At 37.1% G+C, this 61,334-nt stretch overlaps 3 protein-coding genes across 5 annotated transcripts in view; 1 reads left to right on the forward strand and 2 right to left on the reverse strand.

The window, feature by feature from the left end:
• The window catches only part of LOC134528369 (serine/threonine-protein kinase par-1), a 100,188-nt gene extending 97,804 nt beyond the window's left edge, over positions 1-2,384 (reverse strand). The window contains exon 1 of one of the 2 annotated variants that reach the window (XM_063361938.1): positions 2,154-2,384. The gene's annotated coding sequence lies outside the window, so the exon portion shown is untranslated. The remainder of the gene's footprint in view (positions 1-2,153) is intronic. The other variant, XM_063361939.1, reaches the window with a different exon arrangement.
• A 6,441-nt stretch (positions 2,385-8,825) lies between these two features.
• LOC134528370 (zinc finger protein 668-like) lies at positions 8,826-33,174 on the reverse strand. 2 transcript variants are annotated; one of them, XM_063361942.1, is made up of 11 exons: positions 32,449-33,174; positions 27,266-27,541; positions 26,199-26,318; positions 26,005-26,128; positions 24,961-25,089; positions 21,298-21,501; positions 18,361-18,519; positions 17,637-17,786; positions 16,297-16,385; positions 13,332-13,544; positions 8,826-12,309 (listed from the first exon to the last, which is right to left on the reverse strand). In XM_063361942.1, exons 1-11 carry the CDS (start codon positions 33,007-33,009, stop codon positions 11,926-11,928), a joined length of 2,409 nt encoding a protein of 802 aa, XP_063218012.1. In that variant the 5' UTR covers positions 33,010-33,174; the 3' UTR covers positions 8,826-11,925. The 2 variants fall into 2 exon arrangements, with proteins under 2 accessions (XP_063218012.1, XP_063218011.1); XM_063361941.1 differs by having other exon boundaries at positions 16,240-16,385.
• A 149-nt stretch (positions 33,175-33,323) lies between these two features.
• LOC134528371 (twinfilin) lies at positions 33,324-59,959 on the forward strand. The gene is made up of 8 exons (XM_063361943.1): positions 33,324-33,475; positions 35,871-35,948; positions 36,896-37,007; positions 40,643-40,805; positions 41,518-41,755; positions 47,348-47,491; positions 50,676-50,797; positions 50,907-59,959. The coding sequence occupies exons 1-8, from the start codon at positions 33,451-33,453 to the stop codon at positions 51,060-51,062; spliced, it is 1,038 nt and encodes a 345-aa protein (XP_063218013.1). The 5' UTR covers positions 33,324-33,450; the 3' UTR covers positions 51,063-59,959.
• The last annotated feature ends 1,375 nt before the right edge of the window (positions 59,960-61,334 follow it).

Raw genomic sequence — 61,334 nt, forward strand, 5'->3', positions numbered from 1 at the left:
CACCAGTTTCTTTAACCCCATTTAATTACATAGAAGTTCGCTGCCTGGGAATTGAACCAGTTGACAACGGCAGTCTCTTGTTCCTCGTCGTCAGCTTGACGACGGGCCACAAAGCGGCCGCGACAACGACTCCGAAGGCAGTCCGGCAAACAGAAGGAACAGCTCGCCGAAGCGAGCAGGCGGGTCACGGGGCCAGGAAGTACTCGCCGCGCAGACGAGTGAGGCGGGAAGCCGGCACACAGGGGCAGGTGAAGCTCTTTTATCCCTAGAGACTGGGAAAAATTCGCGCTTTGGATGACCTATAGGATAGACTCCACAATCCCCTACACACTCGGGCAAATGCCACCTACTCATTGGCTACTGACTCGTGACACCTGTCAACTGGGACGCTTGCGATTCGATACTTTTTTTGGTTGAAGGTTTTTCATTGACTCAAAGTCCTTCAGATAAACTGTGAGCCAATCAGAGAAGCAATATAAAGGTACAGTTGTTAGGATTATAGCATACCGTGAAATGAATCCGCGAATTTTTCCGGTCTCTATTTATCACACACAAATCGAATAATCCGCGTCCTCGCTCGTCCGACCCGGGACTGGCGGCGAGTAGCCATGCCTGCCGGGCTTTGTGACTAGCGGAGATGCCATCGGCTTGGTCGTCGCAGGACCTGGGGGGGCTACGATAACTGCCCCTGTGAGCAGGCTTCCCGCTTCACTCGTCTGCACTGCGGGTAGCCTCGCTTCCTGGCGCGTGACTCGCCTGCTTGCTTCGGCGAGCCGAGAGACTGGCCGCTGGTGCTGCCGATTGCTTTAAAGCTGTTCCCGCGGCCTCTTTGCGGGTAACTTCGAACGATACGTCGTCAAGCTGACGACGAGGAACTCCAGACTGGTTTAATTCCCAGGCGGCGAACTTCTATGCAATGCAGAGGGGTTAAATAAACTAGGGCAGCGTTACGAAAAGTGCTTAGAACTGAATGGCGATTATGTGGAAAAAAATAAATGAAGTAGATATGTTTTAAATTAAAACTGTCGATTAAAACCTTTTCTCACTGCTTTTTTTTTCCCCCTTATGACCAAACGGCTCATTCTTTATGAATATGCCCTGTATTAATAGAACAATTCTTGGCTGAATTCCGTAACGAGCTCAAAGCGCACTATGCAGCATGAAGGCCGTATCCCTCAGTTCCTTCGGCTAGGCCCCGCGGTCTAGTTCGTCAATCAAACCAGGCAAGAACAGCTGATATAGTTGAAAACAAATGACCGTTATATTGCTATGTAACAGGACTGACAAAAACTTGAACTATTCTCTTTCACATCATTACACTAGTGGGTAATGTTCAAATCACGATACCGTTCATTACAGATGTTTTTAACTAGATGATAAAAAGTAGAGGAAAGTATGACGTCATAGTAGTTATGCCAATAAAAGCAAGGCGGTTGAATTAATCCAAAGTTTGTCATATTGGTATGAATGGAAGAGGGTGATTTTTTTTATTCATACGAAATTAATGTAAATGACCTGACCTAACCTAACCTAACAAACAGTTCAGAGGTATTTTTACTGTATTTTTAACGTAGCAAACCCAAAAACTATTAAAAACCGTAAATTACCAGTAAATTGTTTGAAATATTGCAATTGAGGTTTACAGAATAATTAGAATAAATTCAGAAAAATGGTATGCACTTTCGTTTTTTTCCTGCTGTTTTTCAATGCATCCTTATTCTCGATAACTGCCCGGAATCGTAATACAACTTACGTTTACCAAAAGGATGGAGCTTGTTATATAAAACACTTTAGATCAAAAACCTGCCGGTAAGCAAACCTAAGGTGTGGTGATTTTAAGTGGCTGACCTCATTTTAAACGCCCACTATCCCCACCTAAAAATAAACGCAACAGCAGTTTTGATACACAGGTCAGTGCATAAGCGCTGAAAAGTTACCAAAATAAAAATACTTCAGATTTATTTAAAATACAACCAACCAAAGTCAAAAGATAATTCTTAGTGTAAAATAATACAGCAGTAGGCTACCTAACTACCTTCTGGTAAAAAAAAAAAAATTATAAAGGTTATTTTATAACAAATAATATTCAAACAAGACCAATTGTGCTCCATGCTTGGACTAATTAAAACAACTTTGCAATAATTCGTACTCACGAAATATTAAAGGGTACTCCTTGAATAATGGAATCAGGCACAAAAAGCGCTTCTTGTAAACAGCACCACTTGATTGCTGATATTAGGTAAAAATTATCGTAAAGTCACGTTATAGATTACATTATCACAGAGGAAATTACAGTCTTCAAATTATTTCGAGCACATTTCTGACGTTCTTGCTATATCACCCTCTTGTTTTGCCACCATCTTTATTTTTGAACTAAAGAAAGTCATAGATAAGAACATTTGTACAAAAAAAAAGCATACTATAATTCCAAAGGTATATATAGAGTATTAATTTTACAGAATATCTCGCAATAAGCGCTAGCATTTATTGTATTGGTTAGAGAATGATTTCACATTAGGTATAACCATAATATACATGCTCATATCATGGAGTTACCTCCATGGCTCATATAGACATTTCAATAGGTTATAACGTCAAAACTCCATTATTACAATATGTACAACATAAGACGCCATATTTGTTTCAACTGTTTTATGTAATAAGGTAATAACATAATAAGTATTTTCAAAAAAATAGTACATATTGTAAAATAGTTTTACAAAATGAATACTAAAACAAACAACTCATGAGTCTCTAGCAGCAATCCATTCAACACCAAAAATATTATTAAAACACAAATACAATATTTTACATTTAAACATTACCAGGGATATTACATTTTTATAACTTATACGGAAGATAGTAAGAACCGATAATGAAATATAAAGCTTGACGCCGACCGCCAGTGCTCCTCTATGTCGCATAGACCACTATGCCTCATCACCGTCTCAGTAAAGCGTGTGCACCGAACGCGCTCGTGCGCGCACCGGGGTGTAAGAAGTGCAACGAGGCGAACGCCACGCAATTAGTGCCACGTCGGCGGAGGAGACCGGCCGGGTGTGGCATATCCCTCCGCCGAACTACAAGTGTGTTTATGTATATTTTTCCACAGGAACATATTAGACTTTATTTTCATTGTTTAACATTTTATATTTTCCAAAATTATGTTTCACCGTGCGCCTTGTCCCGAACCTGGCCAGTTCAGTTTCCCGCGAAAATCACGCGTTTTGCGCGGGAGGGCTGGCTGGGTGGGGGGTCGCGCGCGGTGAGGGCGGTAGTATCCTTCCGGAGCTCACAGAGGCCAGCAGCCTACGCGCGTCACAGGACCAGCATTTTCTTTATTTTCACCGACATGTAGTTTACCTTAATTAAGCAATTCTTATACCTTTTCCTTCAGTCCCATGGTTGGTCTCGATTTACCGTGTGGTATGTAACTTAATTAGTGCTCCAAGACGAGTGTGCTACGTCATACGTAAGTACTGTGAGAGTACTGCGAGATGGTCCGTCGGCGCCTCACGCAATATCTTAGCCAGTCGGCTACTTAGTTTTAGCCTGCACGAGACAGCCAGTAGGCACCACGTAACCAACTTTCTAACACATCAGTATCTGGGACAGTTCCAGGACTCGTGTAGCATCACCGGAGTAGCGGGCCTAAATGATCCTAGCCTATTGTAATACGTAATATTATTGTGAAGTGTGATCTTGCTTATGGTTCCAGTTGTGTTTTGTTTAGAGCGTGCATATGTAATCGTCGGGTAGTGTCAGAACTGAATGACCTTACCAGGTATTAAATTCACGAGCCGCCACTGAGGGAGTGACCGCGCGTGTGACGATTCGTTTTGGGACAACCGTTACGGCCAGGAGGGGTAGCACCTTGTAAAGGGCTATGCCGGATTAAATGAATAAGTTTTAACACTATGTTTTCTTGGACTTATCAGGCGTCCCGAGTGGCCTCAACAGCTCGGGGAGCCCTGCTGCGGTGAACCTCTGCCTCCTGCCACAAGGCCGAACCTACCCCGAGATTCCAGACATTACCTATTATGCCAAAATTCACACGGAGGTAGCGAGGTTTGTGTCAAGCTATAATTATAAATCCAGCTCAATGTCAAAGTTATGTTATCAACACACAATTTTAATGCTGAGAGTTATTGTGAACAATTTATTTCCTCTCTGGCAACTACCCCGCCAACCACGCGGTTCTGAAAATTCCGTAACTTGCCTCTGGGTTATGCTGGGATCCTTGAAGCAGCCGAAGACTCAAGCTGGCAGCATGAGTTGTCTCTGCTCCACTCACGATTACCTCCTGGGTTCGATCAGCTTGCTGATGTCCACACTGTAGCTAGGCAGCTCCTACTCTTCCTGGGCTGCTATTCAGCTGGCTGCACAAGTTGACCTGTCCTGGGACCGTCGTGATGTTGTTAAGGCTGATGGTCGTCCGTGATGAACGAGCCTGCCACTTGCTCTCATATCCCCTGCGCGGAGTGAGCTGGCCCCTCGGTAACTGCGTCGTTGCCCTTGGCTTGGCTGCGCCTCCCTCGACACAGCGACCATAGTGTTTGCCTGGAACTCGTGGTACCTCTCTACGAGTTTCACAACTAGTCGTTACTCGTTTCCTTGTTCACGTCTAAGTCAAGAATGTCGGTCGCCAAAAGACAACACATTCTTCACTGCCAACTGCGCCAACTGCTTCTTGACCATTAGCCTAATCACCTCGTTTCTCACTCGGCAGCAACTATTACGCACTCGTAGTGACATGAGAAAATGTATCACCCTTATGTATTCTTGCGTCCTTATGTAAACCGTACCTTTACACTCCATAACATACTGTTCTGCAGCTATCTTGAATATTGACTTAAAAAAGGCTCGTACATACCTATGCTTAGTCCTGGATAGGCATGGACAGCTTGGTTGGGCAGCAAGACAGCAACAGTGTCTGTTCTCATTTCTTGAGGCGGCATGGTGCGGTCTCCGACCGGGTGAACCGGACTCTACTCTAAACCTGGGATTTATACTGGTCAGCGATGGCGGATGGCAGTTGATGATGACTTGATCCATTTGGAAGCCGCTGGCCAAATGGAAGCACACCTTTAAATCTGGGATATACCAACACTGCAGCATGCTGTAAGGGCTTCTGAATGTAGTTCGGAAACCTGGACTTCAGGTTTTTATGCAATGCTCTTTCAAGTGTCCCTCCGTATTTTTTGGCAGTAATGTGCGATACGAGGTTGCAAAGAAGACAGTGAAGTACTGAAGAACTGTGGTAGTACCCGGCCAATCATTCTTGCCGTTTTCAATTGCAATTTGAAGGGTATCAGCAAAACATGATCTTGAACCATTTTTAAATAATGAGACAGAAGCCTGTCTGAAATTATGGGCATTTTAAGTGATACAGAATAATGGTATAGGTGTACCTGCTGTGTCAAATCCCCAGTCAATGAGAACATATTTTTAGGGTATCCGCCACATGGTAACACTTGTGTGGGATTCACTTACAATAATTATTTAATAGTGTTGCTCATTGCAAATGGCACAGAAGTGGAGTCAGGTCTGAGAATGGCAGGTAAAGCTGATGTGCTATGGATGATATTGTTGGTATATCTTGTACAAGCATTTCCTTGAGGGCTTGTTTTTTTTTTCCTCATAAAGAGCTGGAATGTAATGTTCAGAGAATGTAGTTCTACATGGTACTCAGTGGCGAGGCGTGAGGTTTACATGAGGGGAAGAAATAACTCCGTTCACACCAAAACATGATGAGGTTGGGGGGGGGGGGGGGGGGGGGGGGGTCTGGCCGGGAAAATATGGATTTCAAGGTACAAAATGGTGCTATTTAAGTAGTTTTCTTAACTGAACATTGACTATTCCACAGGTAGAAAAATTGACATTTTTTTTAAATATATTATTTTTGAAAAATAATGATTGACTTACATTATTCTGATAGAAAAATACCTACTCTACATTACTTATATACTAAGTGGGAGTGTAGTATCATCGTACGCCCACAAATCCCCCACGCACTGCCAGCCAACAGCCCGCGGGAGAGATGCGCGCGCCCCGAGAGACGACCGCCGACTGAAACGCGACATCGCCACCTGCCGTGCCGAACTGTACCGGACATAGCCGAAGCAGTCGGCGGAAAAATTCCACCGTCTGCTTCGGCCATGTTTGCTCCAGTTCGGCAAGAAAGCGTTACCTTCGTAGCTTCTACCGCGTATTTTTCCAGCCAATCCCCTCCCTGAAACTTTGTACCATGCCACCCCCCTTCCGAAAGGAAACTACTGCGGCAGCCTTCCTGCTGAAAGCGATCCTACCAGCGCTTCTAAATGTAGCAACGCTTCTAAAACAGCATGTTTTTTGTGACGAGTTCTTTTTTTATAGCGCACAGCGCACAGTATTGGGTCCCAAGAAGATAGTGTAAAAAATACATACACCTAACTGCACGAGCCAAAGTAAAATACTATTCTGAATAAAATATTTATTTAAAAAATACAATGTCTGGAAACTGCCTGGGCAAGCACTGCTTGCCTTGCTTGCCCTGACGAGACGCCACTGATGGTACTGTGTCCTATTAACTCTTGAAACCCTAACCCTTCTACAAACTCATACGGCAAAAGTTCTGTCGCCAACATTTTGGCAGTTTCTTTTGTTTTATGCTCTGTGCTTTACGATCAGTTGGTGACATCATCTGCGTACTTCTGAACATAGTTGATAAAGTAGACTGCAGCAATTGTGTTTTTTTTTTAACAGAAGTTTCTTTCAAGTTCATGAATTTTCTCTTTATTTTTCAATAGTTGCTTGAACACAGTGTGTTTTGCCTCCAAATGGTTCTGGACTGTTATTGTACAGGCTGCAACCAATATTATTATTTTGTTGATATGTCACACCCTTTTTTTTTTTTAATGATTTCATTAGTACAATCAAAATAAAATATAATATGTACTAAATGTCTTTTTAAATATAAAAAGTAATATATTCAATATTTAAAAACAGGGTCACACTGTAAAGGAACTGAACCATTCTTGTGTTTTAAATGGAAATCATCTGTAACAATTAAATTGCCCTCAGATGGCAATTAAAAATAGGGCAATATTCTAAAATAGGTACTCTTCTGAAAAAAAATTATGACAATTGTATTTTTGAGTTTCTCTCATTTTATTTGAGGATTCTAGTAAACTGCATTGCAGTATCTCAAGTAGTTAACTGGGTTTTTTGCAGTTTGAACATTTGGTTAGCTCATGTCAGCTTAGCTAGATTTAAATTATTCTAAATCATTTGAACATATGTTTATATAATGTTAGCTAAATATAAAATAGGCCCTACTGTTTAAATGATTCAACCATTGGTTAGGTTAGCAACGTTAAAATACTTAATGTAATTTTCCAGATAAATAGTAGGCTACTAAAAACATTCTTTCTGGATTTATAATTTTTTTTTGGATGAACACTATCTCTATTAGAAAAATACCAAAACTAGAGCAAAATTATTTATTAACAGACGACTTAAGTCAAACAATAGTTGCTATTTTCTCATCCTCATCAAAATAATGCCAAAACAATTAAAAACTAGCTATAATTGCAAAGCGTGTTTTGAGGAAATTCGGAATTGTAGAATGATAGTAAATTGTTTGAATTCGCTAACTATACAATATCAATCTATAACACATAAACACACACACATTAACATTCTTCTGTGGCAAATTTAATCCAGGCTTAAGAAATTCCCGCGAAATCGTTGTTACAAACGTCGCAACGAAAATCTTGTCTGAACAAGCCACATGAAACTTTATTAGGTTGAAGGCACAAGAAAATGAACAAAAAGAATACATTCCTTGAGTGGTCGCAACGGAACATTAATGTATTTTACTTTTTCTTTTTTACTGCTGGAGTTTGCATTACAATCTGAGAACAGTTACTAATTACCAAGCAAATAATAAATTATAATATTGATGTGTACTACCAACAAATTATTAAAACAATACAATAAAATTGTTGTGATATAACCTACCACACGGGCATTTAAACGATTGTTTGCATCTATTGCACTGTGTGGTACAATCGCCTATGTCTGTGAAAAAAATTCCTTTTTGCACTACATTTTATTCTTTTTGACGGTATTTCTTTAGCTTGTGATGATCCCTCTACACCTTTATCCATTTATAATTTCATTAGATAACATTAAGAAAACCCAAAATGACGCACACTCGTGTGAGAGGTCAAGCTTCCAAAGTTAACAGAAAATAAATTGCATGTGCAACGTGAAGACTTGATTGATACAAAGCTTTATTTAAGGCGAACAGTTGAAATCGTTTTGAAGTGTTATTGAATATTAAAAATAACTTTGAATTTCATTGTAATATCGAAGCTTCGCAGATGCCTCATTATATAGCTATGAATGACTTTTCCCTTTATTTGTGTAAAATTTTAAAGATCTTAATCTAGTTCATGATAAGTAGTTTCGCATGGTACATATGTGGTAACAAAAACTCTGGCATTGCTTTGAAAAGTGCCAGGAACACAGTAAAATACAAAAAAATAAAAACAGTTTGGCTACAGCTATGTTGGTGAAACTAGTTGTGTATCATAGTAGTGAAAATCTCTCGCTAAGTCTGTATTTTTTATACAAAAGAATATTAAAGAAAATCTACGAAAGTTAGCTTGAGTGTATGCAATGTCTGACCTCATTATATTCTTTTTTTTTTAAATATCATACACTTTTTACAACATCAAGTAGCCCTCCTTACTGACTATGCAACTATTTCTATCATGATAGGATTTACCGGAAAGCATGGAACTTACAAAATATAAATTACTAATACCCATCACCAGAGATATCAATGCTAATACATTTTTAATGTTCTAACACATTACAAGCTACAATTCCATTAATATCTGACAAACATTTAATGTTAAACATTTAACTCACTCAAAATGACTAGCAACAAAGCATGTGTGTATCTGATACACAAGCCTGTGAAAGACACTACATTACATGTACAAACACACAAGCTTACACTAGACAATAAATATTTTTTAGTAAAACTGGATTCCACAATACAAAGTATCACAGTCGATAAATTAATAATAAAAACAATTTCAAGAAGCTATTTTGCATTGATCAGCAATGACTAGCGAAAAGATTATACGGTGAGTTGCAATAAAACCTAAAAGTATTGTCAATAGAACATATAGAACCGAACTAACTACAGGTTAATACACCATAAAACACCAAAATGTAGCTAAAATCATTAAAATAATCAGGGTTTTTAATCATGTTTAATTAATGAAAATTAATACAATTAATGAAATTACTAAATGATAATCTTTTCATGTATTATAATCAATATGAATGTAGTTTATTTAGCATTATGTTTGTACTAAATAATATGTAATAAAAAGATGGGCAAATTTTTTTTTTTTTTTAATCATGCAACTTTTATTAGTAACTCATATTTACATAACGACATTGGTGCATTTTTCAAACACATAAATACTTTCGATTTATTTTTATTGTTCCGAGTCGTTAGAGATGCTTATTATATTGTAAAAGTGAATAACGTATCAGTCAAATTGACACTTATGGTGCCATAAGTACATATTGTGAAACATTTAAGTGTAATATTTGTTGAATAATGGGATATCATTATTTATGAACTAAACAAAATTTATGAAAAATAAAAACAATAACACTAAAATCTCCTGTTTTATAAATTAACATAGCCTTAAAATAAAACCATAAAATTTTGTCTCTAGCATTGACACATCAATAAATACTTGTTTTATTTTTTTTGGTGCAAACAATAGCCTTGTTGAGGTTTTGTTAATTACTAAACAAAACATTTAAATACCATGAAAAGTTCAACCGACTTTAATCAGGTATGTTTGGGACCACACCCATGCTGAAATAATTAAATCAATATAGGTTCAACCGAAATATCAAGAAAAATAAATATACAATACAATGTTATTTAACACAGTTTGTAGTAAGCTACTCTATAGAAAGAAAAAAAAAACAGATGAGCATTGGGTCTTTTTGTAAAAAATATGGATATGTACAACTAGAAAAAGTCAACACTATAATGAAATGAAAACAGACAAATTTGATAAACTATGAGTGTACTAAAAACAAAGGCAACCAAGTTCTGAATGTGTGTGGCTTGATTACACTACAGAACGTTCCAAACCCTAGAATACTGGATTAAGAACCTTTCTCCATTAAATCACTTGGAAAAGCAAAGGAAATATTTGGCTATGAAATCTAAAGGAGCACATTACACTATCTACAAGATGTGTTAGTAGAAGAACTGACAAGTATACTCCATCCAGGAAACCTCTCAGTCACCACGATACAAACTAAGCATCTTAACCGCAGGGCAGGGTTTACGACATGTATCACAGTACGTTTACAAGTAAAATTCCAACTTTAAAGTGGAATCCACAGGAAACACTTCTAAGAAAGTTCTAGCTAACAAAATACGTTAATATCAGTTGTATTTTAAGTCAAACTTCTTAATGCCTGTTAATTATGACTACTAGGGATAGCTAGACAACAGTGGCATAGCTTGGGAGGCAATAAGGGTGATATGTCCCCTTCCACAAACCTAAGAAAAAGGGCACTAATACACACGCAGTGAAATAAGACCACATTTGAGGTTAAAAAACAAAGCTACACTGAAAATGTGTTTCCTCCAAACTGTCACTATGACAGCAAACAGTGCTCAATTAAATCATTTTTTAATAAAAGAGTGCTGCCTATTTTGAAATGTATTAAATATTTTTAATTTCTGAATCATTCCTGGTAGACTTTAGAATCCCTCATTTAGAGATTTCCACATTTTCAAGACATGGCAGCTAGTAAAATGCATATATAACGAAAACTTAAAAAAAAAAATACAATAATAGGATAAGGAAAAGAGATACTCATTTTTGAATTGTCTTTTGCTACACATCACAAGTGCAGTGTTGAAAACAGAAGAAAAAAAAATAATAGTTTTGAAAAAAATTGTAAAAAAAAAACAGTCTTGCAATAGGGTCACCTTATGTTTCTGGAAACTACAGTTTTAAAATAGTCACAGAGTGGAAGTTTTGTTTCTCCACATTAATCAGATTCTTGGATGGCTAAAAATATCCACAAATTGCTATCATTGCAACTTCCTTATGTATCAAAAAAATATTAAAATGCATAAGCTAGTTTAAAAAAAAAAATCCAAATTTTGAAGTTATGCACATTTAAAAGAAAGTGAGAAACGCACTTGCGACATGTTGGATAAAGACTATTAAGAGGATCCAGAGCGAGATTTCAAACATGACGGATTCCTCTGGTTTTAAACACATCATCAAAATTAATTTTACGACAATTAGAAGATGTTTAAAGATACCTTTATCATATTTACTCGAATGTAAGATGCCATCAATTCTAAGACCCTTAATTATTTATAATAAAAAAAAAAGTTTATCAACAAGGGTAAGATGCACTTCAATGTAATAAATATAATTATCATTAAAAAGGTGAATGGTATTTCTAGTATACTCTGGTGCTTTATCCTGTCACGTTTATTACCTACACAAAGTGCTCGGAATCTAACACCGGTACCAAGTACATGATGCGATTTTTATGCGAGAATTATTTTTTTCCAAATACTGATGTCCTGAAATAACGCAGCAACAACAATCATGCGATAAAATTAAGTAGCCCCCCCCCCCCCCCCCCCCACCCAAAGTTATGAAAGAATGTGCGGATTGTCAGTGAAGACAGTATGTTACGGTGTGAGAAGCCACGTCGCCTACGTCTACTGCTGCAGGCCCACCTGTGAGTGTATTTTTTCAACCCACCGAAAAAATTTCTGTATCTGCTATTATTGGAAACAACGTTGATGAGTATTCCTGCGTTGATATCGTGTACTGCGCTGCATTAAGTCATTACTAGTGGGTGTTAGAAGAGCGGCGGCATGCAGGGGTAGTCCGGCTGGTGGTGCTGGGCCCCCATGCCCTGCGCCTGCCCGCCCATGGAGGGGTGGTAGGCCACGGAGGAGGGGTTGGGGTGGTGGAAGCGCGGGTCCAGCATCATGGCCGCCACCGCCTGCTGGGAGGAGCGCACCAGGGGGTGGGGGCCGGCCTGCTGGGCCGCCTGGCGGGAGTAGGGAGGGGGGTAGTCGAGCGAGGGGTGCGGGGCCTCGCTGAAGGCCGGGTAGGATGCCTGCGGGGCGTGGTGCTGCATCATGAGGTTCATGTCGGCGGCGGGGGGGGCTCCCTGCTGGTGCTGGGGCCCGGCGCTGCTCCGGTCGCCGGGGGGCAGCGAGCTGGACGAGAAGCCGTCCTGACACACACGCCGGCATTGTCATCAACTCTTAAACCATTAGGTGAATTCTTTTCATAGTTTACCGCTATCTCAACATTTTTTAAAATTATTATTTGCATCCATGGGTAGCTTTTTATTCATTTTTTTTAAACTATAATTATGTTCAATCATAATTGCAATACACAATATTTAACGCAAAACATGTTCCAGGGAATGGCAGGTGGAAGGAAAAGAGCACAAGTCTTTCATAACAGTTGAAGCTCAGTAGGTAAATTATGTTGGTTACATGTGCTTCGTTTGACAGTCAAACACTTCAATCAATTATCCAACTAATTACCATCTAATTTAAGTTGCTTTGAAATATTTTTGCTGGTGGGTTTAGTTTCTCTTGCCATATCTCTAGCTGTTAAAATGTAAAGCCTTTTACCATGTCACATTCCATGGAATGGGTGGTACAAACAGTCCTTTAGTTGATTATGTCGCCTTCAGAACATGCCATTATTTATTTATTTGTAATATACTTACCAACAGTTAGAAACTTTACGGGTAGGCACAACATATGCCAAAGTGCAACTCACATAAAACACAAACACAAATTAATCAATAGAAAAAACAATTACACAAGAAAACAAAACAACTACACTACAAAACATATATATATATACATACATATATACATACATATATATATATACACACACACACATACATATATATATATATATCCAAACAAAATAAATTTATAACATTTATGTACATTTATTAACAATGTACAACTATAAGCAGGGCCATGTAGTTGGAAAACAATAACAAAACAATAGTAGTAGATTTGAATAACCATGTAATTTTGGAAAGAATAAAAGAAAATTTCAAAATTCGTAAGTTACTTAACTGAATTGAATGTTCATTTTATTAAAGTTTGTAATTGGTCTATAAATAAGATCATTAGTCTTTTGGGAAAATAACAGTAGACTACTGAATTATTATTATCATAAATATAATAACTTATTACACCAAAGAAGAATGGACTGAGAAGCTACCTGACAGGCCTTGGGCCCCCCGCGACCAGACGACGACGAAGAGGACGAGCCGGACGCTCTCATTGGGCGGGCCTTGTAGGGCACCTTGGCCGAGGCGTTCTCCCCGTGGTGACGGCCAAAGTGCTCCTTCAGCTTGTCCCGTCGCGAGCTGGCGTACTCGCACTGACTGCACTTGAAAGGCTTCTCTTCCAGGTGGATTCGCTCGTGACGAATCTGCGCCAGCAACACCACTCACAAACTGCACTCGGCACAACAACAGTGTTAGACCAGGGCATGCAAACCAGTCTCACAAAGATTTGTTCGTACATTTTTTCCTTACGTAACTCAAATTGATGGAACGTAAGCTGTATCTACAATATTGGCGTCATAGTTTACAACTGATTTTTACATCGGTTGCTAAAAGAAAATGGCCAGCGAATTTTTCTTCAGTCTGTTACTCTTACAAGGAAGGGGTCTGAGTCAGGGCTCACTGATTTAGCTTAAACCGTGTGAGCAGAAGCAGGTAGGTGCCCCTTTCAACGTCTTAAAATATATAGCCTAAATGGGCCCTCAGATACAAAAGCTCTTTAAAGATTTTAAGGTAGTGTTTGAAGGATTTTTCATTAATTGTCAAGTCAGTGACATGGTGCAGTGGTCAAGTGCATTGTCTGGCAATTAGGTGGCTTGGGTTCAATACCCACTGGTATCAATTTTTTTCTTATTTTTTTCTCATTCAATTAAACTATTAAATACAGATTATTAATATATTTAAACTGTTAAAACACAGATGGAGCCACCTCACACGATCCATGAACTGACAGTCACATTAATTACAAGTACTTAACTTATTTGATTCTAAGATGCATCTTTTTTTCAGAACATTTTTGAGCTCTCATTAAATAAGTGGTTTGTTACTTTCGCCAAAGTTAAAGTTATTAAATTTTCTATTCCAAGATGCCCATATATTATACTGAGTTTTTTGAGACTTGGCAATGGGTAGAATAGATTACAATTCTCATGACTTTCCACACTTGCAGGCAAACTCATCTACATTTGTAGTTAAGTATAAATAGAGAACGTTATTTGGTAAAATTATCTGTCCCAAGAAGATAAAATACTGACAATCAGAAGTGCACTTCTGTGCAAGAGAGGCTCACACTTAGTTCAGAACAGCACAGAGCACTTTACAGTTAAAGAACAAACTGTCTTTACGTAAGGTTGAAGCAGCTAAATAAATGAAATGTCTACCAGTACAGCTAGTGCTAACACTCTGCTGAGCAGCATTGTGAGATTAGGTACTTAAGAAAAATAAAGCACCATCATAGTTAGCATTAAACTTATACAAATCAATGTTTTATTTAAATTGAAATGAATCTTAATTCTGTTGGTAAATTTTCTTTTAGAGAAATGTTAGGATCAAGAGAGGGCTGCATCTTAGAATATATAGCATCCTATATTCATGTAAAAATGCTATCAAGAGCATGCAACAAAATACATTTTTAAGGACACATTAAGCACCTCGCCTAACTGGGCACACACACAGTGCCGAGTTTAAGAAAAAACCATGCAATTGAAAAACTGCTCAAGATATTTGAGTGATGACTTTTAAAAAAAACGTTTAACACACTAAGAAGAATGAGTAGTTCTGTTTCCACATTTCGTTTTTTAACTTTAGTTTTATAGAGTGAAAATGAATAAAATATATGTTTTTACTTATCAAAATAATTTTTAAGCATGAAACGCACAGTAGAGAATCATGAAAGCGCTCAAGGTACTTGCATTACACTTTTATCTCCATTTTTTCGCTATATAATGTTATGGTTATCATTCTAATGTCATAATTGCGCTATGCATGATGAGAAGCGTTGCGCTCAGAAGAGGCAGCGAGCGTCGCACTTATAATTCCACCTCACTAACACAAATACACCCCTGACTAGATGGGCCCCTTGAACTAATGTAATGCCAAACTGAATAACATAGCTACACATATATGTAATAACGAATGACTAAATTGTTACAAATATTATCCATCAAATGACTTCCGGTGTGTTTAACATACCGAAGTCATTGTTTTTGATAACTGGTTGCTAGTACTTTTAAGAGTAATCTCTTCTTCTGGATAATGCTGCTCACTATCTGGTCCTACTATCAGTACTAGATCGTTTCTAGGTCAAGATGGTCTCGACAAGTCACTCTCAAAGTTAGGAGCAACTAGTTCTCCCCAAACCAAATTCAAACCCCTAAACTGCTAATAAAAATACTAAAATGGTAGGCACGTCCAATCAGTTCAATGCATTTAATTTAATAATCATATACCTGAACTTAATGTTTTCAAAAATACTTTTGAAGTAGCAAAGCTAAAGAAAATTACACTTTACAAACAGCAAGTAGCTACGATTTATTCTCTGACGAAAACAACTACGGGATAGCTAAATATAAATAAAACATAAACATAAAATATGAATATCTTCCTCAGTGGTCAGTCAATAACTTCCTTATAGTTATGTTCTCAGTTTATGCACAGATATTTTACAAAGTTTTTGGGGAGAAATTATACATGAGGGTCTTATTGGGATGTTCCAAACAACTGTTGAATCATCCATCTGCCGCTGCTTCCTTCTTGCCCTCGTGCACGTCAAGAATTATTCAGACTGACAAAGAGTCAGGTGCAATACCATCTCATATATTGGCGTTGGCTAGGCCGCATCCCATATCCATGTTGACACTGCTTTAAATAAACTAATATGAGGATCTTCAGTCGTACATGTATGGTAAATAACTAAAGTGTGAGACACAGAACAGGGGATGTGACAGATGGAATAAAAGTGAGGTAGATGAAGGAAGAAAACAGAGAGGACAAGACGAAGAGTAAGAGGGGGAGACAAAGACGAGGATAGTGGCTGAAGTTCGGCCTGTCCACGCTACTCACGAGATGACTCTTTTCGAGAAACCCTCGACCACAAATATTGCAGGAGTGCGGACGTACCACACCGTGGGTCCTGGCGTGGGACCCCAGCTGGGACTTCTTGGGTGTGGAGTACTTACACTGGGGATACGAGCAGCGGTACAGGTCACCTGCGGCACACACAAGCCTAGTGTAGTTCCTCCCGCCTGCTGCCGAGCCCAGTGATGTTTATACTGTACATGGAAGTAGCAACATTCACCCCAGGAGAATTTTCTCTTCTGTATAAACCGTGTTTTATCGCATAGTCGTCACACTGTTATTTTAGGGCGTCAAAATTCTGAAAGAAAAAAAATCGCATAAAAGTCTCACAATGTTTTTGGTCCTGCTGTTAGATTTCCAGCGCTTTGTGTCGGTAGCAAATATAACCTTGACAAAGATCACAGGACAAAGCACTGTACAATAGCAATCAGTTTTTATGTTGCTGTCAGGCAGTGTGGTAATTATAAAGGGAAAATACAGTAATTACGATAAAACTCGTTTTAAGAGGTACCCTCACAATATAATTTTCTGTCCAATAAGGTCAAATGTTTCGGTCCCGCCATTTTCTCCATGAGATGTACGTTATTTTATCCCATGTAAGACGTTGCCCACAACTTCTTTTCCCATGTAAAAGATGTATTTTAAAGATGAAATCCGGATATTACCGCTTCCTCATTTAATTAACATATGTAAATACGAAGTTGTATGAGTGTAAATTTTCTTGTAAAGTGGTTTTCAAACGTTATAACCTTTATTGGTTCATCATCGCTGGTAGCGTATATAAAAATGTAGCCAGCGCTAGTTGGCATTATTCATGTTTTGGTACTTTGATGCCCACATGGAGTACAAATACAGTCGAATAATTGACATTGATAGCTCGCTGATTGCATGTAATGTGCCCGCTCTGTCTCGTTCCAAGTATATCTTAAATGAATTTAAATGTAATTACTGTATTTTCCCATTATAACTACCAAAATGGTTGACGGAAACTTGAAAACAGATTGCTGTTGCACAATGCTTTGTCCTGCTATCTTTGGTAAGGTCATGTTTACTACCTACACAAAGCGCTAGGAATCTAACAGCGGGACCAAAAACATCCTGCAATATTTATGCAAGAATTTGTTTCCCTCAAATTTTAACACCCTAAAATAACAATTCAATGATTATGCAAGTGCAAGAATTATGCAATAAAACATGGTACATGTTACAGTGAAAGTATGTATTATTTATCAAAACTTTTCCTGTTTCTGAAAAACAAAATTTTTCGGTAAATTTTTATGAAAATATTTGTTAAAACTATTTTTTCTGGAAAAATTTACATCTAGCATGTTCCTCAAGTTTAATCATTTTTATCGCCCATCTCCAAACAAAAATGAGCGTACCAGCATGCATTCTCTTGTGAGCAATCAAATGGCTGAGGTACTTGGTGGAAAAACCACAAATGTCGCATGTGTACGGTCGGTCGTTGCTGTGGCTCGCGAGGTGCTGCTCCAAAGTGGTCCTGGCAGAGAACGCTCGCCCACAAATTTCACCTGCAACAAGAAAAAAATTATCTTCCAACAGATTTAGTGTAAGCATGCATCAAAAATCCTAATTACGCTGCATTCTGATCACAAACTGCTTGTGCAATACGTAAATTATATTTTCAGTAACCTCACTCAGCTTCAATTCATGTTATCACATGTATTACATTTTTTCAAAAATAATTTTTCAATGTGTATTCAGTTTAAAAACAAGTCACAAAATTACTATGACTGTATAGAAGATGGTTTAATGTTAATTTCTGCCCATTAAATGAAGCGCAAACAAAAAAAAAGCATGGATTTGGATTCCACGACTATGCAAAGGGCTTAAACTTAAAGTAATGACCATTGTAACTCCTATATTTACAGTGGGCTCTGAACCATTGCGTGTAGTTTTCCAGTTTGTAAATTAAGTCATTCTAGGGTTTGGGTTGTAACCCTAGTACTATAAGGAAACGTAAAAAAACTGTTTTAAATTGAATTAATGTACATAATACAAAAAAAAATTCAACTAGCTACAAAATAAGGCAATGGCTGCGCGCTAGTCAGGCCGCGGTGACTGCTCCGGAGGAAGAGAACTAACACTTGAAGGGGCGGTCGGCGGAGTGGCAGCGCAGGTGGGCCAGCAGGTTGCCCCGGGTGCGGCAGGAGTAGCCACACTGGTCGCAGCGGTGCGGGCGCTCGTCCGAGTGCTTCATGCGGTGCGTCAGCACCTGCTGGATGCCGTCGCAGCTGAAGTCACCTGCCGACACCACGCCCCTTGCCGCCCTCATCACCTGTGTCCACCCGCCGCAACACCCATTTCGGGTTATATAGGGGATAGTGGTGTCTCGGGAGGGAAAAAATACATTTTAAATATTACAGCCAGGGACGAGAGAAATCTCTCGGCGATCGAGGCCTCCACACCCCGGGAAAGTTTCGGCACTCGGACTCTGTGTATTCCTCTCGAGACAGGCCTGCGGGACTCTGAAAAATTTTTGCAGGGGAGCCAGAAAATTCTCACACCATCTGTGGTTACTCTCAGTTTATATGCGTTTACCAGCATATGGCTTGCAAAGTTTATGCCGATTTTAGTTTAAAAAAAAAAGTAGTGCTACCATTACACGAGTTCTTCACTTTGGGTTGATATATATTATAAATTATATATTGCACTGAGTGGTTGAATATGTGCGTAAATAACCAATATGTTTGTTTTTAATAAATTCAACTCCACAAATTTAATCAAAATAACTCGGCAGTAGTGTGTAGCTCTGTGATCAGCGCAGTTATTGCACGTCTACCGCCCGCCCGGTCGGCACCAGATTTAAGTGTCTGCTGGCTGTGATGGCTTGGTGAGAAGAAAAGATCAAGAGTGTGTGTGCGCGTATGCGCGAGGCCATGTGGCAGTGTTGACAGGCTCGCCCTACCTCGAATCGTCGTAAATGTCCCGTGAACTGGCAACCTACACAATTAGCGTGTCTATCTTGTCAGGTGTCTATGATGTAACTGTGCCCAAACATGATTAGTTTTTGGATGAGATTTCCCATGCTTTCAACTTAACATTATGAGAGACAAAACTGAAGCCATAGCTGGTGTTTAAGTGCACCTTTTATATTCCTCCAGTCCCGCACAAGTTGCTGGTAACATGCTAGTTTTTATAGAAGGAACTGACAAAGAGTAGCCTGACGCCTCTCTCTCTCTATGGCAAAGGAAGTGGTAAAAAAAAATACAATTGGCAAAAGGAAAACAAGGGAATAAAAAATAGCAGTCTTCTCCTTTGTATTTTTGTTGGGTAGTACGGGAATTGATGGGGCCATATGTGATGATGGATGGAGGGGGGAGGGGAAGAGAGAAGTAGGTTGCATCACACCCTCCCATAGTGAACAGACAAGAACAAAGGCTCAACACCAGAGCTGTATTTCATAAGCACCAATAATCTGAGACACCGAACACAAAGACTTTACTTGTATTCATGGAACTCTAGTGAATATAGACATTTATTCTAAGGCGACCTTTATGGTGAAAATTTTAGATTTCGACATGAATTTCCGACAAGAATATGAATGCCTTTTATCATGGGTTGGGTATCACTTCAGCTGAGGAATTTGACACAGCTTAAAACTCATAGTCATAAACTATGAAAGCTGCAGAGCTTAAGTAAATATATCTTAGCAGAGCAGACTTTGCACATGGTTGTTACTACTTTGCGAGAAGCAACATGGAATGCAAAAATATTGTTTGGTAATGGACGTGGATATGCTCTCTGATGATTCTGATGTTGATATGGAGTCAGTTGAGCCCGTGGTTGTGAACGATGGGCCAAGTGTCGCAGCTTGGCATTGCAATTTCTGGTGTCGCAATTTTTCTGGCATGGCCACCAAACCGTCAAGTAAGATGTTCATCGAAATCACGTCAAAAAATAAAGCAACATCAATTTTGTTAAACTGAGCGTTGAGCGTGATGGAAATTCACGAAACAAACCCCTGGTGGTTGTAGTTTAAAATACAACCTACCCAGAATATTTTTATGCCTAACATTAAAGGTGCTACCTATACACAGGGGCAACCCTTCTACAGGTAAATACTGTAATCTCGACAGGATAGTAATTAAAGTACAGTAGAGCCTTGATTAATGGAGTTAATGTGTCCCACAGCAACCTATAATGAACAAATTTTAAATAACACAGATACAATAAGAAAATTTTCTTGGTTTTCAGTTTGACCAGAAGCAAAATATTTTTCAGGATGATGATTTTTCAGCATTTCTTCTGTATAGATTCCTTCATGTCACTTCATTATTTGCATAACTAGTAAATGTCATCAGCTTTCAACAAGTTAGATCATTTTCCAAACTCTCAAGTAAATGGTTCAATAGTTTTCGCTGGTATTGGTGCTTTAGGTCAGCTCGGATAATGCAGAACCTTGGTTAATTGAGACACTACTGCATTACTAATCCAAATTGCAAATTCATTATCATGTTGATTATATTTATCCATCCAAAAAAGTAAATCTCATTAATAAAAAGACACCTGTTCATACTAATTATTTTCACAGATCTAGAAAGAAAAAAACAGTAATTACAACACACACCAAAGTATTGGTGTTACTTACCTAGCCATATTTTCCAGTTGTGTACATGTGTGTGCTTACAGGCAGAAATTATTGTTTTTTTTTTTTTTAGTGTGTTGCAACGGATTATACAAATCCTTCACAAAAATTAATTTGTTAAAACACAGTAAGCAATTTTTTTAATTAAGGTAAGCTCTGTTATAAGTGCCCAGATTATGATCCTTTCAGGTTTAAGGGGATTAAATAGTAATAATGGTAATGTGGAAATTTTCTAACCATCTTCCTAGGCTCACCAGCAGGTAAAGCTTGCAAACACACATTATTAGGTTCTTTTACTTATTTTCATAACTTTTCGCCTTAATTCACGGTCATCGAAATAGTATCATCAAACTGGTTGACAGCAGAAACTTAATGAGCCATTAACGATGCGTGACTTCCAGGCAACTCGGGGCACAGGGCAAGCCGGTACTCACAGGTGTCGCACTTGAAGGGGGGCCCCGGGAAGTGGCCCCGCATGTGCGCCAGGTAGTCCTTGTTCCACTGGCAGACGAAGCCGCACACGCCGCACTTGTAGGTGACGTCGATGGTGTGAGCCTGCGCCAGGTGCTGCTCCAGCCGCGTGGTGTCGGGAGCCACGTGCGGGCACAGGTGGCAGCTGTAGCCGCTCAGGGGCTCCGCTGGCGACACACACTCCCCACCATCACAAGGGACGCCCACTTTTCAATACTCTGGCATTTGGTGCAAACATTTGTTTTCAAAACGGCATTTTCATGAATCTCTACCAATATCCAGCGGCGTAGCCAGGATTTGTGTATGAGGGGTGTTAAGAAGCATGGCCCCCCCGTATTAAAGCGGGGGGTCGGGGCGGTCCTCCCCGAGAAAATTTGGATTTTAAGGTGTAAAAATTGGGCTATTTTAGCAGTTTTCGGTACTTAAATTTAAATATTGTAATGGTAAAATTTTTATCAATTTTAATATGAAATTTGTTTGAGTGATGAATAAGAAATTAATTAGATATTTGGTGCTAGGGGGGGGGGGGGGGGGGGGGGTTGAACCCCTGAACACCCCCCCCCCCCCCCCCCGGCTAAGCCTCTGCCAATATCCAGGAAACCACCCAAGATGTGCAATGAACTACTATAATAGACCTATAGTTCTCCAAGGTAGAGGTGCATGCCCGCTCACTCCGTCGTGTACACAGCCAACGGAGCATTTGACACATGTCCCAGTGTCTCTTTCTAGTTTCAAAATAAATAATTATAATAACTCCACGTTAGCAGGCTTCTTGTACAGGCAAATACTCGGCCATGATGGATTTTTAAAAAAGCTTGCATTAGAGGTGCATTATGTAATTTCATGGCTTGAAAAACCACAGATACAGACAAATATTTTGCTAGTATGTTACAGTGAGAGTGGTTTTCTCAGGGTGCTCCTGCCCTGCCCATTTTCTGTATTTCTCAGCTGCTCATTCTTAAGGCCTCATTTCATGCTCCACCCAGGGATGGAAGCACCTACAGCTAAAGCCCCTACCTCCATGGTTGTTGCCCCCAGCTTTAAGGGAGTACTGCCGATACATTAGTATTGATTTCATTTTTGTTAATGATATTTTTTTTACTGATGGTGTTGTTAGACAACATTATCATTACTATTAGATAAATTAGTAGTATTATTATTATTTATAGCATTGCAATCATCAACATTACCATTAGTATTAATGTTATATAATTATCAGAAGTAAACAGCAAATTAATTTAGCAATGACTTTTGTGCAATACCATATTTACCCGCATATGAGTTGCACATTTTATGCAGATTTTTTGTTTTATAACATGTAATGCAACACTTATGGCAGTTTTTCATTTTGGGCAAAAAAAAGTAACATTGCAGTGTGTGGTTTAATATGAATATGTTCTTAAATATAACTAGCCTGTGTTAGTTTTTAATAAAAATATCACAGGTTAAAATAAGTTGTTTAAATTGTTTAGTTAAATGATCTCAGCAGTGTGAGTAAAGCACCATGAACTGCGCTGTTAATAAACGTTTGCAGCCAATCGGGCGGCTTCCCGGCCACCGCCGGTAAGTGACGTGGCTGTCTGCCCCGGGGCTGGCGCTCACGAAACAGGAAAATCTAAAACTAAACCAGCCGGAGAGTGAGAGAGCAGAGGGGTTGCATGTGTGTTTGAGAGCGTGTGGCCATGCAGCAGTGTTTACGGTTCTCCCTCCCTCTCTGTCGTTGTACACAATCATCACGTGCCTATCTCAGCAGGTTTTCATGACGCAACATTCTAAACTGCCAACATTCCATGACAAAACTGCTCTACAGGATGTGCTTTTTTTTATTGAAGGAACTGACAAAAAAACTGACACGAAATAGTAGCCGCCGTCATTTCTCACTCAAGAAAGGGGATGAGTAAAATTAAAAAATACTTTAGACGTGAAGGGGAAACATGGGTATAAAAAAAAGGTATTCTTTTTCTTTGTTTTTTTTGGAAGGTGTGAAAAAAAAGGGGGGGGGGGAAAGAGAAAGAAGGGCCATAAAGTATGGAGAGAGGAAAGGCACAGGACAGAGGGACAACAGCAGTGCCGTGTGTGTTTCGTATGAGACAATAAGCTGAGACACAGACCATAAAAACTTCACTTGTATTGTACTGCAGATAGATATGTGGTGCGACTCATATTCGAGGGTGACCCATACAATAAAAATGTTCAAGATTTTTATGGCCAAAATTATACCTAGATGCAACCTATATGCTGGGGCGACCCTGTGCCGGCAGCAAGTAGACATTTGAGTGACGTCATCGACAAACAAGAATCTCCCCTCCTTATTGTCCCCTCCCTGGTGGTCTGTGCTGCCTCCCCTCCTTTTCCCCTACTCCAGTCTTCTCTATGCGCATGCGCTTGAGCGTTTGGTCTCCCTGGTAGTTGCAACGACTGTTTGACGTTCTTCTTATTTCAGGTTTGAAAGAGGTAACATGTAAATAATAGGGTAGCAGGTCTCCGACGTGTGTGGGCAGCACGAAGGGGGTATGTGATTGATTAACTTTGGATTAGGTTTTTTCTAAATTAGTTTTCGGATTGCCTTTGGAAATTTTGTTTTGCTTATCATTACTTACGTGTAGGAATCATTTTGTTTCATAATGTCGCTCAGTCGTTTTGATTGGCTGTGTTGCCTTTGCCCAGTATTATCAATTTTATAGGGAAACTTTAAATGTTCACGAGTGGTCGGTGCATGGCACACTCTATGTAAAAGGAGTCATATAAACTTTGCGAGTTAAATGCTTTAATGTAACTGTATATGTGGTGCATTAACCGACGCCGCGGTGTCGTAAATATGTAATGTTAGCAATATATTTGTTTTATTGTATTGCAGTTTGCACTAACGATGGTTTGTGATTCTATGACAGGGTTCGGTTAGGTTAGCTCGTCATGTGAAATATTTGTTGTAACCTTTGTCAGATGCGGTAATTGTATCAGGCTTCTCTCTTTCGGTATAAATTTTGACCAGTGTATTAATTGCTTTTGATATCGCTCTTGCATGAATCTAGCGAATTATTGTATTGCATGAATTGTTCAGTATTTTGCATCTGCATGATTTTAAAGGTTAATCATTGCTATTGCTACTGTAATCACGAATCTTATGTAGTGCTGTTAAGCTTTGTTTGATCATGACATGCAGGAAAAATTAGTGTATTGCCTGAATTGTTCAGTATTTTGCATCTGCATGATTTTAAAGGTTAGTCATTGCTATTGCTACTGTAATCATGAGTCTTATTTAGTGCTGTTAAGCTTTAATTGTTTGATCATGATATGCAGGAAACGTTATTGTATCGCATGAATTGTTCAGTATATTGCATCTGCATGATATCAAGATGTGTCATTGCTATTGGTACTGTGCTCACTCATTATTTTCGCTGTCATTTTCATAGTTGCATGTTACTTATTTTGAACGAATAAATTTGTTGAACGAACTTGTGTAAATCCTTTGGAACGTATTATTTTGGTAAGAGTTCACATGTCCTTCATTAGGCACCTGGCTTATTTAATGTTCTATTGCTGTTTTTTTTAAATTAATTGATAAATACTTGTACTATTCCCCGAGGATGGTACAACCCTTCTACGGGTAAATACGGTACACTCACCATCGTCGTCACTGTTCTTCAGAGAACTGCCACACTGCTTCACTCGCTTGTGCCTCGACAGTGCAGCCAACCTCCCTCCAGGGTGCAAACGATACAGTTTCTCTTTGCGGCGATGGAACCGCCGCAGAACTGGGAACAGGCAAGGCAGTTGTAACTGTCGACGAGCAAAGGTTACGATGAAGATTTTCATATTTGGCTGAGGGTCTTTGATGAATGTATGTGCTTTGTTGCCACACTTGTAACAAAACATTTGTACTGATTTTTCATTGAAATATTACTTCTTTTTTAAAATTATTTGAAAGTGTTTTGTGTGACTTTATACACCTTTGAACTTAATATACGCAAATACATACAATGAAAGATTAATGAGAAATATTTAATTGGCTCACCCTTCACTTGGAAAGATCCTTAGTCCCATAGCAGCATATCATATTCTGGTTTCTACTATTTGAATATTGCAGTCAGTTTTTATGCTATACATAATTTACCTTACTGCTAAAAAATTTATATATCAAAACCTTTATCTCTCTATTCATATGACCTACAAATCTCACTGAAAGTGAGGTCATAAGAGATAAAAAAAATAATAACATTGAAATTAATTTAGTGTATGTATGACAGTTGTTTAAAAATCGTTCAAAACTCACAATTTTAACAATGTTTTAAATTTTTAAGCAGTTTATGTGCAGTTTCAGCTCATTTGACACCAGAGAAACACAAGGCTCATTTGAAATGTGACTGTAATGGGTTTGATATTTTAACATAGCTCTGAAAAATTCATAAAACAGTACTGTGGATTTGTGGATTTTTGGATTTGTGGATATTTTAACAGAGCTCTGAAAAATTCATAAAACAGTACTGTGGATTTTTGTAGTTTTCTTCTGCAGACATACATGTGCTAAGCAATGGCGTATGTCCAAAAGCCTACATCAAGTCTTGCACTCCCATTGCACAAATCTTTCAAAGATAATAGTACTGTGGATATTCTTCAACCAAGGAGCAATGACACACTTCCACCCAGGTGGCAAGAGAGCCACAACTCACTCAGCTTCCGCTTGATCTTCTTGGTGGTCCTGATGGAGACGGGCGCCGCCTGGGGGCTGGACTTGCCCTTCCTGTCCTCCGAGTTGGCGGCCATGCTCCTCCCGCACGCACTCTTGTCCGCCCCCTGCAACAACACGTGCGGTGGAGGCCTGCGCAGAGTCCGCACGACCGCGTCGTGACTGGGCAGGACTCACCTGCCCGCCGTCCAGGTGCCCGACGGGCGCCGAGTGTACCGCCGGGTGCTCCCCGATGCCGTCCATCATGCTGGAGACCCCCATCGACAGGTACGTGTCGTTGTGCAGGGAGAAGCCCGCCTGCAACGTCACCACCGGTAAGCCACTAGTGTCGCACACACATGCCCACAAAGGAAATTTACTGAAAACGGGTCATTACACGGTAAAATACCTTTTTTAACCAAGTAAGAGTTAAAGAACTAACAGTATTTTAACTGCAAGTTTCTGTTTTTTTTTTTTTTAACTTAACCATTAGACAGTTTTTTTTTTACAACTAAAGTTAGTCACATTTCTCAATTTAGATTTTTCTGATGAAAAAATTAAATTGCCTCTAACTGTTCCAAAACAGGAATTATCAATTTTTACTCAAAATGTTACAACTTTAAATGTGCTAGGATGATAATTTTATTAAGTACCACGACAAAAAATGTGGGTGCAGAATCAAGAATATATCTTTCATAAAAATGCCACACATCTGCTACACATTGTTTAATGGTTTTTAAAAATTGTCGTACAAAATCAGTCGTTTCCCATTTAGAAAGAAACAACCCGGTCTTGTAGACTTTAAGTAGCCTGATTCTTTCTGTGTTGGCGAATTTTTCCAGCCCTTGTTTATGTACAAGTAATTAGCAACATCATGTGATTATAATTACAGAGATGGATGGAAAAAAAAAGTGTAAAGACTATCAAGAGCCTGCTTCTTCTGCCCAAGCTCATCAACGCAATGTGTTAAGTTAGGGAATCATCATATTGTGTTGTAACAGGTGATTTGAAGTTAATTGTGTTGATATGCGAGGAAATCATACTCAAAGTAAGTTAAATATGTGTGTGTGCATGTGTGTGTGGGTGTGGGTGTGGGTATGCGTGTGGGTGGGTGTGTGTGTGTGTTTGTGTATGTGAGAGAGAGAGAGAGAGAGTTAGTTTGGAACCACTCCAACTGTAGAAATTACACAAATGTAAGAACATCTCTAAAACAGACAGCCGACACGTGGTGACGACTGCGACTGCGCACGGGCGAGGGAGCGGACCTGGATGAACTTGTCCTGAAGGGCCTGGTAGATGCCCTGGTACTTGGGGAACAGCAGGTTGTTGTCGACGAGCGCCTGCAGCACGAAGTAGAGGCAGGCCTCGCTGCTGGAGTAGAGGGGCTCGCGGTCCACGTGCTCCGATACCAGCACCCCGTCCACGCCGTTCCAGTCCACGAAGGTGAGCAGCGCCCGCATGTTGCGCTCCCGGGACGCCACGTCGCGGCCCACCCAGCGGGCGACCAGGCTCAGCACCCCGCTGGGCGGCAGGCTCCACGACTGAAAGGCAACGCGCTGCGTCCCATCGCCTGTTCGCGTGCATGCCATCATTTCAATGTACAATAACATTCAATCACAAATCAAGAACATGTTCAAAAATTAAACATTATGAAATAATTTATAATACTAATAAAATGCCAATCTTGTAAAGTTTATAAATAACTAAAATTTTATTTAACTCATCCTTCTTTGACTGTATGAAATTCAGAAAAAAACTAGTTCAAATTATTTCAGACTAAGCGTTCAAAAATAATGAATATATAAGTTGTGTCTTAACATCGCTTAGAAATTGGGGTGTCACTACAGACAATGAGAATGGATTATCTACAGAATGCATTGGTGGGAAGAAAACCCACCATTCACAGCAACATCCGACAATTCTTTCACTTGTGAAATATTCAGGTTGAACCTGCCGAAAATCCAACCCTGATCAACTCGCTAGGGGGGAGGGAGGAAGTTATCTGACCACTCAACCACCGTGGCTTCAAATGCAAACATTGCATGGACGCTGCATTCAGAACTATGTCATAGATCATGTTGACTTGCCTCTTGTGTCTGGACAATAATACATGCAATCCATTATTAAACTTACACGTTGTGTAAATTTGGTATCTGAACGAAGGAAAACATAGGCCTCTAGGTAGTTTTCCACGTTCTCTCGTTCTCATGGTCTAACCAGCAAAATGTCGCTACTGCACATCCGTTCTGAGCAAAGATGTGTTTGCTTCATGTCAAGTCTAACTATAAGTGCCATTTTCAGGATTCTATTACTTCACGTAGAAGCTGCCATTGTAAAAAATTCATAATTTGTCAAAGAAAAGAATGTCACGGAACATATTAATTCTTTAACTGTGTCGTTTGACTTGTCTCAAATGCATGAAATATTGCTTACTTGCAGCACGCGACTGTTGTTTTCCTAAGCTGTGATGCATGTATGTGGTCAAACTAATTACTCGATCACAGTTGACATTTATATAAGATTTCAGGAAGGTCTGCATGTGTAAAAACTTGTAAATATTTCTCAAATGCTTTGTGTCATTGAAATTTGTCAATGATACAAATTTTGGCAAACATAATTTTTTTCCATTTTTCTCCGATTTCTGGGTAAATTTTCATTTCCTTTTTCCGCAGCAAAAAGAGTTACGTTCAATACGAGACTGAGCCGGCGGAGAAGGAGTTGGTGCTTAGTGTTTGAATTGCTCACCGGGCCTCATCGACATCTGCTGCTCAGCTACGAGACTCTTGTCTCATTTCCCCTCCTGTTCGCGTAGTTTTCCTGTCTGTCCAGGTGTACTGTAAAACTTTCCCTCCTCGCATTTGCTGAGTTCGTAATGCTCCATTCCATTATGGCTATCAAGAGCCTGCTTCTTCTGCCCAAGCTCATCAGAGCAATGTGCTAAGTTAGGGAATCATCATATTGTGTTGTAACACTTGATTTGAAGTTAATTGTGTTGATATGTGAGAAAATCATACTCAAAGTAGAGTTAAATGTGTGTGTGTGTGTGTGGGGGGGGGGGGGGGGTATGTGAGAGAGAGAGAGTTAGTTTGGAACCACTCCAACTCTAGATATTCCTGTTTTGGCTAAAATCATTTTCTGAGAATTTTAAGTTGCTTGCGCCATGTCATAAAAATTGTTTGAGTAACATAGACTTTTACAAAAAAGATCTTCCCACGCGATTAAAGTTGAAGCTTTTCACCGAGCATGTCAGTTTTTAGCACGTATATGTTTTGATTATAAAAAAACTTAATTTTAAATGTAATAATTTGTAAAGTTGAGAGTTACTTAATCAGGTTTACCTGGTTGCAAGCCTGGTCGTGGCACAGCGTGTCTGGCCATTGAATGTTTTGTTTGCACTTGTAGTTATGAATAAGGTAGCTCTTGTAGAGTTCCAATGGTTCATTTTTGCTTTTGACTTTGATTTGGGGTTCTTTTTCTCATGTGTGGCGAATGCTTTTAAAAGCATGTAACTTGTCTTTCACTATTCAGTGGTTTGTAAGCAACGACTGTCATTAGGACAGTGTATGTTTCTCGTAACTCTTGCCCTAATGTGCTTGTCTAGTTTGAGACACAAAGTTGCCTGCTTGTAAGGGTTTTGTGATTACCTTTGGCCACAGCAGTGTGTTGAATACAGTTGTCTGCTCTTAGACAGAACATCTCTTGTTTAATGTTTTCTGCATGGTAACATTTCAAGGTCTTAATTTAAAGTCACATTTACGAGAGATTCACCTTTCCCGTGTCAGCCGAAAACAATGCCACCTAACACAGATGGGGTTCTGGAAACGTGCCGAACCCTCGAGACACACAGACAAGATCAGAATATGACGTGAAAAACAGATTCAACTCTATTAAATAATAAATCCAAACAGTGGCATCATAAATTATCACAAACAAGATAACCACAAATGAAAAATTTTGGAAATTTATTACGTTTCTGAAATTGTAAAGTAGCTGTAACCCAATGTACAAACTTCCACTGTCGTATTAATTACCTCAACAACAGTGAAATACTTATTATCAATGTTACAATTAGAAGAAAAAAAATTTATGTATAATACTTTTCCACAGTTGTTGCAATTTTTACGAGAAAGGTAAGTTGGCGCCAATGTTTCGGAATCCTCAGGCACACAAATTCTTTGGTACGGGCATGAATACTTGCCTTTGTTAATTAACCTTGCATTTGTGTAAGTCCAAGAATTTTAAAACTTCACATGTAACTACCGTTTAACATTGGCTCGTGCAGCAATGCAGGTGCTGCAATGCGTAAGTCTCTACTGTGCTTTCAAACAGCTCGATTCAATAATGACAGGGATCTTAATATCAGGCCCCTGTGTTTTCAGTAGAGAAAAAAAAAAGGATTTGTGATCGTAGACTTCCACCAAATTTTACCAATGAGGCAATCTTAACATTACTCTATGAAACATAGCAAACATATACCCTAACGGTAAATATGAAAATTTAAATGTTTCAAACATAAGGAAGGACTTGGATCATTTCAACAATGCTATAAAAGTATCATCACAATATCTGTAAGTACTAAAAAACACAAATATTGTACATTAGAAAATTACCAACAACTCATTAACAGTTAAATATTGGTAAACTTCTTGAAGTATCACAAATATCGCTTCGAGAAAGATTCAAAAAAATTGTCAGGAAATAAAAAAAGGTATTTAGGAAATTTTTTATCTGTTCATAAAAGAAACTCTCCTTCAAAATTACCCATACATCCATTATACTTGCTAATACCAAGCCATAACTTACCAGAACAAGACCTATGAAAGAAGAAAATAATTGGCTGCCATGCCCCATTTAACTACTCTAGAGGCTCAATTCAAAAGACAGCAATCCTCACATATCCCAGTTTGTCCCTTGAGCCTGATGGCACCATCCTATATACATTGCTCCAGTGGTACGCGATGCTCGGGGTTTAAATTTAGTATGTCGACAGATTCTGGACGTAACAAAAACTAAAATATCACAATACAAACAAATTGTGTTAGGTCTTTAAGAAATTTTTTTTTCTTTTGAATACATTTTGCAAACTAACTTCATTGTTATAACACGAGTTTTGGCTATGTCCAGTATTTTCGACATACTGAATTAAAACAGCAATCTGTAATTCAGTTTACCTGAAAAAAATGTATTACTATTTGTTTTACTTCAAAGTTATGTGTATGTAAAACTATGTGTGTATGTGTATGTAAAACTGTGTACATGTAAAACTGTATATATATATATATATATATATATATATATATATATATATATATATATATATATATATATATATATATATATATATATATATATATATATATATATATATATATATATATATATGTATAACTATAAATATGTAAATGACATGTTCCATAGCCTTATGGTTTCTACCAAAAGAAGGCTCAATGAAATACAAATAAATAAATACAAATAAATAAATAAAAATAAATAAATAAAAGCATTATGTACCACAGGATCAATGTATACAGGATAGTTGCCACCAGAATGAAGGGATAAACTTGGTTATGTGATACGGAACTTTTACCCAACAGACTAATAAAGTTTGATAGCAGTGCTGATTTGGATGCGACCAACCTGAACACATTATGCTGGAATCACAATAGCGCAAAGAGTGCATTGCAATTAAGCAAATATTCCTCTAATCCAATCACATTCAACACATTGGTGCATCAGTGGAATATATATGGCAGATGCATCAGACTTCCAGATTATAAATATGTTCTATTTCCATTGAGTAGAGGGCACTGTTACTGAAATTAACATTAGAATTTTGTTTTCAAAATATAGTTAAGCTGGTGCTACTATTATGAACTTTGTTTTTAAGTTTTGTTTTCTAAGTTTAATTTTTTAAATCTCTGAAATGTGTTTAGGCACTGTGATTTTTTAAATCAAATGTTAAATTTTAACATGTTTCACTCAAATAAGTAAATTAAAAAAAAAATTGTAAACATTGAAGGTGGTTGTTAAATTTGGTGATATTTAATAGCAACAAACATGTTGTATATGTATGTGTGTTTAATTTGTGTAAATATCAATGCATGTGCACATACATTTTACATTGTATGATTTGACATGTTCTATATCCAGGAGAAATGACTTCATATGGGATCCACAACAATTACTAAATAAATAGTCTATTTTGTTTATTTTGTGGGTAAGAACCACTCATTCATAATTACGTAAGCATATTTTGCTGTCACATCAAATCCTTCATGTTGCCCACTAGTGACTACACAGCATTATAACTGCATGGCTCAAACTTTCTGTGTTAATATCTAGAATTAAATTGTCTTAATAGCATAAATAACAAATAACTTAGTTTTAAAAAAAACTGTATCAATAAGACCGACCTATGTTCTCTGTTAAGGAAATAAAATACTTTTACCTTTTCGGACAAAAATGATTCAATTTTTGTAAATGTGCTGTTTAGTAGTTCATCTTGTTGAATAACTTTATTTACATGAACTTGAACAAAAACTGTAGCTGCTTTAGATAATGCTGGCATGTTATATTTTTCAGCCATTTCCCTCACGGTGAGGCAGTTGGTGACATCAAGATACCTGTCGAGATACTCAGCACAGTAACTTTTTAATTTGCCAACAAGAAAATGATTAGCAAGTCGCAATAGCTCTGCAACATTATTTTTATCAATCACTACTGATCCAGTATACATGTAATTAAGTAAACAACTGAATATTTCTGAATTCTGACAAGTAATTGTCAACCGTTCCTTTACTGTCCTGTGCATTTTCAACACAGAGTCGAAGTAAGGAGAACACGAGGCCAAAACACTCCTGTGAGCTTTGAACTGCTTCCCTTCTACATATAATGTAACGTCGCAAAATCTTCCTTGTTCTTTTTGTATCTTCAGCTTTTCTAGAATTGCATTTCCATGTTGATTTTCAGTGAAATTCATCGGATTATTTGGCAAAACCGACAATGCCATTCTTAATTTGTGTACGTCAAAATATATTTACAGAAGATTTTACATGATATCAAGCAAGTACCGACAAAGAATTGTAACTCCCGTTTCGTAATTAATATAAAACTTAACACTTCGCACCGGAATTCAGAATGACAGAAGAATCTTTAAAAAAAATACACTAAAAGTAAACAAGCCAAAGATTACATAAACGAACGTCAAAATCAGAGAGCAAAACGTATATAGAAAATACAATATCTCAAACAGTAAAACATTTTATTTAGGAATTTAGGAACATTCAAACATCTATTATGGGGATTTGTATTTCAGTGTTGCTCACCACAGAAAACCATAGAACAGATTGCGGAAGTGTGTTAAGAATAGTGTGAAACGAGAAATTTTTGTGGGTCGGGTTGTAAAGGTTTTCGAATCTTTGAAAGTTATACAGTGTTGTGTTTCGTAAAAATGTCACATCAAACGGGTATCAGAGGTATTAATTGATAATCACTTTGTTTTTATCCTTGGTGTAACATGTTCATTGTAATTGTTTGAAAAGTGCCAAAAGGATCTGTATTTCCATTAAAATTGTAAAGCTCTCACCATGTAGTTTGTACACACTTGTGGCCATTGCTCACAGTCGACAAATTAATAAGTCTAGGTGCCAAAATTATTATTTTTTTTTAGGTTAGCATAGAGTGATCCTGCAGAGAGACTTGGGGTGGGGAAAGCAGGTCAAGAAGGTGGTGAAGAAGGGCAGAATGTGGTTAGGGCTGCTTAGCAGGACACTGAAAGGGACAGGTAGGAATGTAAAGGAAAAGGTGTACGTGACATTGGTACGGCCAGTGTTGGAGTATGCCGTGGTGGTGTGGGACCCCTATGTGGAGAAGGAAATTGAGGAGTTGGAGAGGGTGCAACGCAAGGCAGCGAGATGGGTGTTGAATATGTGGAGGAGAAGGGAAGGCGAAGGCAGGATGGGGGAAACTCACAGACCATCGGTGATGATGAAGGAGCTGGGGTGGGACACGCTGCAAGAAAGGAGGAAGGTGGAAAGGCTGGTGAGAATGAATAAGGTAATTTGTGGGGGGGGGGGGGGGGGGGGGGGCTGGGGAAAGCTGGGAGCTAGGTTGCACAGAGGGCTGTATCGAGGAAGGAGGGATCATGAGTGGAAGATTCAGAGGGAATGGAGACAGACAGAGAGAGGAAGACAGGTGTTCCTTGTGAGGACGGGATGAGAGTGGAACGATCTTGAGGGGATGACATTGGATGTGTGAGGAGGGAAGGACTTACGAAGGAGGCTTCAGAGGGGGGAGGAGTGAGGGTAGTTGGGGGTGGGAACTCCTTGCCACCGGGCGGAAGCCCAATTGCAGGTGTAAAAATTATTATTATTATTATTATTATTATTATTATTATTATTATTATTATACTTTTGGGTAAAACAAATTACATTTTGTATTACGAAAGATTAGCAACACTCAATGGAACAAGGGTTTAGGTGGTTGAGTGGTTAGATCACTTACTTCGGAGACATTAAGCTTATTCATTCATTACTGGAAACAATTGCTTGAAAAAGCACTATAGAATTATGTATTAGTAATTAGGGTTTTGCAAGCTTGTAGGCCCAGCCATATTACCTAATGTGGAAGGTCTTAAACTTATGTTATGCATAGGCTACATTTTTTTACTATTATTTAATTTTTTATACTCAAATTTATTATTCTAACAGCCATTCACTCAGCACATGCATGGAAGTGTAACACATAGATAGATAACAGCTGCTACATCTAAAAATAACATATATGTAGGTGCATACATGTAGCATATGTGGTGCATAAACGGGTATTTTAATTTTTCTCTGTTCCGTGGAACAATTTCTGTGCATACCAATCAGCAAAAACTACTACGTCAGGTTCATAGATCAGTGTGTCATGTGAAGAGAGACAGGTAAATATATAGCATTTATTTGCGAGCTATGCTTTGTATTTAATCATTCCTACTCTTTCAAAACTAAACAGCAAAATTAAATGAAGAGGTAAATGAGGGAAAATAACAGTTGCAATGTACCCAAACCCCATCATTTTATATGCAATTGTGGGAATGAAGCATCAAATTCTGTTTTGTGCATGTACCATTTGAGTGCTGTTTGCATTACATTGTGTATGTAGCATTGGGAAATTTTATTAGTTTTTAGTGAGTTTTTTTAAAAAATTTTATTTAAATTAGCTTTGTAATATAGTAAAGAATGTTAGACCAATGAAAACAGTGATTCACAAGTTAAATAATTTTGTAGATAGTATAGGCCACAAACTAGCATACTTCTCCGACAGATATCTTTATCAGCGATTTTAGTTTTGAGTGCTGAATATTCTTCCACCATTTCTGAAAGGAAAAAAAAAATTGGAAAATGGTTGGCTAGCTAACATCTTTAGGAAACAAAGTGGGTGCATTATTTTATACAGTTTATCTGTCAATAAGTCCACTAGTTCATGGTATAGAAACACATATGTTTAAATAAAAGGGATAATATTAGATGAGCTCCGAAACACAGTGATGTAAGTCAACAATTTTGTAGCTTTGAGTTAACTACATATTTCACCATTGAAACATTCTAATTATGTTTTGGAGTGGCAAACTCAAACCTGGAAAATTCTTGACAAACATCAATTTGTTCTGGAGCCCCCCAAGATATCCAAGATATTGCCATACCTAATTGATGCCTGTAATCATTCACAAAAATCTAGAAAAATTACACATCCAAAAATTGCATTTTTTAAATTCTTAACATTTTTCTGAATATTCTGTAAAATGGTAAAACTTTGTTGTTTTTTTATGTGCTTTTCTTTTAGATAAATAATGTTTAAAATTAAATGAAATTATTTGGTTTTCAGCAAATGAAGAACTTAAAAAATTCTTTGTAAAGTGCCGGGCTGGAAATATTAGAGTATTCAAAGTATCTATTATTGATGGTAAGTAGACATTTTCTCCACTTTTTTTTAAAATATTTTTTTTTTTTTTTAAAGCTTTTAGCATTTAATTTATTTTAAGCACTAACCAGATAGACATCAGCAATGAATTTAGGCAACAAATTACCATTTATGAAACTAGGCCTGTTCAGAATTTATTTTACTAAATTCTTTTGTGAAAAATATTTTCATTAATGCTGGGTTATAATAATGAGCATTTTAATTATGTACGAGGAAGGTTTGGCGAGGAGGGATGGAGAGTTTTAACTAACATTAATGAAAGAGTAATTGTGATTATAAATGGACACAAAAATACTTCGATTTTCAAGTTAATGATCTCTATAAGTAGTTCACGTGCTATTTGACATGCCTGAGAGACTATTGGCCATGACGGACTTGCAATAACCATGTAAACCAGTCATGTGTGACCAGGCAAACTACACTGCAGCAGCATCAATCTATATAAACATTGTCCATCCTGATGTTGTAGTATATTGTGGACTTTGCATGTCTCTATTTAAGTATTTATAAGTAACTAGCTGCAGTACCCAGCGTTGCCCGGGCTAAACACATATGGAGCTTTATTGTCTGCGAGGAAAAGCAAACTGGATAGCGCTATATGACAGTGTGTTGGACATAGAGAAATGTCACACAATTACTGTTTGTATGTTTATGATCTATGATTTTTTGTTTACCCATGGCGATCAGTTATTTATTATTTATTATTAATTATAAATTATTAAGACCATTAATAAAAAAAACTATCCTATCTCTCAAGTTGGAAAAAATTACACATAAATGCCAATTTTCATCGAAATCGGTTGACTTGGTGAAGAGTTTACTGGAAACAAACATCAGGACACTGGATTTATATATATTAAGATTTATTTTGAGGGCAGAATAAAGAAAATGAACTGTCGGAGGTAGAGTTGTGCCTGTGTGTTCCACAGAGCAGCTGGCCCTCACGGCTTCCAGAGATGTGATCGGGAGCTGGGAGGAAGACTACGATAGCTGCTTGGGCCCGCTCGTGGAAGAAGGTCAGCCTTCTTACATTGTCTACAGGTACAGTGTCCTTGCGATGAGCAGAGCAGCTAACTCTTGGTGATGGAAGATTATGCCCTAGTACAACCGAGGGAAAGAAATTTGTTTTATAATTTTGATACGGAGTTGATCATCGACATAATTTAAAATGGAGTTTTGGATTATGCTTGAGGAAGCTGTGATTCTAACTGAAAACTCACTTGCAGTGGCACCGTTTCCCAGCCAGTTCATGAGATACTCCCTTTTTTTAGTATTCCCAGCCCACTCAGAGACTCGCAAAACCCTTATAATAATACAACCAATAATAAAGTGTTAAATGTATTTTTAAAAAGTGAAGTAAAAAGATTTTGTTTAACTAATATTGAACAATTTTGTTTTTATATTTTGTATAGTAGTTGGGTCATTTTAAAATGAGTACTTTGTGTGCCTTTACGTATAATTTGAATGGTACTTTAAATATTGGTTACAAATAATTTGGTATCCAATCCTCTAGTCAGAGATAGATGAGGTATAAAACTGGATTTGTTTGTAGTTGCCAGTCGAGATCACTGTACAGTGAACCGTCGTCACAGTGCAGGGCTGTACCAGGGTCTTATGAGTATAAGTCTTCTTTATAATAAAGTTTTAAAAGAAAATTGAATATTACTAAATATTGTAATAGGATAATATGGGAAACTCCGGCCAATTAGCATTGGCGAAGCACGAGACACCAGACTGCAGCGCATTCTAGCGACATGGACTGAAGAAAGCCCCACGTAATTCAATTTTACGTGCATATTAAAGGCAACATGTTTACACAATTAAGTGCTGTTTTTACCAAAACTAGAAATTCAAACAAATTTAATGCTCTTATTCATACAGAGATGTTCTCAGGCTTTATTTAAAGGTATGTGTCAAAGATAGATATGTAATTATGTGCAAAATATAATCTATCAAATTAACTGAACAAGTAGTATGTAGTATCTAATTGGTTTTCCAGCTGTTTTATTTTTAAGGAAACAAGAACAACTAGTTTTAGTAACGGAAGTAAATTGTTTGTATGAAATTAATTTCTCACCTGAAAATGTGACTTCATTTTAAATAAAAATCCTTAATTAAACCAAAAGAAACTGCTGCAAACAAATCATGTTACAAGAATGGTAAGGAATTATAATAAGAGACAAAAATATAAAACAAAGGGGTTAAAATTGTGAATGCGCGAAACGCGAAACACTTACTGCGTTGGGTCCGCTGGAAATCTGAAAAAAGACTTTGAGCACTTAGTAACGTTGTAATTTTTGCAGCCAAACACCGCACAAATATTTCCGGCCATTCTGAATTACAGTTCACATAATAATGTGTTTATTTATTCGCAAATAGAACCATCATCTTATAGCACCAAACACACTTCAATGCCTTTTACCGCCGTTTCCAAAGCGTAGGTTCAGTCCAAGCCGCCAGGTTCGCTGAACAACATGTCTCACATTTTTTTTGTCTGTTTCCCATATTATCCTATTACAATATTTGATATTACGCTCAAATCTCATAATAGAAATTAAGTAGTGATTTTTCTTGAGAAATAAAAAATATCTGGACATAATACATATACAAAAAATTGTGAGCAAGTTTTTCAGTTTTCCCTTGTGATGTGTAAACATATAACCTCAGTAACGAGCGAATCCATGTGTTCTCATGTTGTTAAAATACTTTATTCAATGTAAAATGCTTTAAAACAACACTGAGTGTGATAAATATATTAAAAGTATTTTAAAATCTAACCATAATTATGATTAACAAGATGGTACTATAGGTTTTGGGGTTACAATTCTTTATGCGCGTTGAGGGTGAAATTTTAATATGCACAATAAATGCAATGAAATAAGCATGCATTACACAACAGAAATCTAACAGGTTGAAAGTCTAATGCGTATACATGCAGAAACTACTACAGCCATGAGCCGAAGTCATCAAGATGGTGGATTTACTAAGTGAATTGGTGTGCCACAGTAAAATTTATGGTAGTAAAACTATCCTGGAATACGTATTGTAAACTTCAATAGTCATAACAAAATATTATAACTTTAAAAATACCTATAATTTATTAGCCTGGAAAATTGTGATGGGACGAACATGGCATCAATCATTTTTAATATTGTGTTGATTCTCTGAAGCATTACAAACATAGTGCTGTTTTTGAAGTATTTTTCAAACTAAAAGTTGCAATCCAATAGTTACCGGATTTAGATTTGATATATATATATATATATATATATATATATATATATATATATATATATATATATATATATATATATATATATATATATATATATATATATATATATATATATATATATATATATATATATATATATATATATATATATATATATATATATATATATATATATATATATATATATATATATATATATATATATATATATATATATATATATATATATATATATATATATATATATATATATATATATAGTTACATGCCTAACAACAATCAAGGACTTTTTGTGGTGGGCACAATACGTACAACAAACACAAATGAGGACAAATGAGGTCACCGCAGGTACCTAGACACAATACCCGCGTCGGCACCAAGAGCAGGTAGCTCCAGCTGAAGGGAAGGACAACAGCAGGCGGGCAAGGAATTATATTAAAATTCTGCCCATCTTGTTAAAATTCATTAAACAGTTAATACTATAAATTTTCCTCACTAAAATATTAACCTGAAACATTTTTGTAACACTAAGAGTATGTTTGTGTGTTTATTTTAGCTTAAATAACTTAAATCAGTCTGTAAATACTTTGTACAAACAAACCTTAATGTTATTGAGCTGATTCAACATTTCTATTATATAATATTATTATATTATAATGTTATTAAAAAGGTAAAAAAAAACATCTTTCAACGAGATTTGAACCATGGACTCCATACTTTCAAAGTGCTCGTCTTACCACCATGCTACCAAAACCTTTGGAAAACAATGAGAATATGCATAATAGATTATAATAAATTTAAAGTCAGTTAATTTTTAGGTCATTTAAAACTTGGAATTACTCTTTACTATGACTATTTCAGTTCATCCAATATATACCAGGCTACTTTCACTGTCATAAAGTTTCATTTGGCGCACCAATATGTTTGGTATGTACCCTAATATTTAAATAAAAGTGATGAATTATGGGTTTATGTTGCTACAAGGGCGTCCGCCATATTTTCGAAGTTTCTGTGACTTCTGCACAGAATGCAGCACTGTCGTCCCAAATTTCTGTTCCACTTTCACGAAATTGCTCCTACCAATTGCAGTGTACCGAGAGCTAAGATGTTTACACATCGAAAAGTCAAATACATTTATATAATTGGAAGATTGTATAAAATACATGTTTACAGCAACACGTGGACAAACTAGCATTAAGTATATACCAGTTGGAAACACAATTCTGCCGGTTCTGTGTGTGTTAGGCATGTCGTGCTATAATGGGGAGGATATTCATTATTGTGACCCACTAAGGATTACAATAATCCTTCTACTGTATTATACTTATGTGGATAAGTTGGTGTAGTTTTGCTACAGTGAGTTTGCTTGTTCGTGGAAGGGAGGGGTACGCTCCCAGGCTGCGGCTCTGTGCGGTAACAGTGCCTCGTGCCCGTGCCCCAGGTTGGACTCTAAGAACACGTCCGGCCACGACTGGCTGTTCATCAGCTGGTCGCCGGATGCGTCGCCCGTGCGCCAGAAGATGCTGTACGCCTCGACCAAGGCTACGCTCAAGCAGGAGTTTGGCAGCGGCCAGATCAAGGAGGAGCTGCACGCCACCTCCGTGGTGAGTGTGGCCAAGAGTCTTCCTTTGCTCGTCGTTGAAACGACTGTTATTAGACACTACAGTTATGGTTTTATTTTGTAGGCCAATTTCATTTTTAAAACAGGAGAGTTCGGTGTTATTGTTTAGATTTTTTATGAACTCTGATTATTCATAAAGATGCAGAATTTTCAACAAATACAACACCAACTTCTTAAATGATACTTACATTTTTCAAAACAGTGTCGTTTTGACCGATACATGATGCACTTTTAAAATATAATGGTTTGTAACAAGCATGTCTAACAATACAAATAAATCAGCAAATTAATGTGCGTTTGAAAAACGTACCAATGTTATTATGTAAAAAATAGTTACTAATAACATTTGCAATATATAAATTTAAAAAAATTTCTGATTTATTTAGGACATTTTGGTACTAACTCCATGCTAAATAATTTACATTCATTGAATTTAATACATATATTAAAACATTACATTCTCGTAATCCAATTTGAGTTTTGATTAAACTGTGCTAGTTAATTTCACTTTTTTTTTATGCGTTTTAGTGCTTTATGGTGTATTAACTTGTATTTCAGTGTTGTATTATTTTTAAAAAACAATTAGCCCGGGATATTTGTAACTCTGGTCATGGGAAGTCATTGGAAAAGTCAAGGAAATGTCTGTGCAGGTTTGTGTGCCGAGAGGAGGCAGTGGGAGCCGTGTGTCGTTGCAGGACGACATGACGCTGAGCGGGTACCGCCGGCACAGGCGGGCGGCGGTGGCTCCGGCGCCGCTCACGGCCGCCGAGGAGGAGCTGGCGCTGCTGCGGCGCACCGAGGTGAACACCGGCGTGGGCGTGGACTCGCGCCAGCAGACGTTGTCGGGCGTGGCGTTCCCGCTGACCGGCGAGGCCCGGCAGGCGCTCTCCGCCCTCGCGGACAGGGCCGTCGACTACGTGCAGCTCAGGATAGGTGCGTCGCTGCAACGGCTTGCGCGCAGAGCAGGGCCGGCGCGTCCGTACAGGCGAACTAGGCGACGGCCCAGGGCGGCACAGCACGACACATAACAGCTCATGTAACATGTTTAACGATTATTGAAACTAGATGAAAATGGATTTTTGTAACAGTTTGGAATGTTTATATTGATATAAGTAATTATTTAAAGTCCACGGTGACCTGTTTATTATTTGTAATAAGTAAAAAAAAAACACAACGCTGCTTTCATTTGATTGTTGACAAAATCTTAGGCTTACGTGATGTATTTTGAGGCAAGGAAATTTTTTTTTGGGATGTCCGGCAGGGGAGCAGGAGAAAGGGGGGGGGGGGGATTAAGGTTTTTCGCCTAGGGCGCCAAATTACCTTGCACGGGCCTTGACGTAGAGATGGACGAGTCTGCAGACTTCTGGGTCAAGTAGGGTTCATAAATCATAATACTGCCGAGTCCATACATCTCCAGTCGAGTCCTTTAAAAATCGACCCAAGCTCAAGTAATGGCAAAAAAATTTTAGATTAGTATTTTTATGATCCTAGTGATAATGTTAATGTACCATTAGCATTATGTTAAAGTTCATTTATGTCTTCAACTAGTGAGTCATTTGTGTCGAGTGAATAAATAAATACAGGAAAGCACCAGTACAACGAACTTCAGTTAAACGAACACTTCACTTAACCGAACTCATTGTTTGGTCCCGCCAAAAACGTATATAATAACCTTGAATTTTATTTCATCTTAACGAATTTTACGACGGTCCGTTTCTTCCTGAAACAAAAATATTCACTTGAACGAACAACCTTGAGGCAAATTTTGAAAAAAATTACCATCCAAAAACTTGTACTTTATTTGAAATTTTCTTATTCAAACGTAACAGCGTGTACGTAAACAAAAACAATAACGGAACTAGTATGTGTGCGCATGTACTGTCGACATGAGTAGATTAATTCTCGTGTTTTGAAATAGTAATGGAATGGTATTACGTCCGTTGTACGATACAAATAGTACATATTCTCGGACTTTTCGTTTGTTGGCTACTTACATCACGATAATTTTTGTACGGTACTTTGGCTAACCTGTGTTGTTTTAATTTATTTCTTGAAATTCATTTTTTTCACCATATTGTTTTTGTCGTGTCTACAGACGTGAAATTTTTTTCCTTTTTTCAATAGTGTTGTGTTCTTCAGTGCCGGTTGTGGGAAGCCTACAACTCACGTAGTTTCGGTTCCCTGCAAGAATTTCCGAAGATTTCCGAAGTTTTGCGTTTCGGTATTAACGCCACTTCAGCCGCTAAATCAACGAAAACAAGCATGTTGTGACTAACCTAACCCAACCCTTCGATTTTTTTAATTTCAATTTTTGAGAGAAATCCAAAGTTGCACGAACTTGGTAGGAAACCGAAACTACGTGAGTTGTAGGCTACCGGCCGGTTGTAGAAATTAAGCGTGTATCTGGGGGATAAAAAAAAAGAACGCAATTCTTCAAAACTTTCGACCTAAGACCTAACTATTCAAAAGAATGGCCATGCTTGTCGTCTTCAAATGTTTTGGAACACCACGCGTTTTGTAATGTATGCACGTTTGACTTTTCGATTACACATGGTGGAAGGGATGACTGTAGAAGGCACATTGAATTAAAGAAACAGGCAGAACATTTTATAGTCATGACGAGCAATAAATCAATATCGTAGTTTTTTCGCTACATCTGAAAAAACGAAAGTAACGAACACAGAGTTATTGTTTACAAGTTCTTTTGTTTGTCTTCTGTTGTTTGTTTATAAGACAGTTCTTATCCAACCAGGATAAAAGAAGCAATTAAAAAGACAATTGTTGTTCAAAAGTATAACTTTGAATACTTTGAATTGAAGGTTGAAAATTTCCTGTAAAATTAATGACATTTCTTACATATTCAGATGATTGTATTGTTCAAATAGTTTTTTTTCTTCGATTCATTAATTTTCATTGTATTCATATACATAGGCCTACATTTTTAATTTTTTTTTGCATATTATTGTCCTTTGTTTTCTCTTGTGTGTGTCATAATTCCTCAGGAAAAATTTATTGTGCATGATTTACGCGTACTTTTTTCATATAATTGTCATTACTGATGGGTGTGATTTGAGGTTGGCAGCTCTGCCTACAATGTGTCTCCTGACCATAGACAAAGCATCAGCAGAGAGTATGTGAACAGGTTCTTCAAGCGGCCATAGACTAATGACTGAGATACTGAACCTTAAAACACTTAAGGTGTTTCATGTGTTTATCGGTATGTATACATATTTATAACAATGCTTATGTTTCAGTATAACAAACTCAACTATTTTTTGGTCCCTTCATGTTCTTTATAGTGAAGCTTTCCTGTATAACTATCAGTTGTACCTATTTACGATTTCTTTTAAAATTTGGTAATTTATTTTCACTGAATTTCGGAGAACTCCGTAGACGTGAAGGTGTTTCTGAGTTATGGAAAATTTTGTGGTTTAAGTGAATTATAAGTGAGAGAATGTTTATTACAACTTAAAAGTTTTTCCCACCATTTCAAATGGTTTTAACTCTACAATTTCTCTAAGAATTAATACTGAAGAAGAGCATATTTTTTTTTATAGATAAAATCGGAAGTTCACTTTTTTCCTTTTAAAAATGGTTTAAGAGGGTGTTGTGATACATCAAGTAGTTTACCTATTTAAAGTGTGGCTAGGTTAGCTACATATAAAATACTGTAAAATTGTTTGAATACTTAAATATACTAATAAATAATAATAATAATATGTGTGAGATTAAAATAGCTATTTTTCATTTTCCTAATCTATGTACAGTAGAATCCCGCCGATGGGACCCTCCTCTGATGCGTCCATTCCGTTTATACGACCGTTTTTTGAGAAACCGCGAAAAATTTGAGCAGAGAAGGTCGAAAATTTGAGTAAAATCGGCTGAAAAACAAGTCTGTTACACTTTGTTGGGGGCTATGTGTTCACGTTTATCTTGCCAAGCGCTGTACTGTAAGCAGGCAGGCATACAAAACTCTGCTAAAAATAGATACCACCCCTCTAAGACTGTCAACGCTAGCCAATACCGGTAAACTGCGTGCATCACCTGATAGCATCTACACGCGCATCTATTTATAAGAGATAAGATAAAGAAGGTGAAGAGGGTGAGACCTGCCAGCCAATATATTTGTGGGAGGGGGAGACAGAGCTAAAAGAGAGCGAGCCCTGCAGCAAGAGGAAGTGGTCAAGGTCGACATTTACCGTCACACTCTAGCTAGCTAACGATGCTGCTGGTCGCCAGCCTCACACACACACACGCGCGCGCGTACGGACGGCGCATGCTCACTGCTCAGTCACATAGTAGTGTTCAAGGCCGACCGAGATTGCCCGAGCCTGAAAAGTTTGGACAGTTATCCACCCGAGCCCGCCCAAAGTCAAATTTCGCTGCCCGACCATGCCTAACTGACATGCAGGCCTAGTGCCTAAACAACTTACTGCCTGCCCAAGTCGGCAAACACATTTACTTTGCTACGTTCCATCGTCAGCCAGTGAATAAAATACAAGTGTCTGTGTCGCCAGACAGTGGCCACTGGCGAGTAGATGCGTGCGCAGCCAACAGCTCCGCTCTCCTTCCCCTCACTTACCTGTCCACACCCCTCCCCTTCTATACTTCTCACATTCCTGCACGTCAGCCGGACCTTTGAATATATATACTGTATAGAAGTCGCCAGCCCAGGTTAAAAATTCTAATACGGTTTTGAGGTAGTTGGTTAATTCACCGCCGCAATCGCCACCATCTCTAGGGCATCGACTTGTGGTGGTCCCTAGCGGACAAGTGTCGTACTCTTCAAACACCCCTTCCCCCTCCTGTTGAACGACGTTGAGCTGCAGTGAATGATGGATGAGGGGTGCGGGGAATGACAGCGGGCGACAGTGCTGCGCTCTAACGTATAAATAACAATTAAGACGATACAGGGCGTTACGGCAGCGCACTGCAGCGGTGAAGTTCCCAAGCTGCTCATTATACGCTTATGAAAAACGTAGAGTAAATCCTATCCACTCGCGACTTCTATACAGTATATATATTCAAAGGCCGGACGGACCAGAGCGATAAGCGCCGCCAGACCACCCGTCACGTACATACGTATTGCTATTGTGTCACGGGACGCAACCTTTCAAACACCACACTAATACAGCCCGCAAGAGACAAAATAAACCTTTAATAGGTAAAAAGTTATCATTTCAACATTAAATCATCTGATTTTTCTATACAAAGATAGCGAAAATGGACACGTTGCAATGTGTTGAAATTTTTTTTTCTAGGGTATCGTTTTTTTCGGGAGACATCATGAAATACTGTAATATGAATTTAAAAAGTTGTCTTTTTTACACCATAGACTATTTTAATATGAAATCCATGCGAACAAAGGCGATTTTTTAGTATTTGGATATATTGGGCGGCGGGGGGGGGGGGGGGGGGGGGGAATTGGTCAGAATTCTCTATTGCAACCATTCCGTTTATAAGTCCGTTTTTCCGGAAACCGTGATGGGTCGCATCAGCGGGATTCTACTGTACTCATTAATGTTGCAAACTTTTTGATGGCTCACAACACCCTTTTTGAGAAGAACTCACAATATATTTCTGGAAGGGTTTTTTTTCCTTATGTTTTTTAAATTTTTGATGGCTCTCGTTTAGAATGCATGCACAGGTGTGTGTATATACATATTAAGAAACCAGTCAGATTAAAACAAGTTCGTAGCAGCACAGTTTAGCAATATTATTACTCAAATCTACATTTTTCTGATTTCTTTATAACTCCATCGGTTAAGTACAGGCAAGATATTATGATTTTTTTAATTTTCCGACCAATTTTGTTTTTTTAAAGGAGATTTAGGTGTTATTGGTTTTATTTTTTATTAAATCTGTCATTTAAAAAAGATAGCATAACAAATATGACACTTAAATGTTCCATGATATTAATTTCTCCAAAACTGTCATTTTGAGTGATACATGATGCACTTTTACAATATAATAATTTGTAATAAGCATGTCTTAACTATTCAGAACAAATAAAATAAATATGTTAAGTATTTTTGGGTTTGGAAAATGTACTAATATTGTAGTGTAAAAATTAGTAACTACGTAATAACATTTGCAAGATTAAAAGGAATCAAACTTTTTCCAATATTTATTGCATAAAATGTGGTACAAATTTAATGCTAAATAAATTATGTACTTTCATTGAATTTAATATTTAAAAAATAAATGATATTCATCATTAGAGTAAAGTTTTGATTTAAAAGGCTTATTAGTTTCATGATTTTAATTGAATCTTGGTGCTTTGTGGTGTATTAACTTTAATTGCAGTGTTACATGATGTATTGACATCCTTTTCGTTGTTATTTTGATTTTATAGCAATTTACCAAATACGTAATCTTGTCCCTACGTATAAGAGGCGTAGCAGCTCGAAGCTCTTCAAACTTTCATACAGTTGTCTTTTTACGCTGGTAAATGCAACTTGTTGCCCATGTGCGTGGTGGTAGAAGTTGAGGCTGTGGCGAGAGAAGGTGTGGTGTTCCGTGCAGACCTGGACGAGGAGAAGGTACACTTGTCGGACACCGGGGACGTCAGCCTGGCCAAGCTGCCGGGCAAGGTTCCTACCGACTGTGCGCGCTACCACCTCTACAACTTCAAGCACACGCACGAGGGTGACTACTTGGAGACTCTGGGTGAGGCGCTTTGCCAGTGTCGCTCCTCCTCAAACTGAAACTAATTCAATCATTTAAAATATTCAAAGAGTTTACTCTTAGTTTTAATGTCTCTTGTTGACAAGGAATCAGTGAAAGGGTTTCTTGGTTGTGTTTGTTGATTTGCGCTCTTTCCTTTAACAGCATTTAAAGTAGACACCTGCGAGTACTCGAAATTCGAGTTTCGAGTCGAGTTTTTTAGTAATACTCGAACTCGAGCTCGTGGTTTTCAACAACTCGAAATTCGAGCGAGCTTTTCTTGCACTCTACCTATAGAAAAAAAAACTCTCATTATATCGGAATAAAAGTCTTACAACACTATTATCCTTTACTTTATAATGTAACATGATCGACCGTATACATGAACACATCATTTTTACGTACCCGGGATTTACGAATTTCCGTGATTAATTTTTTTTACTTCTATAATTTTCCGCATAGCATTAATGTATCACTTTCCTGCTTTATGCGGAAGTATTTCCCGCTTTATGCAGAAACATTTCCCGCATTTTACTGTAAAAAGCGTTTAAATTGTCCGGGGTCTCATCATTTACGCCATTAAATGTGTGATATAAAGTCCCGTTTAAAAATTTTATGAAAGTTCCTGCCAGTAATGGCGCACGTAAATATAAATATGAAGAAAAGACAAATGAACAACAACTTACGAAGAAATATGGATGATGTACCATAACTGCAGTACAATTCCAATAGTTATCTTAAGATAATTACCATAAAAAGAACTACAGATTCTTTGTAGATACCATAACTACTGCAGAAGCATGATAGTTACCACATTTGCACTATAGTTGCCGTAATAACCGAGAAGTGTATTTACCGTGATGGTAATGTATTTATTTAGGACATATTAAAATTAAAGAACATTATTGAAAAAAAAAGGATGTTAAATCTTGATATGTACGGTTGGCACATGTTGCTAAGAAATAATGTGATCTGAAAGAATGCAGTACTACTACGAAAAGTGAAAAGGGTACTCGTGGATTTTTAGGTTATGGCAGTCTCTCTTTCGTTTTTCAGTAATATCGGCCGAAAATTAACAAGAGTATTGGAAGTTGACAGAAATGCCGATTCAACTAAATATTGGCAAAATCGGCTTCTTCAGTACTGCTCTACATTTGATGACATGAGTAAACATATTTCAGACTACAGGACATTGAAAAAGACTTTAATTTCCATGTAGGTTTATTGTGCGTAAGTTTTTTTTGCAAGTGTAAATTGAATTAAGTAAAATGCTTCTATTTTTATTACTTTAAATTGATTAAACTTAATGACAAGTTACAGATATTTGACACTAATTTTGAGGTTAAACAATTTGGTAAATATGTAGAGTAACGGTATATGCGAAAAAAAATGCTAAAAATCTATGCTCTTTCACTTCCTCTTTTCAAATCAACCGGCGGAGATAAGAAATTCCAAATACTTTAGGAGATATAGAATTTTTTAATTTTGCAATACAACACCTGTACAACCATTAGACCGACGCCATTTTTGTTATTTTGCCGTATGTTCGTGAATGCTTAATAAATAAAATGGTCGATTAGGTCAGGTCAGTTACATTATTAATACTTTCAAACTAAGCGGACATAAAAAATAATGTGAATTAATTTCAATGGTTCTTTAGTTTTAAAGTATTTATAATGTAACTGACCTGACCTAACAAACCCGGACAAATGATGAACATTAACAACTCACGTAAAATATTTTTGTTACTTATTACTTGCGCAACAATATCCAAATAAAAAATAAGACTTTAAAATTAGAAACGTTAAAAACCCACCTAAGTTGGAGGCGGGTACATTTCCTTTGCCATTAGAAGGAAATGATGTAGTCGTTCACCTACGTCGCGATACCTCCGACGGAACATTAATAAATAAATAAATAATCACGTATTGGTTCATTTGAATACTGGCCAATCACGGAACTGTCACGTGACAAAATTGTCCAATAAGAAACATAATAGATACTCGTAAACCAGAAACAATGGTGATCGCCGCATGAATACCCAGGTATTGTGATGAAAATTAAAAAATTCGATATTCCTAAAGTATTTGGAATTTCTTATCTCCGCCGGTTGATTTGAAAAGAGGAAGTGAAAGAGCATAGAATAAAAGTATTTTCGGAATTTTAGCATTTTTTTTCCACATATACCGCGACTCTACATATTTACCAACAATTTTACTAAAGCATTCCAGCCACACAGGTTGCCAGCGAGAAATGCTTCTCATCTGCTGTAAACACCATCTCCAATCGTAGAGCTAATTTAACTCCTGAACGTGCAGAACAAATTATTTTTCTGCATGATAGATTGAAGAACAGAATTTAATACTCTATGACAATCTCTCTCAGAATTTTTGTGCTGAAAAGTGGAAATGTTGAAACAATGTGAATGTACTTTTCAAACAACATGATTTTTGGTGCTCAGTTAGTTGAAGCTCAGTAAGGACTCCAGAAAAATTGACAAGGATGAAATTATTCCAAAGATATGTTACATTTACACAAACATATACGTACTTGTAAACTGTGGTTATGTTAGTTGGATGATATCAGTTGCTAATGAACCAATGGAAACAGGTTAGATTCAATGGAAAACATGTTTTTTTTCCTAGCAGTGCAAATTATAAAAGCACTCTGTAAATAGTTACCCAAAATTAATAAGCCCACTTCATTTTAATACTTTATTCAAACATTATACCTACTAAGTTTAAGGTAAAAATAATTTCCCAAAAGTGTAACTGTATCACAAAAACTCAAGCTTCGAGAACTTTCAAGTAAGCTCGCTCGAGCTTGGCTCAAAGTAAAATTCTTAGGCTTGCAGACCTCTAATGTAGGTCTATCTATTTAGTAGGCTAACAATGATAATGGTTTCTTTTTTTATTTCCATATTTTTCTCAAAAGTTCTCACATTTTATTACTCCATCACAGTAAATTTATGTGCAATAAACTTTAAAAAAAAACTCGAACTCGACTCGATACTCGCGAGTATTTTAGCAAACTCGCTCGAGCTCGACTCGAAGTGAAAATCTTCTGCTCGCAGAAGCCTAATTTTAAGGTCAGATCAAAAAAAAAATTATGGAATTTTTGTAGTTGTAGAATATAAATTAGTGACTAAAATTTGTTTTCTGATAATGTGTTATTTCAATGTTTGCAGTATTTATTTATTCGATGCCAGGCTACTCTTGTTCGATAAAGGAAAGAATGCTGTATTCCAGTTGCAAGGGTCCTCTTATAGAAATGATTGAGTCGCAGATTGGGTTGAAGATCGCAAAGAAGGTAAGAGCTGTGAGTGAGTGCTCCTAGCATCTCGATAGCTATGGAGCATGTTCTATGTTGTGTAAACTGTATAAGGTGCTTCAACTAAGATGAATTCTCTGTTACTTAGCTCGAGATAGATTCTGGGGATGAACTGACCGAAGAATTTTTACAAGACGAAATCCACCCAAAGAAGAACTTGCATCGCCCCAAGTTCTCAAAGCCCAAAGGGCCCCCGAACAGGGGGGCGAAGCGCCTTACAAAAACTCAACAAGAGACTGTCTAGGATTTAGAGAAAGGTGAGGCCCGGGAAGATCGAGAACAGTTATCCAGTTTGACAAAATATTGGTTATTTTAAGTGAGACAAAGCAATAATCATGGTTATGTGTTCTCCAAGTTCACCTCAAGACAAAATATTTTGCCAAGTGGCCTTTTTTTCAGCAGTGTTATGTCTACTAATAGGAAACAGAATTTTGTCAGTGTATCTCATTTTAACAGTGACAGTATACAAGGCCGTAGTGATTGCTTACATAGTGGTAGTTTTTTTGCATTTCTTTGAACAAGAAAAATTATGGGATTGCTGTAACACATCTTTATTAACTACTTGTGAGGTGGCTTTTTGCTTTAGGTTTGACAGTCAAAGCCTCTCGATTGATCAATTGTAATTTATTTACCGGCAAATGTTTTGTCCAAGTGCAATATTTTAAGAGTTTTGCTATGACAACTCACTCCTTTTCTCTGTGACAGATAAATTGCAGTTATTATAATTAACCTCGTTATAAAACTGTTTTCCAAGAGCATTTTGGTGAAATAACTTGAGCAGTACGTTAATAGAAAGTGTGTTTGTGTGGGACTACAATTATGGTGACTTACACTACGTGAACGTTCATTGATTAGGCTGCACGTAACAATCAAGTATAAGTTCCAAGAAATTATGAATAAAAATAGGTTTTCAGTATTTCAATTTTTTTTCCTTCATCTTTCCATGCATAAATGGCAGTTATGCTTATGACTATGCAAGGACAAGGTTCCATAGGCTGGAGGAATGCGAGCCAGTACAAGGTTTAATTTGCAAAAAGATGTCAGCAAATAATTCAAAACATGTACCTATTAAATCTGGGTGGTCCTTGTATTCGTGATAGTTAACATTTCATGCTTATTTAGTGAGGGTCATGGCTCAAATTCAAATCCCTGACTTGTCCCAATTTATGAGAATGTACCTAAGTGGTTTGGGGTCCACTAACGTGACAGGTTCCGTCACTGTGTTCCTGTGCCGTTCAACCCTATCAAGTAACAAACTTTTAAAACCGATGTTTCACCGGCCAACAATTCTGAGATCAGTAAACTTCAGTCATCCTTTTATTGAAGCAAACAAATGTGATGAGTGGGCTTGTCATTTCTGATACAATCCTGAACGTGGATCTGTTTGCATGTGTGTAGTATCAGCACTAAACCACAATCATCTGAGTACCCATAACTGCTGGAATGACAGTTTGTGGTGGTTTCGCAGTGATTTTGCTTACATTTACCCACTTTGTTTTCCACCTTTTAACAAGTACAAGTAAATGTTCACCACATTAAGCCACTAAGTTTGCATAACCAGGCAGCTAGCTTTCAAACGTAAATCATCATTGCTCGTAACAACACTGGTTACATTAAAATCTAGTGTATTTTATGAGAACATTGTAATGTTTTGGATAGATCCAAACATGACAATAACTATAAATGTGGCAGAACTGCGCGTTCTTGTGACTCTGCCTAAACAACAAGCACATCTCACAAGTTTGGAAAAGGTGAACTGTTACGATGCAGGTCTGAGGCTAAGATTATCTATCATTTCCACTCAATTTGTTCTTATTAAGCAGAGCATGCATGTTGGGAAGTGTTGTATTTTATGGGGGGGATATGTATGCCATCATGGATCCATTGGTTTTTAGCCAAAGCAATTACAGTACAACCCTGTTATAACATTCTCCAAGGGACCAACATAAAAAAATGTTATAAGCAGGAAAATGTTATAAGCAGGAAATCATCTTCACTTTGTAAAAATTACACGTGGATTGATTAAATTAAAAGGTATAGGTAAAACAACACAAAATACAGGAGTATTACACTAAGTACAGCAATAGAGTGGAAAATTGGTTAATTTTATTTATAGATAATACCTAATAATATGCTAAAGAAAAAAAAAATGTTTTGTACGATACAGTTCAGAGTCGAAACAGAAATATTCAACTCTTTTGCAATCACAACACACGTTTTGTTGGGGTTCCTGTCCACTTGGTTAATAAACTGAATTTTTTCAGCTACAGAATATATTTTCGCTTATATTTATCGGCCATCATAACCGTACAAAAACCTGAATAAAATTTCAATACGGCGTATTTTAATTAAATATGACCGTGACTACAATAAGTAAAAAAAAAAAAAATAATAATTACGGTAAAGGTTAACCACAAACAAAAGCCGTGAATATATCCATAGAACAGTTAACCATCTCAAGGTGTTAAATGGAGACGGACAGAGAGAGGAAGACAGGTATTCCTTGTGAGGACGGGGCGTGAGTGGAACGAACTTGAGGGGAGGACACTGGATCTGGGAGGAGGGAAGGACTTACGAAGGAGGCTCCAGAGGGGGGAGGAGTGAGGGTAGTTGGGGGTGGGAACTCCTTGCCACCGGGCGGAAGCCCAATTGCAGGTGTAAATTATTATTACCATAGACTATAGTAGCATTGTTTCCGACCATGTATCAGTGCACAAAATGCGCATCATAAGTATAAAGGAACAAGTCATAGGCCAATAAGAGCGAACAGGACGCCATATTGATAGTCGATCCGGTGCAAGTTGTGGAGTGCGTGTGTACCACGTCTATGGTGAAATACTCAAATGTAAACATCTGATGTTTGTATATGCGTGCTGTATTTTCTAGCTATGGTTTCGCTCTAAATTATGACTTTGAAGGAAGGGATACTGCAAATTGTGGCAGTTATCAAAGCAAATTTGAACGTTAAAGGCGGGAATGTAGAAATTTTAATATTGTTACAGGCGGGAAATTAAAGCATTGTGATAAATGGAGAAATGACGGGACCATGAAAAAATGGTGTTATAGGCGGGAAAATGTTAAAAACGGGAATGTTATAACCGGGTTGTACTGTATTTACAACTGACTGTTAATGATTTTACTCATACAAGGCACTGCGCATCATGCAGATTTTTCATTCTTTCTGAGATTTGCAGATGGCTGTGTTTATTATTTTTCCCAATCACTGATGGTCACCAATTCCTTTTGAAGGTTCACTGCAAGTGCTGATATTAAAGTACGTATATCTTTGTTTTAGAGAATCTGTTATTATGTGTATAACATAACCTAAAAAAAGATAAATTTTATTAATTTCACAAATAATGTTGGAAAAATTAAAATAAAGTATAAATATTATTCTGAAAACGGCAACAAATTCTCCCCTGTTAGCGGATACCTCAGTTGCACTTGTGAGAGTGCCCTGCAATTCATGTGCATGATCTAGACTAGGTCTAGTGTAGTGTGTTATTGTGTTTTGAGAACAGCTGCTGTGATAGTTTCTAAACATTAGTCCAGTGCTTGGTTAGTGGTTTAGAAATACTAGTTCCTGTTTTATGCACTGGTAAATATGAAATAAGGTCATAAATGAAGATTTGTTACACCTGCCAATTTTTTTTTCCGCATTCTGTCGAAGATTGGATTTTTTGCTTCTGTTTTACAAGATGGAATATGTTTTATTACCTACGTTTAGGTGAGACCAAACCCTAACAAATTCAAAGAGTTTGAAAATTGACGTACTCACTGTATTTGCGTTAATGACATTGATGTACTGTTGTCACGTTCAATTTTCGGGTCTCCAAATGTGACTTACTGCCTAGCAGTGCAGGGACGTCATCTAGCTGTCTGGAGGTCTGTCACGTTAATCAGTAGTGTCTGTGGCACTGGCAGCCGGCTGAAGTCTTGCACGCTACCACCGGGTGCTTGTAGTCACGAACACCACCTCTTTGGTCTTCCATCCCAGTAAGAAGTGCGCACCAGCCGTTACAGCCCTTCGATTCAAGCATTGCCTTTTTGACAATACTGCACATTTTGCTGCCAGGCAATGTTCGAGTTGAATCGTATGTGATTATTGGCAGGAAATGCTGTCCAAAGGTTTCTGCCAAAAGTGTGCAAATTACATGTACACTTTGGCTTCTTATTTCATGTTGAGTTATCCAGGCTCTCGAGAGACTGTGCAGACCTTTCCAGGTTTTCCCTGTGTGTCATCGCTCCTGCGAATGATGAACCATCACGCTTAAACAATCAAGGCAGTGTGTTGGCATATCGCTGAGTCTTGTCTGTCTGCTCGCAGGGATCACTTGAACAACACTGACACACACTTGCCTCGCCCCTTTCACTGTACCTGATCGCTGTCTGTTGCATTATGGGAGTTACTGTACGTGTGATTTGTGGTACGTAGACCTTCATGAACTTACCTCAAAACAAACTTGCCTCTTGTTTGGGTTGGTTCGACTTGAATTTAACAGTCTCAAAGTGTATAGATTTATAACTGTTCAGTTAGCAAGGTCGGTTTTATAGTTGTGCAATATTTTCTCTCAATCTAAATATGTAACTATTAGGGCTGGGCGATTCCACAGATTTAATTTCGGTTCGATTCCGATTCAAATTACTGTAAAAAATTGAAATTTCGATTTCGATTCGATTCTTTAATTCTAGAGCAAATGCATAAGGTAAACAACCTTTAAATGCACCTTTCACGTTTTCACTCATTTCTACAATCAGCACAGATTGTTTTCACACGAGAAACTCAACACGGTATTGGACGTGACAAAATAAAATAAACATGATGGATCATTTCTCATTTCCACAGTACTAACGCTCTTGCATTTTCCATTAATGTCGTCGGCATCTGTGATACTGCAGTGAAGGCATATATGTTAAGACAAAGAAAAAGAACACAACTACCACATGTGTAGCTATCAAACTTCCTCACTTAAAAAAAACGTATAAAAGCGGAATCCAGAATCAAAACAAAGTGGTTATCACAGATATAGTGCAACAACTGCACAGCTTCGATGGAAGAATCAGACTTTTTTATGTCCAAGCCGTGGTACTGAAGTCTGCCACCATTAGCGCTCAAGTTGCAGACAATTCGGCAGCCATTTTGTGGAAGTGTTGCGTGCACGTCGGTATCATATCTATGAAGCTAAGGTAGTGTTTATTTACCGCTTTCGGTGATTGAGGTTATATTCACAGCCCAGAAATGAAACTTATTGGACGATTGGGTCGTGGACTTTTCAATTGCATAATTAATGTGTTTCCCGGTCGTTTGTAATAAAGATTTTTTTTTCCCCATTTTGAACAAAATGAGTGTTGTTATTTAGAGGATTGGAGGTAAATATTGCTTATGAATCATGAGTGTTTGGCAGAACCAAAGTTCGTAGATATGAAGAACGTCGCTAAATGGAATATTCGTTGAGGATTTACGTACATACAAAGTTTATGTGCAATTTAACGGAATGTGTGGAAATTGTCACCATGCAAATGACCTAGACAAAGTTCGAATTTTTCGAATCTTAATTTTAAAGAAGAAACGATTTCGATTATTTACGGAATCGAATCGAAATCGTAATTTTCGATTAATCGCCCAGCCCTAGTAACTATATATGTATTCTCTATCATTGTATCACAAAAGTTGGTTTCAATTACTGGCATTCATACGGTGTCTTCTGAGAGTGAATGGTTTTAATTGTTTTATTGTCTCACAAACCACAGTACAATCGTGAATACACATGGGTCTACACTGATGATGATGAAGATGAGGGTACTGGGTTGCACTCAGTGCTGCGACAGTATGGATTCACCAAGATTTGTATGTGGTATTGCAGAAGTTACAAGCATGGATAATTTGACTCTCAACTTAATTTTTGCCATGTGTGGATGTTGAAGTAGGTAAGCTGACTTAATTGGAGCAATAACTGATTGGCTTTGTTCACTCATGTTTCATGGAAGTGTTATCTCATGATGTAAGCATGAAGGAGACCCCATCGTCTGAAGCATATCTTATGAAGCCATGAGACGCAAAACATTTGTTATTTCCAGATACCAACTGAAAGAATCCTTTAAGAATATATTTTTGATGACATTGCAAATAGTTGCAAGTACAGAATCTCCGATGCAGCGTTTCAGGAAAGAGTTCATTTATCCTTGTGGTCTTGTGGTCTTGTGGTCCAACAAGGGCTTATAGGGTTATAGCGTTTTCTTTGTACCAATGTGATGGTCGTTTGTTCAACCAGCTGGTTCTCTTTTCAACCACACTTTTTTGATTTATTACTGTTGGTTGATAAACTTGAAAGTTGGCGTAAAAAAATTATGAAGAATCTTATCTGCAAATGACTGCTGATATACAAGATTGTGTTAGTATTGAAAGAATGTGGATGTCCTTTCACAAATAGGTACACACTGAATGCAGTTTGGACAGTAAAGAATCCTTTGGTTAAGACCAATTTTTGTCTTTAGGTATTGTTAAATAATGTATTAAAATATAGACATTGTCCATTCTTGCTGTCATTTACTGTAGATATAAGGTTCTGAGACATTTTTCAGTATTTTTAATTTTGATCTTTTGTTAGACATACACGTAACCCAATGACTAAACCTAGTGATGTACCGATGTAATCATTTTAGTTTCTGATAAGATGATATTGCCAATTATCTGGATTTCCGATATAATTGTTTCTTGCTGACACTTAAAACAAAAACAGCTGTCAACTGAATTCGGGCCACAGTGTTCAAGTGGACAGACCACTGGCTACAATAAGTAGGTCTTCCTGGTTTGATTATCGACAAGTTCAAACCAAATAAGTGGAAATACGTGTCGGACACTGCCTTAAAGCCCCACTGTGGATGAGACTTGTGGAAAGTGGAATATAGTTAGTGACAGCAGATTAAACAGTATTGTGTCTGTATTTTCTGTCTGTCCTCAGTTGGCTGTAAATGTGCTAGTGATGTGTACTTGAATAAAAAATTGTATATTATTTTGTTTGGTTTGCAGACATTTAAATCTGTGTCACTTAGATGGATGCAATATATGTTTTGTTGGGGAAAATTGTCATTCAGGAAGAAAATTTTGTAAGTTAAATATCCTGTGCTTTTTTTATTATTATTTAAACTTGTTACAAACTGATGAGGTAGAGTCACGTATATGTAGAGCCAAGATTTTACGATGTCATAAGAAAAAAAATTTCATCATTAAAAATAGTGGATTTTGTCTTTATCGTCAATAAAAATTAAAACACGTGTAATAATAAGTACAACACTGATTAACTGCTTCAACAATTTATGTACATTAAACAATACTACTAATATACTGCTGAGAGTACGGTAAGTTAAACAAAAATCTGCAACTCTAACCTTTAATAGTGATGAGTCGGCCCTGATAGCGGTATCACAGAAAGCATAACAGCTATACCTGCTAGTCTTACTAGATGAAGAAAAAAAATCACCGGCAGGAAGTGTCAGAACGTAAACAGAGTTCTTTGTGCCAAGATTACGGTCCATTTTTGATCATCTTTTCACTAGCAGGCTGGGATTATCATTTCAACTAAAAGTAGACCTACAGAAAAATAACACAAACTCAATATACTTTTAAAAAATTATTAAAAATAAACTAACTTGATTTAGTTTCCTAATACTAATTATCTGTAGGTAGTAGCTCTGATGATTGCCGCTTTATTTCACTGGAGACCCAGAAATATCACGACTCATTAACTTGCGAAAAATCACCAAACACTATTAAACAGTAGGATTTTTTTTTTTAAGTAAAATAATTTTTAAAGTGTATTTTAACTTCAGATTCACTCGTGAACTTTCGCATCTATTCACGAATATCCACAAATTTTTAGTTATTTAATTTTTTCTTTAATCATAATCAATTAGGTGCAAATGCACAATAGTAATGGTACACTGAACCATATATATAGTACATTGCATCAGATAATATGATACACTATAGGGATTCAGTGTTAAGAATTATCATATGCTATACCCAAATGATGGTGCTGGACAGCAGATTATTACTATAGCGCTGGAGCGTCATAAGTTTTAAAATTAGCTTCTCTGAAAATGTAAGTAGGGTATGAGGGGCATTATTATTTTTTTTTTAAATATAATATTGCATCTAGTGACATGAGAAACAAATGTGCTAGTTGGGGCTAGGTGGCTTGTTTGTAGTCTGATTATGGTTTAGGGGGGTGCTGACAATTCATGTTAAACAAATTTACCATTTATTTGGGCAGACTGTATCTTTTGTGTGGTGAAATTGTGTGGAGGTTAAGATAAAACTGAGAACCAAATTGAGAACCGGGGAAAAAATTAAAACATATACACATTGCTAACATTCAATAACTAAAAATTAATATGCAATGTTAAAAGCCCAAAATTGTTATACATTTACTTTTTATTGTGTTGTTTCTCTTTGGGTCTTTGCCCATAACTGTATATCAGCTACAGACTGATTTTATTTAGTACTTAGTTTGAAAAAACCATAGATACAAAAAAATTTTTATTTTTACTTCGTACATAACATTATGGGTAGTTAAATAAAAACATAAACTAAAGTTTAATGGAATGTATTCTATATTTTAATAGCTATAATAAGGTAATTGAGGTGAATTGTGCTGTATTTCAGTGTCTTGATATGTTATTGACTTCCGTTTCGGTGTTTGGCTGTGTATAGACTTTATTTCGCTGTTATTTTTGTTTTATCGCTAAACATCGCATAATCTTGCCTCTACATATAGGATATAGAAATACCTAGCTGAGTCTTGGAGCTAAAATGTAGTGTCTTCCATTTTGGGGGGGGGAAAACTGAAGTGATCTCGTGTTAAAATTATTGAAGAAATTTATGTATGATTTGTTATGATTTCAATGTTACTATTATAAATGGCTGTTTTTTTTTTTTTTTTTTTTATGTTTTATGCTGTACAATTTTTAGAATAAATTATTCTGACAAATATTAGAACAATTCATGAGCAAGCCAAGAAGTAATTATTATATTAAATATAACTGCTCTGTTCATTTGATCGTGTATGTATTACTGATATTACCTAATTAATTTTATTGTAGTACTTTTTATTGCTTCATAAAAATTTTAGAACATTCAAATGTTTTAACTTTTTCTTGCAGTAATGTAAATTTTTGAGTTAGTAAAAGTATTTTTAAACAGCCAGATATAATTCTTCGTATGGAGTTTTTGTACACAATATTGATATATTAGTATTTATGTACTAGGGATCTGCGAAGCTTAAGAATACATTAATTTTATGTAACAAACTTTTATGATTTGAATAGCTACAGTGACTATGCCAGCAAAGAATTTCATCAAAATGTTATAGTTTATAGTACTAAGTTATTTACATTGTTAATCCTAAAAATTCATTCAGCTGTCTTAAAAATTTCTACAGGAAGTGCTTACCAGATAGTATTTTACCTACTGAAAAAGTAGCATATGGATGACATATTAACATTCAAACTTATAAGTTTATAACTATTTTATTTATTGCAGTATGCACATAATGAAGAATAAATTATATAAAATGTTGCAAACCACTCTAGTCCTTTGCCATTCTGTGGAATAGTTTGCATTAACGTACATAATTCCAGTTAAGAGTATATTTATTAAATCAGTCACTTTATTTGCACTACCTATTAAGTGCACAGCTATCCCACCAAGAAAAATGTTATGAATGAATGGAATATATTGCTTTCGTAGACTTATATACAACTTTTTTTTTTACAGTTGAGTCTGTGATAATTTGAAATGACATTTAATTGAAAGAGTTATTTATTCTGCTCTTTTTATTTTGATGAACAAATTATGAATAATTAAATTTCTAAATACAGTAATACAAATGTAAGTCTTTTACATATTGTGAAAAATTTCTGATTCGCAAAACCCTAGTAGTAATATACATATGTTTTATTGTGAGCAAATTTTGGCAGATCTATAGAAAAATAATCACATTGATTTTAATAACTCAAAAATTATAAAATTACATGCTGCATTTCAATAATTACCTCTCCCTGCTCCTTCAGTCCTGTTGTGTTCAGGTATTTATTCCTTTGTCATCTTTGTCAATTCATAAGATATACCTTATTCTAAATTTTTTAAATTGTAATTTAAACATTAAAAATATAGTTTCTTATGTTAATCATCATAGAACTTACTTTGTCCAAAACTAAACACATCTATCTCCCTGAAATAGCTCCTCAAACATATTCTACTGTCTTAAATTACTTTAATTCAAGTTTCAAGAAATAAGCGTCATCAATATATTTTTAAAAATCGGGTTACTATCACCACTCAAAAAGGAAACTATAATATTTGTCAAGCCTGGGTTTGATAAACACCAAGTTCAAATCAAACCACTATTGGAATTCAAATCAAATAGACTATTAAAAAGCAATAGAACAGCATAGTTTGACCTATATATTATCCGAAAAACAATGACAGTTAATAGGAGCATTCCCAGTTCATCAA

The sequence above is a fragment of the Bacillus rossius genome, chromosome 1, assembly GCF_032445375.1.
Source record: "Bacillus rossius redtenbacheri isolate Brsri chromosome 1, Brsri_v3, whole genome shotgun sequence".
Lineage (NCBI taxonomy): Eukaryota > Metazoa > Arthropoda > Insecta > Phasmatodea > Bacillidae > Bacillus > Bacillus rossius.

Bases quoted from the DNA above. Each gene is read 5' to 3' on its own strand.
- LOC134528370 (XM_063361941.1), bottom strand. From the start codon at position 33,009: ATGGCATTGTCGGTTTTGCCAAATAATCCGATGAATTTCACTGAAAAT. The intron at 16,386-17,636 runs GTACGCTCATTT...TGTGTGCCGCAG, and splicing joins TCACAAGAGAATGCATGCTG to GTGACCTGTACCGCTGCTCG. The intron at 13,545-16,239 runs GTGAGTAGCGTG...TTGCTGGCGCAG, and splicing joins TTCTCGAAAAGAGTCATCTC to ATTCGTCACGAGCGAATCCA.
- LOC134528371 (XM_063361943.1), top strand. From the start codon at position 33,451: ATGTCACATCAAACGGGTATCAGAG. The intron at 35,949-36,895 runs GTAAGTAGACAT...TGTGTTCCACAG, and splicing joins CAAAGTATCTATTATTGATG to AGCAGCTGGCCCTCACGGCT. The intron at 37,008-40,642 runs GTACAGTGTCCT...CCCGTGCCCCAG, and splicing joins CCTTCTTACATTGTCTACAG to GTTGGACTCTAAGAACACGT.